Source organism: Budorcas taxicolor, chromosome 3 (assembly GCF_023091745.1).
Source record: "Budorcas taxicolor isolate Tak-1 chromosome 3, Takin1.1, whole genome shotgun sequence".
In the NCBI taxonomy this organism is placed as follows: domain Eukaryota; kingdom Metazoa; phylum Chordata; class Mammalia; order Artiodactyla; family Bovidae; genus Budorcas; species Budorcas taxicolor.
The window spans coordinates 42,595,017-42,667,105 of record NC_068912.1 but is presented as its reverse complement, the minus strand read 5'-3'; the positions used below and the strand labels follow the sequence as shown (position 1 = coordinate 42,667,105).

General features: G+C 37.5%; 1 protein-coding gene across 1 annotated transcript; it reads right to left on the bottom strand.

Moving 5' to 3' along the window:
• Window positions 1-12,565: 12,565 nt before the first annotated feature.
• DPH5 (diphthamide biosynthesis 5) lies at window positions 12,566-58,455 on the bottom strand. Its single transcript, XM_052637757.1, has 8 exons — window positions 58,391-58,455; window positions 58,019-58,176; window positions 54,268-54,392; window positions 49,731-49,839; window positions 35,202-35,322; window positions 16,056-16,095; window positions 14,505-14,608; window positions 12,566-13,008 (listed from the first exon to the last, which is right to left on the bottom strand). Exons 2-8 carry the CDS (start codon window positions 58,151-58,153, stop codon window positions 12,785-12,787), a joined length of 858 nt encoding a protein of 285 aa, XP_052493717.1. The 5' UTR covers window positions 58,154-58,176; window positions 58,391-58,455; the 3' UTR covers window positions 12,566-12,784.
• Window positions 58,456-72,089: the final 13,634 nt, after the last annotated feature.

Here is a 72,089-nt window from a genome sequence, read left to right as displayed (position 1 = left end):
ATTAAGTGATTTAAATATTCCTAAGGTAGTTTATATTTTCTTTTTCCCCTCTAAATACTAAATTTTAGTAGAGCTTCTATTTCTTATTTTCTGTCTCTTTTCATTACTGCTGCCAGCGTAAAACTTCTCTTAAAAATCTTTGTTTTGAATGTTAGTATTTGAATTTTATGTATCATATGTCAATTAGACTCAGTATTCTGTTTTGAACTGACATATCCCGTCAAGAGCTTGCCGTGTAGTCTCATCGCTTCCTCTAACAGCAGCAAATTTAGTGACATATCTGCCCAAGTGATATTTGCCCCAACATTTGTGAGACTGATCAACAAACAGAATGAGTCTTCTGTATCAGAAATACTGTGAATGAAAAGCTGCCAAATCCCTTCTTGGTATATTTTAAATATCCCTACAACACTTTACCTCCCTGTCTTTAATGGTTTAAACATGGCCAAGTTTGATTTGGGTTTGATTCCTTCAGTGAAGAGTACATCATCAAAACATTTCTAAATAAACATCTGAGTACAAGGCTAGGTTGGAATGTCAATGACTATATTGTAATTTGGTTTGAATATACTAGAGTGAGCAATTATGATTTGCCTAAGAACAACATAACAAATTCCAAATGTGTATTTCACTTTTTTCTACTTGAAGACATTCATGTATTTTGTTTAACCTCAGATATATTTAAAAAGAATAATAAATGATTGTTATCAAAATTCTTCCAATAAAATTTCTGTTAAAAAGTCTTTACCTGAATTGTCTATTCGTTTGATGAAGCTCCAATACTTTGGCCACCTGATGTGGAGTTGACTCACTGGAAAAGACCCTGATGCTGGGAAAGATTGAGGGCAGGAGGAGAAGGGGGCAGCAGAGGATGACATGATTGCATGGCATCATCAACTCAATGGACATGAGTTCGAGGAAACTCTGAGAGATGAAGGACAGGGAAGCCTGGTGTGCTGCAGTCCAAGGGGTTGCAAAGAGTTGGGCACAACTGAGTGACTGAACAACAACAACAACCTGAATTGTCTGTTAGTTTGATTAACTGAAAAGACCGCTGTGAATTTAAGTCACTGGAACAGATTCTGGAGGACTTAGGGAATGTAAGGGAAAGAATGATTCTCAGGGCCCAGGAACAGCAAATCTGATCAGGAGAGAGGAGATAGCAGAAGACTTGGAAATGTCTCGACACTGAAGATCCTCACTGTAAATCCTCCTACTCATTGTTTTACCTCATAAACAAATCTCAAAGTATCTCCAGATATTTAACCTCAAATTATTTTCTCACCTTGTTCTCTATCATCTCAGCCTACAGGAAATGAAGACCAAAAACATCTGACCATTATCCTTCCAAAGTTTTCCCTCTAATCAGAAGAAATTCTTTTTTAAAATAACTTCTTTGCAAAACCCCAGATCCCACTCATCCCATCTTCTCAAACATACTCTTATCAAAGCAGTCTCTTCCTTACCATCAACCTGTGCCATACAGGGAGGGCTTTATCCTCAGTGTGTGTTGTCAAGTATCTCATGTGTGTCTACATGCACTTCTGCTTGCTCTGTAACCATTTCTGTAGCGCTTAGTAATACGGCTTCACTCCTCCCTAGTTTGTAGAGTTAATCAAAAGCCATCATTGGCTTACTTCTTGCCACGCCATGGCAGAACTAACAGCATCTCTAATTTTACTTTTCCCACTCAAATCTCTTCAGCTGCCATTTCTGTTCAGAACTCCTTAAAGAATTCTTAGAAATCTAAATATTGCCTTTGCCACCTCCCATTTCCTGAATCCCCTATCAAAAATTCCTCCTCATTTATTGGAAATCTTTTAAACTCACCTTTCCATTCCCACTGCCCTGTCTAGTACTTCATAGTACTTCACTGCTGTGTGCAGAGTCACAATGTGGAATTGTCTGACTTCTCTCCTATTCAGTGTCCGACTCTAGCTACCTCCATTTCAGCACACATGCACAAACACCCTCAACACACCACAAAAGCAATTCTGGCCTTAGCCAGGAAGTACAAGGAATTTCTGCTGAATCAGACTCCTATCTAAGTTCTTTTCAAACACTTCCCCTATCCTGGTTTCCTGACTACCTTCTGCTGGCCATTTTGCATAGTGGACTTTGACCTCCAAGAGCTGAAGCAACCTGCCAGGGATCCCTGTCCTGCCTTTCCTGTGCTCTCTGGAATCAGCCTCTGGCCTAAGGGAGGTCTACAGTGGTCTGCCAACAGCGGTCTGCCAACAGCCCATTAGAGCAGCCCTTTCTGTTTACATACATGTTTAGGCAAATTATTTACTATAACAGTTCATTACCCAATCTTTGAGTTTTTGCTTCCTTCCCCCAGAAGCCAACTTGTGTTATACTAATGAAGTAAGCTACCCAGTTTCCACTTTTAATTCCTTCAACTCGGGAATCTTGAGTGGCTCTCTTAAATGCTCATCAAATACAAATTCCTGTGAATAATTTCAACAACTTGTAATGCTTTTCTTTCCCTCCTTATTCAACCTCATTACTCATGATATGGAATAAGCAAACTTTGTATTACTCTAGACCATAGAAACAGCAAAGAAAGGGAGAAGCAAGCAAGTTTAACAGATTACACAGAACGACAGTAATTTACTATTTTTCATTCTGCATGAAAAAGAGAAAAAGATAACACCATTTTAATAGGATTCTAGCTCATTCAAATACTCTGTCAGCTCATCCTGCTCTACTTCTATACTTCAAAGATGATTTACCATGAAGTTCAGGCTTTAATAAAGTCCTATAACCAACAGGAGTAATAATAGTATGACAATACTCATCTGGCACAGTTTAAACAATCAAAATTTATTGAAAAAATTGATGAATTATGCTTTTAATATGAAGTTTAACACCTCTTTGAAAAATAGTTCTATATGGATTGGCAAAGTGAACTGTATTCTTTGTAGGGCAGTCACTGCTAAAGCCAGAAGAAAAACAAAATAATATGAAAACAAAAGCATTCCCCAAAATATTTCCTGACTTTAGGAAAGTCAGGAAAACATAGGTACAGTTTCAGTGCAATTAGAACCCTGCCATTTGACCCAGACTTTTGAAAACATTGCAACTGCTTCTAAAACTATAATAAGGTCTGTCTGATTAGCTATTAGGGTGTTTTTTTACTCTAAGCATTGTTAGATCAGATTGTTGTTTAAGTTCACAGGGGTTATCTGTCCTGTATGTGCATCATACTACTTCCCCTTGAGCAATAATTTGTCCACAGTTCATATTGATTTCCTCAGAGCTTCAAAACAAGACAAAGTCACTACATTTGTAGTTAACTCAGAGCAAAGAATTCCCTTTGGCTTCCAAAGACAATCTGGTAGGGGTGGCCACCAACTAAGGAAACCCACAAGAACGATAACAGAGAAGAATTTTTCTGTTTGATAGAGTTATGATTTCAGAAGGGTAGTGTATACCCCTGTTGCTTTTTGCCCTGTCCGCCTCTGCACATGGGTCAGAACGTAAGCCCAATCATGAAAGAGTCACAGAGCAACAGAATAAACAGAACTCCAAGTTTCTGAACAGAGCACCACACAAACAAACAAACAAAGAACCTAGGGAACCAGGAAGTAGTCAGATCATGAAGAGGAGCTCAGGAAAGCAACCTGGAAAAGTCGATTATCAACCCCAAGTTTCACACTCAAGTCAGTAAGGCTTGTATCTGATCCTTCCTACCTGGCATACCAAAAGACTAAATTATCCAACTGTCTAGGTCCCAGCCTGGGTCACATAAACTTGAGATAGATCAAAAAAGAACTGCAGTCCTTGAAAACCCAACTGACACTGGAACCTCAGCCCATAGAAGGTGGACTAGTAATTACATCCTGCACCTAACCAGGCTCACTGCCTGCTAAAACACAAACCACAGAATCTAAACAAGAACCAGAATCTCATAATATTCAAAATGTTCAAGCTATAATCCAAATTGGCAAAGTGCCACAAAAACTTCAACTTCCAGATGAAAAACAATCAACAGATATCAAGGCTGAATGATACCAAAGTTGCAATTACTGGACAAAGACTTTAAAGCAACTATTACAAAAATGCTTGAACAAGCAATCACTTATCTTGCAACGAAAGTTAAAACAGAAAACTGAAGATATAAAAAGAACCAAATGGAAATTTTAGAACAGTATCCAAAATTAAAATATACAAAATCAAGTCAACAGCAGAATGGAGAAGACAGAGAAGTCAGTGAATTTTAAAATATATCAATAAAAATGATCCATACTAAATAACCGAGAAAATAGATTGGAAAAAAAATAAATAAACAGAGCTCAGAGACCTGTGGGACAATAAGAAATGTCTTAACACTTTTGTTATCAGATGCCCAGAAGGAGAGGATTCTACATACAATGACGAAGCAGAAGTGCTGAAAAAAATATTTGAAGAAACAATGTCCCAAATTTGGTGACATAAACCTAAGATACAGGAAGCTGAGCAAACGCCCAAAGGATAAATGCTAAAATATCCACATGAAAGGCAACATGATCAGATGATTACAATCAAAATTCACAAGCTTTACATAAATGTTAAGTTCATTCTGACATTCATATAAAAAGGCAAAGGAACTAAACTAGATACAATTTTGAAAAAGAGAAAACTAGAGGAATTACACTAGCTGTTTTTAAGATTTACCATAAAGCTAAAGAAATCAAGACAGTGTGCTATTACAGAAGGGAAAGAGACATAGACCGACAGAATAGCAAAGAGTTCAGAAATAGATCCACACAAATACGGTCAACACAACTATGGCAAACTGATTTTGATAACAGTACATTAACAGTTCAATGATGATAGTCTTTTTAAACAAACGGTGTTGAAGCAATTGAATATCTCCATGCAAAAAAAGAAAAAAAAAAAACAACTTTCATCTAAAACTCACACTTCAGATAAAAATTAACAAAATATACTACAGATAAGTGTAATCTACAAAACTGTAAAAAATTTTAGAAGAAAACATAGGATAAAATCTACATGTCCTTGAGTTTGCTTATTGGTTCTTATACAATGTAACAGAAACATGATCAAGAAAAAGTTAATAAACTGGATTTCATCAAAATGAAAAACATGTGCTTTGCAAAGACACAGTTGGAAATAAAAGGACAAGCTACAGATTAGGAGAAAATATTTACAAATCACAGTCTGACAAAGAACTTATATCCAGTACGTATGTGTGCTAAGTCGCTTCAGTCATGTCTGATTCTTTGCAACCCTATGGACTGCAGCCTGCCAGGCTCCTCTGTCCATGAAATTTCCCAGGCAAGAATGCTAGCATGGATTACCATGCCCTCCTCCAGGGGATCTTCCTGACCCAGGGATCGAATCTGTGTCTCTTACGTTTCCTGCATTGGCAGGCAGGTTCTTTACCACTAGTGCCACCTGGGAAGCCCTATATCCAAAATAGATAAAGAATAATCAAAATTTAACCATAAGAAAAATCAAATAAAAAATGGGCAGAAGGCATGAACAGATGTTTCATTAGCAGGGTATAAAAATGGTAAATAAATACATGAAAAGATGTTCAACATCATTAGCCACCAAGAAAATGCAAATTAAAACTATGATGATATACCACAACACACCTATCAGAAGAGCTAAAATAAAAAACTGTCAATATGAAGTGCTGACAAAGATACACAGCAATGGGAACTCTTACATTGCTTGCAAGAAAGCAAAATGACACAGGCACTTGAAATCATTTTGGCAGTTTTTTATAAACTTAAATGTACATTTATCATATGATGCAGCAGCTGCACTGCTGGGTGTCTACTCTAGAGAAATAAAAATTACATTCATACAAATACCAGTATGTGAATATTTTAACAACTATATGTATAACTGCTAAAAATTGAAAAAAAAAATGAAATCTCTTTCAAATAGTAAATGGATAAACAAAGAATAGCGTGTCTATATGAGACTACTACTTAGTAATTTAAAAAAATGAACTTCTGATACATACAATAACTTGGGTGAATCTTCAGCAGCATTTTATTGAAAGAAGCCAGTCTCATTTACATGATATTCTCAAAAGGACAGAACTACAGAGAAAGATCAGATCAATGGTTGCCAGGCATTATAGGTGCGTAGAAAGGGTGAACATAAAGGGACAGGGTGAAGGCGTTTTTGTGAGAGAACTAGTCTGTGTCTAGATTATGAAAGTAGTTTCACTGTATGATGGTTTAAAATAGCATTAAACTATCTGATGAATAGTGCACATTTTTCATTTTACAATTTAATTTATTGAGGTTAAATTACATAAAGATTAGATTTGGCAAATTAAGCAAAGAAAAACACAGGCGCTCAATGCAATTTCAAATAAATATTTTCTTAAGTGTCCCAAATATTGCATGGAACATAATGTGTTTTTAAAGTTGTTTATCTGAAATTCAGCTTAAATGCATAACCCTATTTTATCTGGAAATCCTAACAGAAAAATGCACAGATCCTGAATCTATACAGCTTAATGAATTTTGGTAAATATTTATACCCATACAGTCAACACCACATCAAGATACAGAGCCTTTCCGTGACCACAGTGCCTTTCTGCCTCCTAGTCACTCATCACTTTTCACTCTCTCTCTTCTTCTAGTCACTCTCACTCTCTCCGTAACCAGTTTTCTTTTCAAGCACTGTTTTGCCTGTTGCTATAATTCATATAAATGGAAGTGTACTCTTTTATGTCTGGTTCCTTTTACCTATTTTTAAAATTCACTCAGGTTTTTTGTGTCAATGGTTCTTTCTGTTTTATGGTAAAGTAATATTCCATTGCAAAACATATAATTTTTAAGTCCATTCTCCTGTAAAGGACACATGGCTTGGTTCCAGTTTGGGGCTATGAATGAATAAAGATACAAAGTTATAAACATTCATGGACTGTTTTTTGTCAGTAGGTTTTCATTTCTTCTCAGTAAATACATAGGACAGGTTTTGAAAGTTCGTGGGGCAGTTGTTATGTTTAATTTATAAGAAACTGCTAATTAGTTTCCAAAGTAGTTGTGCCAATTTATATACCTACCAATAATGGATTTTCAGTATTACATACCCTGGCAACTTTTACTATTAGCCCTTAACGTTTTTGACATTCTATTGGCTTCTCTTTACTGTTTGTCCATTTTCTATTTCACCAGTTTGTTATGTAAAGCATTTGCTTCCTTCTCAGTCAGTTCAGTCACTCAGTTGTGTCTGACTCTTTGTGACCCCATGGACTGTAGCACGACAGGCTTCCCTGTCCATCACCAATTCCTGGAGCATACTCAAACTCATGTCCATCAAGTCAGTGATGCCACCCAACCATCTCATCCTCTGTCATTCCCTTCTCCTCCTGCCTTCAATCTTTCTCAGCATCAGGGTCTTTTCCAGTGAGTCAGTTCTTCACATCAGGTGGCCAAAGTATTGGAGTTTCAGCTACAGCCTCAGCCCTTTGAATGAATATTCAGGATCTCCTTGCAGTCCAAGGGACTCTCAAGAGTTTCTCCAACAGCACAGTTCAAAAGCATCAATTCTTCGGCGCTCAACTTTCTTTATGGTCCACTCTCACATCCATATATGACTACTGGAAAAACCATAGCTTTGACTAGATGGATCTTTGTTGGTAAAGTAATGTCTTTGCTTTTTAATATGCTAAGTTGGTCATAGCTTTTCTTCCAAGGAACAAGTGTCTTTTAATTTCATGGCTGCAGTCACCATCTTCAGTGACTCTGGAGCCCAAAGATATAGTCTCTCACTGTTTCCAGTTTCCCCATCTATTTGCCATGAAGTGATGGGACTGGATGCCATGATCTTAGTTTTCTGAATGTTGAATTTTAAGCCAACTTTTTCACTCTCTTCTTTCATTTTAATCAAGAGGCTCTTTAGTTCTTCTTTGCTTTCTGCCATAAGGGTGGGGTCATCTGAGTATCTGTTATTGATATTTCTCCTGGCAATCTTGATTCCAGCTTGTGCTTCATCCAGCCTGGCATTTCACATGACTTACTCTGCGTATAAGTTAAATAAGCAGGGTGACAATATACAGCCTTGATGTACTCCTTCCTTGATTTGGAACCAATCTGCTGTTCCATGTCCATTTCTAACTGTTGCTTCTTGACCTGAATACAGATTTCTCAGGAGGCAGGTCAGGGGTCTGGTATTCCCATTTCTTTAAGAATATTCCACAGTTTGTTGTGATTCATAGTCAAAGGCTTTGGTGTACGCAATATAGCAGATGTTTTCCTGGAACTCTCATGCTTTTGCGATGATCCAGCGGATATTGGCAATTTGATCTCTGGTTCCTCTGCCTTTTCTAAAACCAGCTTGAACATGTGGAAGTTCACAGTTCACATACTGTTGAAACCTGGCTTGGAGAATTTTGAGCTTTACTTTGCTAGTGTGTGAGATGAGTGCAATTGTGCAGTAGTATGAGCATTCTTTGGCATTGCCTTTCTTTGGGATTGGAATGAAAACTGACTTTTCCAGTCCTGTGGCCACTACTGAGTTTTCCGAATTTGCTGGCATATTGAGTGCAGCACTTTCAGCTCATCTTTTAGGATTTGAAATAGCTCAACAGGAATTCCATCACCTTCACTAGCTTTGTTCGTAGTGATGTTTCCTAAGGCTCACTTGATTTTGCATTCCAGGATGCTTCCTTCTAATTACTTAAAATTTAACACACTCTGCTTTTCCAGCTTTCTAAAATGAAATTGGATCACTGATTTTAAAGCTTTCTTCTTTTCTAAAGCAGTAAATTTCTACTTTATCTGCATCCCACAAATTTTCACATTTTGTTTATGTTTTTACTTAGAAACATACTGTTTTATCTCCAAATTTTGGGACTTTTATAGATATCTTTTTGCCAGCAATTTTAATTCCATTGTGGTCAATGGCCAAGCTTATGGTCTACTTTCATAAATGTTTCATGCATGCTTGAAAATATCTATTCTACCAGTTGACTGTAGTGACCTAACAATTTGACCTAAATGGTTGGTGTTCAAATCAATACTTGTACGGATATTGTTTACTTCTATCAGAGTTCCTGAGAGAAGACTGTTAAAATCCCCAACTGTGATTGTGGATTTGTCTGCATCTTCGTTCAGTTTTGCCAATTTTTGCCTCATGTATTTTCAAGCTGGTATTCAAAGCATCCACATGCAGGATTGTCTTCTTGAACTGCCCGTTTTCTTTATGAAAAGTATATCTCTGGTATACTCCTTCTTTTTAAGTCTATTTTGTCATATGCTAGTACAGCCACTTGTTTTCTTATGCTTACTGTTTGTATTGTTTCTTTTTTCCCTATTCTTCTACTTTCATCCAGAGTGTTTATATATAAAGTTTAACTCTTGTAGACAAAATTTAGTTGAGCCTTTGAAAAAAAAAAACTAGTCCTTTTGGCTGGACTACTTAATTTACAACTATGATAGCAATAAGCAATTATTGGTTTGGCTGGATTTAAGTCTTCCATTCCACTATTTGTTTGTTCTTTGTCCTATGTTTTTTAATGTTTATTTCCTCCTTTTCTGTCCTCTTTTGTTTAACTATATGTCTTTCAGTATTTAATTCCTCTCATTTTTTTTAACTTCTGCCAAGTTGTGTGTGTGTGTGTGTGTGTTTTTTTTTTTTGGTAGTAGTTGCCAAAGGATTACAATACATATCCTTAACACAGTCTACCTACAGTTATTATTCTACTACTTCAAATAAAATGTAATAATCCTGCAACTGTATAATTACCTTTCCCCCTGAACTTGTGTTATTGTTTGCACATATTTTATAGCTAAACACATGCCACAATACTATGTTAAATTGTCAGTTGTCTTTTAACAGTGAAAGTCGCTCAGTCGTGTCCTACTCTTTGTGACCCCATGGACTATACAGTCCATGGAATTCTCCAAGCCAGGATACTGGAGTGGGCAGCCATTTCCTTCTCCAGGGGATCTTCCCAACCCAGGGATTGAACCCAGGACTCCTGCACTGCAGGCGGATTCTTTACCAGCTGAGCCACCAGGGAAGCCCAAAAATACTAGATCCTCCCAAGCCAGGAATCGAACAGGGATCTCCTGCACTGCAGGCAGATTCTTTACCAACTGAGCTATCAGGGAAGCCCAATAGCTTTTAAAAACATAAAGCAAAGAAAACCTGATAGTCATTTATACTTACATATTTATTATTTCCTTCCTTTCAGCTGATGTCATTTACCTTCAACCCAAAACACTTCCTCAGCTTTCCTTGTAGTGTGGGTCTGCTGGTGACTAATTCTGCTTTCATGAAGATTGTTTTATTTGTATTTCTGACCTATTTGTTTTCTGTTCTGCTTCTGGGGACCCAATCACATATATGTTGAACTGCTTGATACTGCCCCACATGGCATTGAAGCTCTGTGCTCTTTCATTCTTCCCTCCAATCTTTTTTCCTCAGAAAATTTCTATTCATCATCCACACTCTGTTGTTAACTTCATCCATTTGGGGTTTTCTGTTTGTTTCCATTACTCTGCTAAGAGTACTCATTTACATTAATTCACTACAACCACTTTTCCTTTTCATCTTCGAACACAGTTCTGAGCTGCTTTGAAATCCTTGTTGGCTAATTTCAATATCTGGGTTGGTAGGATCTCTTTTTACTGTGTGTTTTTCTCTTTTTAACCTTAAGTCATATTTTCCTATTTCATTGCATGCCTCAATATTTTATGGCATTCGAGGCATTGTTGATAGATTGATTCATTTTGTTATCATGCTCTGGAAGTGATAAGCTTTGTTCTAGCAGGCAGGTAATTATTGGCTAGTCACCTTGATTTTATGGAGGCTTGATTTCACATTATGTTAAAGATTCTGTCTTTAGTTTTAGCACAAATCCTTAGCCTTAGGCACAGCCTTTACTGCTATATACAACCATTCTAGGGATTTGATGCAAAGTCTAAAGTAAAGGCTTTCTAACTTGTTGGGATTCAAACTCTTGAGTTCTCTTGCAACAGAGAGCAACAATCTCTGCTCAGCTTTTTCAGCCTCCCAGCTACAGCTTTCCACCAGGTTCACTGGAGTCTTCCCTGCACATGCACAATGCCAGAGTTAGCCAAAGATTCAAGAGGAAATCACATGCAGATTAGAAGTCTCCTCCCTCAGAGCCACCTTCACTTCTAGAATCTCCTCCTTCAATTCACAGCTCCTCCAGCAGCAGCCAATTCCAACAGCTTAAGTCATTAAAGACTGCAACTTTCTCTTCCTTTTTAGCTTCCCACTCACTAGACTGATTTGTAAATGCCCTGAGGGAAAAATCATGTAAGTATAGTTCTCTTACTATTTCTGGTCACTCCTTGGTGCCTTTAGACAGTTATTTATTATATCTTCCCAGAGTTTATCATTGGGAGAGTTTGCACATTACAAGCTATTCCACCACTACCCAAATCAGAAGGCCTTCATTTTATAATTCTTCACTGTTTAATTTAATGCCTTAGAAAAAAAATACAGAACTGTTACTTAAATGTCCTTGGGTCTCTCTTATTTTGCATCTGACAGATTGAAAGTAGAATGGTTCACATATATTAAGATCTTTTATCTCAAATAAAATAACTCAAAATAATCTCCTATTAACTGTTGCTCCCAGAAAGTAGGGAAATAGTTGCTCAACTTTTAGTAAATCTACTGAGCAAAGAGGTCAGATAAACTGATTAGGCCATGGAAATGGAGTGACTGACCTTGAACAATATAGGAGTTAGGGGAACTGACCCTTCCATGCAGTTGAAAACATCTGTGGTTCCATATCCATGGATTCAACCAACTGCAGATTCAACCAACCAGACTGTGCAGTACTTAGTATATATTTCGTGGACCTACACAGTTCAAACCTGTGTTGTTCAAGGGTCAACTGAAATCAGAGGTAGACCAACTAAACTACCATGGAGCAAGGCTATTTCTATTATGAACTGACAAAAAGTATAACACTTCATAGTGATGAAACATAATAAATGAAGTGTGATTTACAACTAGGAAGAAGAATGTGGCTACTTGCATATATAGGAGGCATATTAACTGTTAACTGATATGACAAATCTTGACCAATCTATTGTTGTCTTCGAGCTTAAATTTATAAAGACTTTATTTTGTAGTCAGCAAATATTCCACTTTTCAGCTTGGATGTGAAAGATGCTATTTAAAACCAAACAGCAACTGTACATGGCTGGCTGAACATTTATAATTCAATAATTATATAACCTCCAAAATACAGCAGAATATGAGGCACATAATTAGGACATCAGCTAAAGAAGACAAAGCAACGCAAAAGGATGTCATGCTGTGGCATGTGCTCAGTTGAGCCCTAAGTAAGTGGGACTGTTGGCTGGTAACATATTCTTCTCATCTCTGTTTATATGCATTAATACCATGTGCTGTCTCATCTCTGTTTATATGCATTAATACCACACGCTGTCAGGACAATGTATCTCGCAGTCAGGACATCAGACTTTTTAAGAGAGAAGAAAGTTCTATCTTGTATAAACTGGTTTCATAAACAGACATTGCTTTTAAATGATTCTGTCTATGGCTATCTAGCTGTAAGTTCTCTAGTTTGGTCTGTTCCACTTATGTTCATCCTGAAAAACTGCCAAAATATCAGCAACAACTGATGATATCACAGGGTAAAAACTCATTGACACAGGAAACCAAGCACTGTTGGAATATCTTTCTTCTTGGTCACTCAATTTACACTTATCAGGTAAACCAAAAGACCTGTTTGTTATACAAATACATGTATGTGTATATATGACTGGAATTAACATCTTGCAATAGAAAATGCCTGTATTCAGAGTCCACCAATGCTTTGGGATTCTGAGCTATTTTCTGGTATGGTAAACAGACTTAGCATCTCCATCTCCAGTGGATGCAAGCTGCCTCCAGTGATAATCAAGGAATGCAATGGTCCTCCCAAGTCCACAGTAGACATTTGCTGCAAAGTGCCTGCTGCAATTTTCTGGTCCTCAGCTCCAACCCTGGCTAAGCCAACACAGAGTGTCTCCTCGGTGACTGCTATTCAAAGAAAAACAAAGATGCCACCATTCAATTCAGTAAATGCATTATCCTGAATCCACTCAAACTAACACTAATACCAAAAATACATTTAAAGAAGTCCCAAATAAGTTGCAAATATATTAAATCTCCTTTAGTCACTCATTATAGACATACTATCTGCTGATTTATCTAAGGCTTTTCTAAATTATTTGCACTACCTAACATTTAAAGTAAAGTAGTGCTTCCTAACTACCATTTCAGAATTCCAAAGACTTACTTTAGTTTAAAATTTTAGGACTTGATGAATAATTACCTGTATCCATACTCTATCACATAGCATTTGTCTTTAACTAGGTTCTTAGTGGACAGTCTTTATTACATGCTTATACTATAAATAAAATGTTTGAGATATCTTCACATTGACCAAGATATACTGGAAAAACCAGAAGATTATGAGATAAATACATAGATTTGAGTCTGTGCTTGACCACTCAGCTATATGACAAACTTTCAGTTTCTTCTTTTTTATGGGAAAACTATCCTTCATAAATGGTGGTTTAAGGACTAAAACAATAGATATGAAAGTACTTAGTAAACTACACAGCCCTGAAGAAATAATAGACACTGTGACATTACTTATGCTTTTAAGTTCGAAATAACATACATTAGTGAACTTCATTATTCATTCCAGTGTGTCTGCTCTTTAGCAGACCCTCTTGTGATTTTCTTTAGTTGGAAAAGCTGTCGTGATTGAAAAATGACCAAAATGGGACAAATGATTTCTCCAAGGACAAGCAGGAATGTAAGGAACTCTGTACAAAGGTATGGGTATAGAGCACCCCTGCAGGTTATTTATTTCATGATTTTAACAAGGCCTACTGAGGCCAATGGTTATTAAAGAATCTCTTTGTGTATCTTTTCTATCAAGAATATGTGTTCAAAGCCAGCCAGCACCTTGTAACAGAATATAATGACAGATTTATTTAAGAACCTCTCAATAAAAATCTATCGACAATGAACATTTTATTATAAAGCACATCTACTGTGTCTAGATATTAAGAATGCAAGGGTAAATTCTCTTGTCTTTATCCTGAAAAAACAACTATACCTGGTCTCAGTGTTGAAAATGAGAAAAAGAATAAGCATACTTTCACAGGATAGAGCTCACTATAGACTTGGGCTAAAATGGAGGTTCTGTATTTCACCAAAATATTTATACTAAGCTATTTACATAAAATCTGATTTATAGTTAATTTGTAAAAAAAAAAAAAATCCTTACTTTCTAGAATGATATTAATATTACTAGAAAGAAATCCATTACTTTTCTTTCAGTAGAACTTTCAGCCTATGAGATTGAGGGAAAGATGAAACCAATGATAAGGAAAAAATGAATGCAAACACACCGACTCTCACTTTAGTGGTGTTGGTAATGCATGTGTGTGTTTCAGATGTTACATACTCATCTCAATGCAGCATGAGGGGAATATGAGAGCCCTTTTAAGATTCCTGAGTACCTGGTTCTTCTCCTCGTATTCGCTGATTCTGAACAATCTCCAGAAGTTGCTGGGCTGCTTGGTTGACACTCATATACCGAGGAGGTTCATAGATCTTTCTTCCCCTGTAAGTGTAAAAGTAGATGCCACTATTCTTAGCCATGAAATTACATAATACATTTTTAATGTAATTATTCCCCCAGGTATACTCAATTACCACATTCTATGTTCTGTTTGAAGCTGCCACTTGTTACTCACTTTAAGTATATCATTTACCTTTAGTTTCTTAAGCTTTCTTCATTGTTCTATTTCAAATGCTCTCTCATCTCACTGAAATGTTGGCAGAAATAAGTCCAACAACTTAAAGATAAATGTTTATGTCAAAGTTACTCTTATTCAAAGTGGTACTTTAGGCAAAAATAATTCAAAATAAGTAGGAGTTTGTTCTATAATCAGATTTTATAGGGTTCATATTTATTACCATGTTTAAACCACAAATTCCTCTTTTTATATCTTCCTCTAAGAAAAGTAAACTACAGCAATAAATATCTCAAAGTCTTAGAGGCTAAGATATGTTTACTTCCATGTGCCTCAAAAGCCTATCAAATGTGCTCAATGGTCAAAATATTGCTTTTGCAGTTTACAAAAAAATTCATATAAATTATTTTGTTGACTCTCAAAACAATTCTGTAACTCAGGCCTAAGAGAAATATAATGCAAGCCACCAATATAGTTTAAAATTTTCAATAGTATCCACAATAACAAAAGTAAAAAAAAGAGACAAAATTAATTTTAATAATGTATTTATTTAGCCTAATATATCCAGAATGTTATATTTCAACATTTATTCCTATACAAATTATTATACATCATTTTTGTACTAAGTCTTTGAAATCTGAAATGTATTCTATATTTTAGCACATCTTAATTCAAATGTTAAATTTTCACTGGAAATACTTGATCTGTATTCAGATCATAAAATTTCATAAAATTCATGGTTGTAAAAGTAGATTTACATATTGAATTGTTCTAAATATACTTAAATGCTATCTAGTTACTTAGTTGAGTATTAGTTTTAAATTAATTAAAACTAAATTATAAATTCCATTCCTCAGTTACATTAGTCATATGTATTTAAAGCTCTCATTAGTTATATGTGGGTAGCAGCTACTGTATGGGACACTGCATCTGTAAGTAAAAAGGGGTTATTTCCCCCAATATACAATTGAAGACAATACGGCTCAGAAATGGAAGTACCTTTCCCAAGAGCACATAACCAGAGTCTGACTCATGACTCAAACCCATGTCTTCTGATTCTCAATTAACTCATTCCACATATATTTACTGAGTGCCTATTAGGTGCCAACCACTGTTCTCAATACTGAACCCATGAAATTTACTGCTATTTCCATTCTATCATACTGCTTAACATTTCATAAGATTGCAAGTGTTAAATTTTGCACTGTTACTGAAAACTGATTTTCAACAATCTTTAGAACTTATGTCATTTAAGTAGAACTTATAGTCCATGGAATTAAAATAGAATTACACATTCTCAGAATATGAACTTACTTGATTAGATTTTCCAAAGACTGCTCCTTTACTTTGATGTCTATAGGAAGCAAAAAAATAGTTCTCTTTTAATTAAGTACTTTACCCAAAATCCTACATGTAAACTTCAGCTGAAACACCTAAATTTTTGGTAAATATTATTCTCAAGTCTCTAAACTGCTAATTTGAGAGTTTGTGACAATCTTCCCTCACACTTGTATCTGGCCACATTTTTAAGGAAATATAAAGAAGAATGGAAGCTTGTGGTTGTATAAAGATCATTAGTTAGAAAACAAACATGAGGTTGGCCCTGAGACCATCCTGAACAGACTGAATTTCCTCTTGGAAAAGAAGACAGGAAAGAGTTGGATAAATATTGGCATATACACTATCTGACAGCTAATCAAAATCTTTGTGTTCATTTCTATTAGCTGGTAACTGCACAGACCCAACTGGAAAGTTCTTGTTAACATGTTCCTATTCTTGCCTATTTTTCAGGCACTAGAATATAAGCTTAAATGCATGTAATGTAAATAAAAGAAAATTCTTACAACATATTGAAGAGACTTTCACTTTTGTGTGAATGGTAAGACATGCCAGTAACTTATGAAACATTTTAATAGCAAATATTCATACTTTAATGGGGATTTCCCAAGCATGGACCAGTAGCCACAACAGCCAAAACACATATAGCCCTTGCTCTCATAAAGCTTGATGATGCAAGCATCACAAAGATTTGATTCTTTATGCTTTGTAATCACTGATGCTCAGCTAAACAATCTGGTAGAAGGTAAAAAGGCAGAATCACTCTACATCCTCACAGGAACTCAGTACACAACAGCAAGAGCAACAGCTGCTTCCTGTTCTACATGCTAAAAACAAATGGTTCGGCCAAAGTTTGTTTCTGCAAAAGTAAATACAGTGTTAACTGAGTGGTCTTTTTGATAGACTCTGACAACTTTCTCAAATGATTATAAATTTTCTCAAGTGATTACAAAAGTTTTTCTTACAAAGGATACTAAGTATTTGCTTGGAAAATGCTCTAGAGATAATCCCTTACATATATTTCTAAATGTTCTTAGAACCAGCAATGAATATATTTTTCAGGTTTGAAATTCATTATTTAGGCATTTTCACTGTATGGCACATATAGGAAATATGTATACCTGTTATTGAAATATGGCCTGCAATATAATTAATGTTATAAACATCAACTTAGATCTCCTTTACCTAATAGTTGTAATCATTTTTAAAAAGTAAACATTAATACATTCACCTTGAGCTTCTGAAATGTTATTTGTGACAGTTAAGTTTTTAATATTTTACACTTCTTCACTTTTTAAATGATATGTTCTATAGAATTTTATTTTAAAAATGAAGAGAGCTGGGGACAATTTTTATGGGCAAATGCTTCTTCACTAATGTAAGTCTGTATTAGTGAATAAATTCAAGCCAGACTCATCTTACCTTGTACCTACACAGGCCATATTTATTCCTTTCTACTTTCTAGAATGTAAGCTTCTCCTATTCATTTTAGTACCAGCACCTAGCATAATGTAAAGTACTTGGCAGATACACCATAAATTCTACTGAATAAATTTGTTCATGTGGCTCTACTATGACAGCTCAACTTAAACTATCTACCTCTTAAGTAGAGTAAAAGTCCCAACTCCTTCAGAAAGCCTTCACAGACTTCCTCCCAAAGGCTCTTTGTCCTTTGAGATAGCCATACAATTAATGCTATATTTTGTTACTCTCCACTTACATCATATATATTATTCTTGCCTTTCCAAGTAAATTTTAAATTCTCTATGACATATTATATGGTAAGACATTAATATGTCTTACCATGACATATTCTCACTAATCCTTACAGGGTATGGCCCATAAGAGCAGGCATTCAATAAATACATACTAATTAAAAATAATGAGAACTCCAGGTGATTAAATCATGAGTTCTATGGTTTGCGAAGTCAGAATCATGATATCTTATACTTCACACCTTGTTCCTGTTTTTGTTAATGGAGCAAGGAAGATATATTGTTTAACCTTGTTTGTCTTTTCCCAGGAAAGCCAAGAAAAGAGGCAGCAGCTCTTAGAGAAAGTTCAAGAGCCAAAGTTCTGGCTTGTCCTTCCTGCCTCTACATACAATAGAACTTAACTGTTCTCTCAACTTTCAGGTACACAGCACATTAGTTCCAACTAGATTTCAAAATCCTGAGAGCAGGACCCAGGTCTAATACTTCCTTGGTATTCCAGAAGAACCTAACTCCACAGTGGGCATAAATACTTAATAAATACTGTGAGCTGAATTTCTAACTGCCCTTTCAAAGCTTCCAAAAGATAATTCCAATTTTTCCCCCTTTCCTCCATTTTTTTTCGTGATACATGAAGATGTTATCACAGGTAGCTTACCTATTAAGACTACTTTTATCCCCATTCTGTTTTAAAAACTTCTCAGTTCTGTTGTTTAAACACACACACACACACACACTTCATATCTGAGCTCCAATGAATCCCTATTTTTCATCCCTCAGTTGCATATATTTCTACCTCTGCCAAGCTTTTTTAAATGCCTGTACCTCTTGCATCATTCTCCTTTGACTTTCTACATAGTGCTGGCCTTAATTGGCTCTAAGTATAAGATAACATGATGGATACCTTTAATGGCATATTCCACGTGAATTAAGAAGAACCACAAAATAAGTTCTGCCAATAAGAAGTACTAAAGAGGGAGACTAGTATCTTTCCACATGGAAAATCCAAACACAAAACTATAAAGCTAATTAGCTAATAATGAATTACTAAATTACACTGATAATTAACTAAAATAAGAAAGCATTATCATACCAGTAAATTGTGGGATTCAGGCATAAGCCAAAAAAAATACCAGAGAAGCATGCATGGCCTGAACTAGATCTAGAATTAATTAGGTGTCACTCTTACTGGAGTAAAAAAGGAATGTAATCTAGCTGGAACTGAATGAACTAGCAAGAATTAAAGATTTTCTGTGCCAATGGGTAATAAGATCAAGTCTGAAACTAAAAGAAAAAGTCAACCAATTATCTTCTATTACATATCTGTTGGACAGCTACACTGTCTTACACTTCTAGACATTAGAAAGAGAGGAATCAGTAAGACAAAGTCCCTGCTCTTATGAAGAAGAAAACCAACGAGTTAATAAAACAATTCAGATGAATGATAAGACAAGAAGTTACACAAGGTAATGGGAAAGAAAATCACTGGGGAATACAGGGTGTACATTAAATTAGGCAGAATTTTACTTTAGATCAGGAGTTAGTAAACGTTTCTGTAAAGAACGAGGAAGTAAATATTTTAGGTTCTGAACGCCACAAGGTCTCTGCCAAAACTACTTATTGCTGCCATTGTAGCATGAAATAGACATAGATTATACATAAATGAAGTAGCGTTGCTGTGTTCCAATTAAACTTTATGAAACAGGTGGTAGCCTAGATCTGATCCAGCAGAGGTAGTTTGCTAACCTTTGCTCTACATAATTTCCAAATTCTACCCTATAAGAAATGCTAACCATTAGTAAAACTTTTCTACAGTCTTCTCTTTTAAAAGAGATATATTGATTGGGGTTCTGATAATGTACAAATTATATATTACTGAATAATAGAGAACTTTGTATATGAGACAACCTAAACGACTTTTTATTTTTATTTTTTTTTTACTTTACAATATCATACTGGTTTTGCCATACATTGACATGAATCTGCCACGATTGTACATGTGTTCCCCATCCTGAACCCCCCTCCCACCTCCCTCCTCATCCCATCTCTCTGGGTCATCCCAGTGCACCAGGCCCGAGCACCCTGTATCATGCATCGAACCTGGATTGGCAATTCATTTCACATATGATAATATACATGTTTCAATGCCATTCTCCCAAATCATCCCACCCTCGCCCTCTCCCACAGAGTCCAAAAGACTATTCTACACATCTGTGTCTCTTTTGTTGTTTCGCATACAGGGTTATCATTACCATCTTTCTAAATTCCATATATATGCATTAGTATACTGTATTGGTGTTTTTCATTCTGGCTTACTTCACTCTGTATAATAGTCTCCAGTTTCATCCACCTCATTAGAACTGATTCAAATGTATTCTTTTTTTTTTTTTTTTAAATTTTAAAATCTTTAATTCTTACATGTGTTCCCAAACATGAACCCCCCTCCCACCTCCCTCCCCATAACATCTCTGTGGGTCATCCCCATGCACCAGCCCCAAGCATGCTGTATCCTGCATCAGACATAGACTAGCGATTCAATTCTTACATGATAGTATACATGATAGAATGCCATTCTCCCAAATTATCCCACCCTCACCCTCTCCCTCTGAGTCCAAAAGTCCGTTATACACAGCTGTGTCTTTTTTCCTGTCTTGCATACAGGGTCGTCATTGCCATCTTTCTAAATTCCAGATATATGTGTTAGTATACTGTATTGGTGTTTTTCTTTCTGGCTTACTTCACTCTGTATAATCGGCTCCAGTTTCATCCATCTCATCAGAACTGATTCAAATGAATTCTTTTTAACGGCTGAGTAATACTCCATTGTGTATATGTACCACAGCTTTCTTATCCATTCATCTGCTGATGGACATCTAGGTTGTTTCCATGTCCTGGCTATTATAAACAGTGCTGCGATGAACATTGGGGTACATGTGTCTCTTTCAATTCTGGTTTCCTCGGTGTGTATGCCCAGCAGTGGGATTGCTGGGTCATAAGGGAGTTCCATTTGCAATTTTTTAAGGAATCTCCACACTGTTCTCCATAGTGGCTGTACTAGTTTGCATTCCCACCAACAGTGTAGGAGGGTTCCCTTTTCTCCACACCCTCTCCAGCATTTATTGCTTGCAGATTTTTGGATCGCAGACATTCTGACTGGTGTGAAGTGGTACCTCATTGTGGTTTTGATTTGCATTTCTCTGATAATGAGTGAAGTTGAGCATCTTTTCATGTGTTTGTTAGCCATCCGTATGTCTTCTTTGGAGAAATGTCTATTTAGTTCTTTGGCCCATTTTTTGATTGGGTCGTTTATTTTTCTGGAATTGAGCTGCATAAGTTGCTTGTATATTTTTGAGATTAGTTGTTTGTCAGTTGCTTCATTTGCTATTATTTTCTCCCATTCAGAAGGCTGTCTTTTCACCTTGCTTATATTTTCCTTTGTTGTGCAGAAGCTTTTAATTTTAATTAGATCCCATTTGTTTATTTTTGCTTTTATTTCCAGAATTCTGGGAGGTGGATCATAGAGGATCCTGCTGTGATTTATGTCTGAGAGTGTTTTGCCTATGTTCTCCTCTAGGAGTTTTATAGTTTCTGGTCTTACATTTAGATCTTTAATCCATTTTGCGTTTTTTTTGTGTGCGGTGTTAGAAAGTGATCTAGTTTCATTCTTTTACAAGTGGTTGACCAGTTTTCCCAGCACCACTTGTTAAAGAGATTGTCTTTACTCCATTGTATATTCTTGCCTCCTTTGTCAAAGATAAGGTGTCCATATGTGTGTGGATTTATCTCTGGGCTTTCTATTTTGTTCCATTGATCTATATGTCTGTCTTTGTGCCAGTACCATACTGTTTTGATGACTGTGGCTTTGTAGTAGAGCCTGAAGTCAGGCAAGTTGATTCCTCCAGTTCCATTCTTCTTTCTCAAGATTGCTTTGGCAATTCGAGGTTTTTTGTATTTCCATACAAATCTTGAAATTATTTGTTCTAGTTCTGTGAAAAATATGGCTGGTAGCTTGATAGGGATTGCATTGAATTTGTAAATTGCTTTGGGTAGTATACTCATTTTCACTATATTGATTCTTCCAATCCATGAACATGGTATATTTCTCCATCTATTAGTGTCCTCTTTGATTTCTTTCATCAGTGTTTTATAGTTTTCTATATATAGGTCTTTAGTTTCTTTGGGTAGATATATTCCTAAGTATTTTATTCTTTTCGTTGCAATGGTGAATGGAATTGTTTCCTTAATTTCTTTTTCTACTTTCTCATTATTAGTGTATAGGAATGCAAGGGATTTCTGTGTGTTGATTTTATATCCTGCAAATTTACTATATTCATTGATGAGCTCTAGTAATTTTCTGGTGGAGTCTTTAGGGTTTTCCATGTAGAGGATCATGTCATCTGCAAACAGTGAGAGTTTTACTTCTTTTCCAATTTGGATTCCTTTTATTTCTTTTTCTGCTCTGACTGCTGTGGCCAAAACTTCCAGAACTATGTTGAATAGTAGCAGTGAAAGTGGACACCCTTGTCTTGTTCCTGACTTTAGGGGAAATGCTTTCAATTTTTCACCATTGAGGATAATGTTTGCTGTGGGTTTGTCATATATAGCTTTTATTATGTTGAGGTATGTTCCTTCTATTCCTGCTTTCTGGAGAGTTTTTATCATAAACAGATGTTGAATTTTGTCAAAGGCCTTCTCTGCATCTATTGAGATAATCATATGGTTTTTATTTTTCAACTTGTTAATGTGGTGAATTACATTGATTGATTTGCGGATATTGAAGAATCCTTGCATCCCTGGGATAAAGCCCACTTGGTCATGGTGTATGATCTTTTTAATGTGTTGTTGGATTCTGATTGCTAGAATTTTGTTGAGGATTTTTGCATCTATGTTCATCAGTGATATTGGCCTGTAGTTTTCTTTTTTTGTGACATCTTTGTCAGGTTTTGGTATTAGGGTGATGGTGGCCTCATAGAATGAGTTTGGAAGTTTACCTTCCTCCGCAATTTTCTGGAAGAGTTTGAGTAGGATAGGTGTTAGCTCTTCTCGAAATTTTTGGTAGAATTCAGCTGTGAAGCCGTCTGGACCTGGGCTTTTGTTTGCTGGAAGATTTCTGATTACAGTTTCAATTTCCGTGCTTGTGATGGGTCTGTTAAGATTTTCTATTTCTTCCTGGTTCAGTTTTGGAAAATTGTACTTTTCTAAGAATTTGTCCATTTCTTCCACGTTGTCCATTTTATTGGCATACAACTGCTGATAGTAGTCTCTTATGATCCTTTGTATTTCTGTGTTGTCTGTTGTGATCTCTCCATTTTCGTTTCTAATTTTATTGATTTGATTTTTCTCTCTTTGCTTCTTGATGAGTCTGGCTAGTGGTCTGTCAATTTTATTTATCCTTTCAAAGAACCAGCTTTTGGCCTTGTTGATTTTTGCTATGGTCTCTTTTGTTTCTTTAGCATTTATTTCTGCCCTAATTTTTAAGATTTCTTGCCTTCTACTGACTCTGGGGTTCTCCAATTCTTCCTTTTCTAGTTGCTTTAGTTGTAGAGTTAGGTTATTTATTTGACTTTTTTCTTGTTTCTTGAGGTATGCCTGTATTGCTATGAACTTTCCTCTTAGCACTGCTTTTATAGTGTCCCACAGGTTTTGGGTTGTTGTGTTTTCATTTTCATTAGTTTCGATGCATATTTTGATTTCTTCTATGATTTGTTGGTTATTCAGAAGTGTGTTGTTCAACCTCCATATGTTGGAATTTTTAGTAGTTTTTCTCCTGTAATTGAGATCTAATCTTAATGCATTATGGTCAGAAAAGATGCTTGGAATGATTTCGATTTTTTTGAATTTATCAAGTTTAGATTTATGGCCCAGGATGTGATCTATCCTGGAGAAGGTTCCATGAGCACTTGAAAAAAAGGTGAAATTCATTGTTTTGGGGTGAAATGTCCTATAGATATCAATTAGGTCTAATTGATCTAATGTATCATTTAAAGTTTGCGTTTCTTTGTTAATTTTCTGTTTAGTTGATCTGTCCATAGGTGTGAGTGGGGTATTAAAGTCTCCCACTATTATTGTGTTATTGTTGATTTCCCCTTTCATACTTGTTAGCATTTGTCTTACATATTGCGGTGCTCCTATATTGGGTGCATATATATTTATAATTGTTATATCTTCTTCTTGGATTGATCCTTTGATCATTATGTAGTGGCCTTCTTTGTCTCTTTTCACAGCCTTTGTTTTAAAGTCTATTTTATCAGATATGAGTATTGCCACTCCTGCTTTCTTTTGGTCTCTATTAGCGTGGTATATCTTTTTCCAGCCCTTCACTTTCAGTCTGTATGTGTCCCTTGTTTTGAGGTGGGTCTCTTGTAAGCAGCATATAGAGGGGTCTTGTTTTTGTATCCATTCGGCCAGTCTTTGCCTTTTGGTTGGGGCGTTCAACCCATTTACGTTTAAGGTAATTATTGATAAGTATGATCCAGTTACCATTTACTTTATTGTTTTGGGTTTGGGTTTATACACCCCTTTCGTGTTTCCTGTCTAGAGAATATCCTTTAGAATTTGTTGGAGAGCTGGTTTGGTGGTGCTGAATTCTCTCAGCTTTTGCTTGTCTGTAAAGCTTTTGATTTCTCCTTCGTATTTGAATGAGATCCTTGCTGGGTACAGTAATCTGGGCTGTACGTTATTGCCTTTCATCACTTTAAGTATGTCTTGCCATTCCCTCCTGGCCTGAAGAGTTTCTATTGAAAGATCAGCTGTTATCCTTATGGGAATCCCCTTGTGTGTTATTTGTTGTTTTTCCCTTGCTGCTTTTAATATTTGTTCTTTGTGTTTGATCTTTGTTAATTTAATTAATATGTGTCTTGGGGTGTTTCGCCTTGGGTTTATCCTATTTGGAACTCTCTGTGTTTCTTGGACTTGGGTGATTATTTCCTTCCCCATTTTAGGGAAGTTTTCAACTATTATCTCCTCAAGGATTTTCTCATGATCTTTCTTTCTATCTTCTTCTTCTGGGACTCCTATAATTCGAATGTTGGAGCGTTTCATATTGTCCTGGAGGTCTCTGAGATTGTCCTCGCTTCTTTTAATTCGTTTTTCTTGTTTCCTCTCTGATTCATTTATTTCTACCATTCTATCTTCTATTTCACTAATCCTATCTTCTGCCTCCATTATTCTACTATTTGTTGCCTCCAGAGTGTTTCTGATCTCATTTATTGCGTTATTCATTATATTTTGACTCTTTTTAATTTCTTCTAGGTCCTTGTTAAACCTTTCTTGCATCTTCTCAATCCTTGTCTCTAGGCTATTTATCTGTGATTCCATTTTGATTTCAAGATTTTGGATCATTTTCACTATCAATATTCGGAATTCCTTCTCAGGTAGATTCCCTACTTCTTCCTCTTTTGTTTGGTTTGGTGGGCAACTCTCCTGTTCCTTTACCTGCTGAGTATTCCTCTGTCTCTTCATCTTGGTTATATTGCTGCGTTTGGGGTGGCCTTTTTATATTCTGGTAATTTGTGGAGTTCTCTTTATTATGGAGCTTCCTCACTGTGGGTGGGGTTCTATCAGTGGCTTGTCAAGGTTTCCTGGTTAGGGAGGCTTGTGTTGGAGTTCTGGTGGGTGGATCTGGGTTTCTTCTCTCTGGAGTGCAGTGGAGTGACCAGTAATGGGTTATGAGACATCAAAGGTTTTGGAATAATTTTGAGCTGCCTGTATATTGAAGCTCAGGGGAGTGTTCCTGTGTTGCTGGAGAATTTGAGTGGTATGTCTTGTTTTGGAACTTGTTGGCCCTTGGGTGGAGCTTGGTTTCAGTGTAGGTATGGAGGCATTTGATGAGCTCCTATTGCTTAATGTTCCCTGGATTCTATAGTTCTCTAATGTTTTCAGGCTTTGGATTTAAGCCTCCTGCTTCTGGTCTTCAGTTTTATTTTTACAGTAGCCTCTAGACTTCTCCATCTATACAGCACCGATGATAAAACATCTAGGTTAAAGATGAAAAGTTTCTCCACATTGAGGGACACTCAGAGAGGTTCACTGAGTTACAAGGAGAAGAGAAGATGGAGGGGGTAGTTAGAGGTAACTGGAATGAGATGCAGTGAGATCAAAAGAGGAGAGAGCAAGCTAGCCAGTAGTCACTTCCTTATGTGCGCTCTATAGTCTGGACCGCTCAGAGGTATTTACGGAGTTATACGGGGAAGAGGAGAGGGAGGAAGTAGACAGAGGTGACCAGGAGGATAAGAGAGAGGAATGAGAAGGAGAGAGACAAATCCTGCCAGTAACCAGTTCCTTAGGTGTTCTCCACCGTCTGGAACACACAGAGATTCACAGAGTTGGATAGAGAAGAGATGGGAGAGAAAAGAGACAGAGGCCACCTGGTGGAGAAAAAGGAGAGTCCAAAGGAGAAGGGAGTGGTCAAGCCAGTAATCTCGCTCTCAGGTAAACTTGGGTAGTGAAGATTGGGTTTTTAAATGTACAGAATTGACAACAAAAACCTAAGAGCAAAGATTAAAAATCTGTTTTTGAAGACAACGGTCTGCTTTTCTGGTTGCCTGATGTCCTCTGCCAGCCTACAGAAGTTGTTTTGTGGAGTTTGCTCAGTGTTGAAATGTTCTTTTGAGGAATTTGTGAGGGAGAAAGTGGTCTTCCCGTCCTATTCCTCCGCCATCTTTATGCTCCTCCTCCCCAAATGTATTCTTTTTAATGGCTGAGTAATACTCCATTGTGTATATGTACCACAGCTTTCTTCTCCATTCATCTGCTGATGGACATCTAGGTTGCTTCCATGTCCTGGCTATTAAAAACAGTGCTACAATGGACATTGGGGTACCTGTGTCTCTTTCAATTTTGGTTTCCTCAGTGTGTATGCCCAGCAGTGGGATTGTTGGGTCATATGACAGTTCTATTTCCAGTTTTTAAAGGAATCTCCACACTGTTCTCCATAGTGGCTCTACTAGTTTGCATTCCCACCAACAGTGTAAGAGGTTCCCTTTCCTCCACACCCTCTCCAGAATGTATTGCTTGTAGACTTTTGGATAGCAGCCATTCTGACTGGTGTGAAATGGTACCTCATTGTGGTCTTGATTTGCATTTCTCTGATAATGAATGATGTTGAGCATCTTTTCATGTGTTTGTTAGTCATCTGTATGTCTTCTTTGGAGAAATGTCTGTTTAGTTTTTGGTCCATCTTTTGATTGGGTCATTTATTTTCCTGGAATTGAGCTGCAGGAGTTGCTTGCATATTTTTGAGGTTAATTCTTTGTCAGTTGCTTCATTTGTAATTATTTTCTCCCATTCTGAAGGCTGTCTTTCCACCTTGCTTATAGTTTCCTTTGTTGTGCACAGCTTTTAATTTTAATTAGGTCCTATTTGTTTATTTTTGCTTTTATTTCCAATATTCTGGGAGGTGGGTCATAGAGGATCCTGTTGTGATTTATGTTGGAGAGTGTTTTGCCTATGTTCTCCTCTAGGAGTTTTATAGTTTCTGGTCTTACGTTTAGATCTTTAATCCATTTTGAGTTTATTTTTGTGTATGGTGTTAGAAAGTGTTCTAGTTTCATTCTTTTACAAGTGGTTGTCCGGTTTTCCCAGCACCACTTGTTAGAGGTTGTCTTTTCTCCATTGTATATTCTTATATACAAGATAAGGTGTCCATAGGTGCGTGGATTTATCTCTGGGCTTTCTATTTCGTTCCACTGATCTATATTTCTGTCTTTGTGCCAGTACCATACTGTCTTGATGACTGTGGCTTTGTAGTAGAGCCTGAAGTCAGGCAGGTTGATTCCTCCAGTTCCATTCTTCTTTCTCAAGATTGCTTTGGATATTTGAGGTTTTTTGTATTTCCATACAAATTGTGAAATTATTTGTTTTAGCTCTGTGAAAAATACCATTGGTAGCATGATAGGGATTGCACTGAATCTACAGATTGCTTTGGGTAGTATACTCATTTTCACTACATTGATTCTTTTGATCCACGAACACGGTATATTTCTCCATCTATTAGTGTCCTCTTTGATTTCTTTCATCAGTGTTTTATAGTTTTCTATATATAGATTTTTGTTTCTTTACGTAGATATATTCCTAAGTATTTTATTCTTTTTATTGCAATGGTGAATGGAATTGTTTCTTTAATTTCTCTTTCTATTTTCTCATTATTAGTGAATAGGAATGCAAGGGATTTCTGTGTGTTGATTTTATATCCTGCAACTTTACTATATTCATTGATTAGCTCTAGTAATTTTCTGGTGGAGTCTTTAGGGTTTTCTATGTAGAGGATCATGTCATCTGCAGTGAGAGTTTTACTTCTTCTTTTCCAATCTGGATTCTTTTTATTTCTTTTTCTTCTTTGATTGCTGTGGCTAAAACTTCCAAAACTATGTTGAATAGCAGTGGTGAGAGTGGGCACCCTTGTCCTGTTCCTGACTTTAGGGGAAATGCTTTCAATTTTTCACCATTGAGGATAATGTGTGCTGAGGGTTTGTCATATATAGCTTTTATTATGTTGAGGTATGTTCCTTCTCTTCCTGCTTTCTGGAGGGTTTTCATCATAAATGGATGTTGAATTTTGTCAAAGGCTTTCTCTGCATCTATTGAGATAATCATATGGTTTTTATTTTTCAATTTGTTAATGTGGTATATTACATTGATTGATTTGTGGATACTGAAGAATCCTTGCATCCCTGGGATAAAGCCCACTTGGTATGTATGATCCTTTTAATATGTTGTTGGAGTCTGTTTGCTAGAATTTTGTTAAGGATTTTTGCATCTATGTTCATCAGTAATATTGGCCTGTAGTTTTCTTTTTTGTGGCATCTTTGTCAGGTTTTGGTATTAGGGTGATGGTGGCCTCATAGAATAAGTTTGGAAGTTTACCTTCCTCTGCAATTTTCTCGAAGAATTTGAGTAGGACAGGTGTTAGCTCTTCTCGAAATTTTTGGTAGAATTCAGCTGTGAAGCCGTCTGGACCTGGGCTTTTGTTTGCTGGAAGATTTCTGATTACAGTTTCAATTTCTGTGCTTGTGATGGGTCTGTTAAGATTTTCTATTTCTTTCTGGTTCAGTTTTGCAAAGTTGTACTTTTCTAAGAATTTGTCCATTTCTTCCAAGTTGTCCATTTTATTGGCATATAGTTGCTGAAAGTAGTCTCTTATGATCCTTTGTATTTCTGTGCTGTCTGTTGTGATCTCTCCATTTTTGTTTCTAATTTTATTGATTTGATTTTTCTCCCTTTGTTTTTTGATGATCTAGCTAATGGTTTGTCAATTTTATTTATCTCCTCAAAGAACCAGCTTTTTGCTTTGCTGATTTTTGCTATGGTCTCTTTTGTTTCTTTTGCATTTATTTCTGCCCTAATTTTTAAAGATTTCTTTCCTTCTACTAACCCTGGGGTTCTTCATTTCTTCCTTTTCTAATTGCTTTAGGTGTAGAGTTAGGTTATTTGATTTTTTTCTTGTTTCTTGAGTTATGCCTGTATTGCTATGAACCTTTGCCTTAGCACTGCTTTTACAGTGTCCCACAGGTTTTGGTTGTTGTGTTTTCATTTTCATTCATTTCTATGCATATTTTGATTTCTTTTTTGATTTCTTCTGTGATTCATTGGTTATTCAGCAGTGTGTTGTTCAGCCTCCATATGTTGGAATTTTTAAGTTTTTCTCCTGTAATTGAGATCTAATCTTACTGCATTGTGGTCAGAAAAGATGCTTGGAATGAGTTCAGTATTTTTGAATTTACTAAGGCTAGATTTATGGGCAAAGATGTGATCTATCCTGGAGAAGGTTCTGTGTGCACTTGAGGAAAAGATGAAATTCTTTGTTTTGGGATGAAATGTCCTATAGATATCAACTAGGTCTAACTAGTCTATTGTATCATTTAAAGTTTGTGTTCCCTTGTTAATTTTCTGTTTAGTTGATCTATCCATAGGTGTGAGTGGTGTATTAAAGTCTCCCACTATTACTGTGTTACTGTTAATTTCCCCTTTCATACTTGTTAGCATTTGTCTTACATATTGCAGTGTTCCTATGTTGGGTGGATATATATTTATAATTGTTATATCTTCTTCTTGGATTGATCCTTTGATCACCATGTAGTGTCCTTCTTTGTTTCTTTTCACAGCCTTTGTTTTAAAGTCTATTTAATCCGATATGAGTATTGCTACTCCTGCTTTCTTTTGGTCTCTATTTGCGTGGAATATCTTTTTCCAGCCCTTCACTTTCAGTCTGTATTGAGGTGTCCATTGTTTTGAGGTGAGTCTCTTGTAGACAACATATATAGGGGGCTTGTTTTTGTATCCATTCAGCCAGTCTTTGTCTTTTGGTTGGGGCATTCAACCATTTACATTTAAGGTAATTACTGATAAGTATGATCCCATTGCCCTTTATTGTTTGGGGTTTGAGTTTATACATCCTTTCTGTGTTTCCTGTCTAGAGAAGATCCTTTAGCATTTGTTGGAGAGCTGGTTTGGTGGTGCTGAATTCTCTCAGCTTTTGCTTGTCTGTAAAGCTTTTGATTTCTCCTTCGTATTTGAATGAGATCCTTGCTGGGTACAGCAATCTGGGCTGTAGGTTATTTTCTTTCATCACTTTAAGTATGTCCTGCCATTCCCTCCTGGCCTGAAGAGTTTCTATTGAAAGATCGGCTGTTATCCTTATGGGAATTCCTTTGTGTGTTATTTGTTGTTTTTCCCTTGCTGCTTTTAATATTTGTTCTTTGTGTTTGATCTTTGTTAATTTGATTAATATGTGTCTTGCGGTGTTTCACCTTGGGTTTATTCTGTTTGGGACTCTCTGGGTTTCTTGGACTTGGGTGCTTATTTCCTTCCCCATTTTAGGGAAGTTTTCAACTATTATCTCCTCAAGGATTTTCTCATGGTCTTTTTGTCTTCTTCTGGGACTCCTATGATTCAAATGTTGGGGCATTTAACATTGTCCCAGAGGTCTCTGAGATCCTCATTTGTTTTAATTCGTTTTTCTTTTTTCCTGTTTCATTTATTTCTACCATTCTATCTTCTACCTCACTTATCCTATCTTCTGCCTCCATTATTCTACTGTTGGTTCCCTCCAGAGTGTTTTTGATCTCATTTATTGCATTATTCATTATTGATTGACTGTTTTTTATTTCTTCTAGGTCCTTGTTAAACCTTTCTTGCATGTTCTCAATCCTTGTCTCCAGGCTATTTATCTGAACTCCATTTTATTTTCAAGATTTTAGATCATTTTTACTATCATTATTCAGAATTCTTTATCAGGTAGATTCTCTATCTCAGAATTCTTTATCAGGTAGATTCCCTATCTCTTCCTCTTTTGTTTGGCATTTATCCTGTTCCTTTACCTGCTGAGTATTCTCTGCCTTTTCATCTTGTTTATATTGCTATGTTTGGGTGGCCTTTCTGTATTCTGGTATTTTGTGGAGTTCTCTTTATTGTGGAGTTTCCTCACTGTGGGTGGGGTTGGATGGGTGGCTTGTCAAGGTTTCCTGGTTAGGGAAGCTTGTGTTGGTGTTCTGGTGGGTGGAGCTGGATTTTTTTTCTCTGGAGTGCAATGAAGTATCCAGTAATGAGTTATGAGATGTCAGTGGGTTTGGTGTGATTTTGGGCAGCCTGTATATTGAACCTCAGCGCTATGTTACTGTGTTGCTGGAGAATTTGCGTGGTATGTCTTGCTCTGGAACTTGTTGGCCCTTGGGTGGTGCTTGGTTTCAGTGTAGGTATGGAGGCGTTTGATGAGCTCCTATCGATTAATGTTCCCTGGAGTCAGGAGTTCTCTGGTGTCCTCAGGATTTGGACTTAAGCCTCCTGCCTCTGGTTTTCAGTCTTATTCTTACAGTAGCCTCAAGACTTCTCCATCTATACAGCACCAATGATAAAACATCTAGGTTAAAGATGAAAAGTTTCTCCACAGTGAGGGACACCCAGAGAAGTTCATAGAGTTACATGAAGAAGAGAAGAGGGAGGAGGGAGATAGAGGTGACCAGGAGGAGAAGAGGGGGAATCAAAAGGGGCGAGAGCAAGCCAGCCAGTAATCACTTCCTTATGTGCTCTCCACATTCCGGACCACTCAGAGATGTTCACGGAGTTATACAGAGAAGAGAAGAGGGAGGAAGGAGACAGAGGTGACCAGGAGGAAAAGAGGGGGAATCAAAAGGAGGGAGACAGATCCAGCCAGTAATCAGTTCCCTAAGTGTTCTCCACCGTCTGGAACACACAAAGAGATTCACAGAGTTGGGTAGAGAAGAGAAGGGGGAGGAAGGAGATAAAGGCGACCTGGTGGAGAAAAAGGAGAGTCCAAAGGGGGAGAGAGCAGTCAAGCCAGTAATCTTGCTCCCAAGTAAACATGGATACTGAAGGTTGGGTTCTTAAAGGTACAAAATTGTTAACAAATACCAAAAAGCAAAGATTAAAAATCTAAAGTAGAGGTTGGATTCTCAAAAATACAATATTAAAGAAAAAAATAAAGTCACATAAATTATTAAATATATGAAGTTTGCTTTAAAAAATAGTCTTTTTTGCATAGTAATAGTAGGTTATAAAAATGAAAATTAAAGGAGTAATAGAGGACTTAAAATTTTTAATTAAAAAAATGATAATAGTAAAAATATATCTAGGACTTTCTCTGGTGTTGTGGACAGTGTGGGGTCAGTTCATTTTCAGATAGTTCCTTGATCTGGCTTATACTTCTGAAGATCTATAGGCCCTTTCCTATGTAGTTGGTGCTAACTACAGGGTTTTAATCTATTGCACCTGTCACTTCCAAGGTGGTTCCCTCTGTTTGTTTTAGCTTCTTCTGTTTGTTGGTCTCTTCAGTGTCTAATTTCCACCCTGATGCAAGGGGGTGGTGGTGCTTTTTTAGGCTCACTTGTTCAGTCGTGATGTGGGGAGGGAGGAACACTGCAAACAAATAACACTGGTATGTGCTTGCAGTGTCTTAGCCACACTGGGTTTGCCCCCACTCACGGCGTGTGTGCTTTCCCAGTCTACAGTGCTTAGACTCTGGGTTGCTCTGCTGGAAACTGTCTGAGGCCAGCCCTGGATTGTATGCACTTTCCAGGTCTAAGCCACTCAGGTTCAGGTATTTGGGTACTCCACAACAGTGCAGACTCGGTTGGGCCTGTGTTTTGTGCCCTTCCCAGGTCCTAGCAACTCAGGTGACCAGGTGCTTGGTGAGCGTGGTTGCCCCCAATTGAAGGCTGCAACTTATTGCCTCCTCCATCCCTGCTGCTTGGTTTTCTGGGTGTACAACCAGCGCACCTTCTCAGGCATGCGCATTCTCTTCTGGGGAGCTGATCTCTGGCTGCGACCCTCCTGGCGGACGTCGACTATCCAGAATCCCAGGAAGCCTTAGTTAGCAGCGAAGCCGGCTTGCAGTTTGGTAGATGGTGCCTCTTTGGGGCTGCGATTGCCCCCTTCTGGCTCTGGCTGCTGTCGCCTGCCTGTCTCTGGCAGAGGATGGGCCAGTCCACAGCTGGCTAGCTCTGCTCAGTCCTTTGTTCTGTGAGCGGGCCTGGTGATGTCTTAGGTTAGGGCTTTTGGTAGGATAGCTATACCACAGTCTGGTTTGCTATTCTCAAGTTAGTTCCCTCAGACTGCCCTCAGGGCATTCAGGCCTGGTCCTTACCCTAAGCAATGCAGCCCACGCCTCCCTGCCTATCCCCTACTTGCTAGTGGTGGATGTGAACATCTGCGCTGTTTCTCCACTGGGAGTTACCGTTGGGCACGTAATCTGTGGGTTTTAATTATTTATTTATTTTTCCTCCCAGTTATGTTGACCTCTGAGGTTCCAAGGCTTGCCACAGACTCGCCAGTGAGAGTGTTTCTTGGTGTTTGGAAACTTCTCTCTTTTTAAAGACTCCCTTCCTGAGACGGCTCTCCATCCCTACCTCTTTTGTCTCTCTTTTGTATCTTTTATATTTTTTCCTACCTCCTTTTGAAGACAATGGACTGCTTTTCTGGGTGCCTGACGTTCTCTGCCAGCATTCAGAAGTTGTTTTGTGGAATTTACTCGGTGTTCAAATGTTCTTTTGATGAATTTTTGAGGGAGAAAGTGGTCTCCCCTTCCTATTCCTCCACCATCTTAGGACTGCCCCTTGAGACAGCCTAAATTTCTTTGGCAAATAGGAATCTCTTCTAATGTTCTGAATATCTATACTTACTACAGAGGTCAAAATTATGGGTTCTTTGTGTGCCCTGATTCTGTGCTACATGGCAGACATTCTTCTACTGGATAACTTCACACACAGTAGAATCAAAACAGTGCAATTCAGTGTATGATCCAGGGACTGATGCCAATATGTGAGCATTTTGTTCCCAACAAATGATAAAAAAAAAAAAAAAAAACAACCTACAAGAGTGTGAATCAGTGTTTACAAACATAGTAATCTGACTTCGACACAAAAGACTAGAGACTTCAAAGTAAATAAATATAATGTATTTATTTTTATGTATATTTTATATATGTGTATGTGCATACACACACACACACACACATATATACTGATCTAAACACTTCCAAAAGACAAGAAAAAGGCTATTACTATTTGGTAAAAAAAGAAGGCAAAGGTATGGACTGTTCAAAATACTCTCTAGCTAGTATAGAGTAGCATTCAGATTTTGTCTTCTGATGTCAAGTACAAGTGTCACTTCAAAGTTATCAAAGATGACAGTTATTTCTCTTCTGTTGATCAGCCACAGATTAAAGCTCTGATTACAGTATTTTTACAAGACATACTGTAGAAAAGGAACTGACAGTGAATGTGAATCATTATAATTCCAGTATCTCTGCTGGCAAATGCAGTAGCTAAAACTCCTGAAGCTCTATCAGTACCATCATCTTTGTACACAAAGACAGTAACCCCAACTCTTTCCACACTAGGTAGGAAATACAATTTAGCAGCATAATACAGTGAAAAGAGCTGTGAATTACAGGCTCTATAGATTCTACTAATTCTGCAACCAATAAGCTGGGTGATAGTGGGGAAATGATGCAATATCTCTGGGCCTCCACTGCCAGAGTCTCTCTCAGATCTATAATTCTGTAATTCTGATAGCATCAAGACTGCAGTATTCAAAGGACACCTCAAGAAAGATAGCATGGAATTTGGTAAGAGTAAATGTTCAGTATAAGTCTTCTGAGTTGCTGTAAATTGATGAGGACGGGCTCTTAATGAACAAATGGGTACAAGATGGAATGCTGGAGAGGATCTAATAGGGCAGAAGTAGGCAGCAGCAAAAACTGTGTTACATACACAGAAACAGACAAGGTGTATTTGGAATGAAAATTCACTTCTCCACAAGAATATGGGGGAGGGCACACCATGCACAGAGTAGCTAGACTATATCACACAGAACGGTTTTACCTTCATACAAAATCAAAACAAGAACAATATGACAACTCCATACTGTGACTCTAGAGAAACTGCAGAGCACTTACCTAGTAGGCATAATGTGTGCATGCCATTTTGTCTGTTCTTCTTCACTTTATCAAAGAAGCTTTCTGGTCTCCAAGTGTCCGTCCAGAAAACGATAGACACTGTCTCTCCAAACTTGTACAACTGAAAAAATAAAAACATTAATTAATGATGTAACAATTTACTAACTACTGTCTCATCGATAACAACTGAAATAAAAAGTGACACGCAAACTTGAGATGGACTGGGGATCAACTCTGTCATCAAATAAAAGTAATAAAAATTCCCTTTGCTCCACAGCAGCTGGTATCATTCTGATGACCTTTTGGTAGGAGGCTTCTAGTATTTCTATATTCAGTACATGAACATATATAACTAGTTCATGATTTAGCTAGGTAGCTGCTAAAAATACTGAAATACAGAGAACCCAGAAGGAAGCAAAAAAAAAAAAAAAAGAAAGACTTGTGAGCAGTCAGAGCAATGTTCATAAGGTTCCTATTACCCTCATTTTATGGAGGAGTCCACCAAGGCTCAGAAAGATGAACTGGCTTGCCTAAGGTCACACAGCTAGTTAGTAAAAAGAAACTCAAACCTGGGTCTGAGGGAGAGTTCCTTTCTACAATGCCAGCTCAGTAAAATTCATACACTGCATACTCACTGTGGTTACATCTCAAAACCTACGCCCTTACTTTCCCCACTATTTATTCCCCAACTCTAGAGTTCAACGATAAGGGCCTTTTCCCAAATCTCCTCCTTTCCCCCAACGGTGGCCCATCTACTCCACACGACCATCTGCCAGGAGCCAGCACGGGAGATCCCACCCATGACAAGGTCATGCGGAGACGCCTGATGGGCAAGGTGAGTCAGGCCTCAGGGGTTCCCCCTGGGCTTTCCTGAACATCTACCCCCCAAAAACCAGAGTCTGCCTGCCTTATTGTGCTGTGCTTTTCCACTCTTCTGACACTCTCTGGAAAAAGTTAATTTAGGGCTTCAGTCTTCTGCATTTGAAAGGAATGTTTCAGCTCAAACCCCCTCTGATGGCTCTCTAACTTGCCTAACAGGTTCCCCCGGACTTTTTACAACTTGTGAATTGCTTACAGTCCCCCAACCACGAGAAGCACAAAGCTTAAAGCATCTTAAAGATACAGAGCCTTTTATAAAGAGCTAAAAATTATATTGGTGACAGGTTTCCACTGTTGACTCAATGACTGCTGCCAGGCCTCCATATTCTTTATCTTTTAGGCACCTGAAAGATATTAATCAATATAATTGGGATATAGGAATAGGAATATAGTAGTTTTGATCTTAGCAACACTAGACTTTTGGGTTAATTACTTTCTCTTTGTTATATATCACTGCACTCCTCTTGTGTCTTTGCTATGTAAGAATGTAACTTTATTTAGTGCTTTCTGAGAGTGGCACCAGACTTTGGGAAGAACAACACTGTTAACACAAATAAGTCTTCTGGTTGACAAACCCTTATCAGAAAAAGGGCTGTAAAATGTTAATGGCCCTCTGGCCAGAAGATGATGTAAATCACCTAAGACTTATGTATACAACTAGGTATGCACAGAGAAAGCCTGATCTCGATAAAAGTCAGGGCTGCTGATGCTGCATAACTTTGTATTACCCATTGATCTCTATGTACAATCAAAAGTATAAAAAGCCTTCTGAACAATAAAGGATGGACCAGTTTCTCGGACTAGTCGCTCGAACTAGTTTCTTGGAAATCTGGCTCCAACCGGATCTCTTTCTCCCTCTCCTTCCCTCTCCTTTTCTGGCTGAATTCCCATCTGGAGCGAGGAGGCTCGCCAAGTCTACTTACTTGCCCCAGCTTTTAAGTTCCGTGAGAGAGAGAGTCCAAAGTGGGGCGCTCTCCAATATTCAAATGGGCACTGGTGGCCCAACGTAGATGGTGCAAATATCTTGTCCTGAGATTTTATTGGCTTTCCCCATAAACCAAGTTATTCAGTCTCTTTTCTCCACCAAATTTTCCTACTACACTATTTCTTCCTAATCTAATCTTATATTTCTAAATAAATAATCTTTCCTCGCCTACGCCGTTCACCCTTTGAATTTCCCTGGATCTACGGGGGCTGGACCCCGGCAACCATCACACAACCAAGAAGCGTCTTTATTCCAACTTGCTTCCTGACTAGCCGCACATCTGACTTAAGTGAATCCAACTCCAAATCTTATGTTGAGAAAATCTAGTTTTGAGCTTTGGTTCTGCAATTTGTTAGCTGGGTGACATTACTCTTTCCTTCCAAGTCTTAATCTCTATAATAGGAACAGTGATAACACATACCTTTCCTACCCACAGAGTGGTATGAACCAAATAACATGTAAAAAGTTATTTAAACTGTGAATGATATTCTTATATTAATTCCTATCTAGGTATTGCACAATGGACTTTTCAAAGACTTAATATATTGTAAAACCTAATACTAAAGCCGTTACATACAGATCTTAACTATTCAATTTAAAGAGTGCCTAAAATAATGTTTAATACAGCTCAGTTCAGTTCAATCGCTCAGTCATGTCCGACTCTTTGCGACCCCATGAATCGCAGCACACCAGGTCTCCCTCTCCATCACCAAATCCCGGAGTTCACTCAGACTCACGTCCATCGAGTCAGTGATGCCATCCAGCCATCTCATCCTCGGTCGTCCCCTTCTCCTCCTGCCCCCAATCCCTCCCAGCATCAGAGTCTTTTCCCATGAGTCAACTCCAGTAGTTTCAGCTTTAGCATCATTCCTTCCTAAGAAATCCCAGGGCTCATCTCCTTCAGAATGGACTGGTTGGATCTCCTTGCAGTCCAAGGGACTCTTAAGAGTCTTCTCCAACACCACAGTTCAAAAGCATCAATTCTTCGGCACTCAGCTTTCTTCACAGTCCAACTCTCACATCCATACATGGCCATTGGAAAAACCATAGCCTTGACTAGACAGACCTTTGTTGGCAAAGTAATGTCTCTGCTTTTGAATATACTATCTAGGTTGGTCATAACTTTCCTTCCAAGGAGTAAGAGTCTTTTAATTTCATGGCTGCAGTCACCATCTGCAGTGATTTTGGAGCTCCCCAAAATAAAGTCTGACACTGTTTCTACTGTTTCCCTATCTATTTCCCATGAAGTGATGGGACCAGATGCCATGATCTTCGTTTTCTGAATGTTGAGCTTTAAGCCAACTTTTTCACTCTCCACTTTCACTTTCATCAAGAGGCTTTTTACTTCCTCTTCACTTTCTGCCATAAGGGTGGTGTCATCTGCATATCTGAGGTTATTGATATTTCTCCCAGCAATCTTGATTCCAGCTTGTGCTTCTTCCAGCCCAGCGTTTCTCATGATGTACTCTGCACAGAAATTAAGTAAGCAGAGTGACAATATACAGCCTTGACGTACTCCTTTTCCTATCTGGAACCAGTCTGTTGTTCCATGTCCAGTTCTAACTGTTGCTTCCTGACCTGCATAATACAGCTGGAAAGCACTAAATGCTGAAAATCACACCTAGTCCTCTGCCACAAATTAGCTGTTCGGTTGAAACACCTGTATGACTTCACAAGATCACCTAACTTTTCTAAGCCTGAAGTTCTTCATTTGAACAATGCTGCTGCAAGAGGCATGTTCAGGGTCCCCCACCTCTACATGCCTAAAGAAGCTCAACCTTTCTTGATGTTTATACATGGAGAGCTTAAAAACTATCACTCATACTCATAATGGTGACTCTGAGCTACCAAGAGAAGGTTCATTTCATCATATTCCTCACATGGTCACAACCTCCAACCTACTTACCAATAGGCTTTATTCCCAAAGTCTATTTGAAAATTGTCTAAAGAGGATTTCCCCATTGAAGCCATGCTATTCAAGGGCAGTCACACTCACAGATTAGTTTACAAAGACCTATATAACTCTCAGAATGAAAGCATAAACCTTCCAGCCACACCTAATATGATTTCTCTGTAAAAAAAAACTGTAGAGTTCCAATGTGAGATCTTTGGAATACATTCAGGTAAGCTACAAGGAATAAGCCTTGCTCTGTTGGGGGTTTCTGTCATTGGTATTGTTCTATGAGAGGCAAATGTATCTAACAAATATTTACTATGAATCATCCGCAACGTGCCAGGCATTACATTATCCACGGGTATAAAATGAGAGAGAAACAGAGCTCCAGCCCTCAGGAAATATGCAGTCTTACTTATACCTCACATAGCAAGCAAATGCTGTGGAGTCACGGCTCTGGTTCCTTCTACCAGGATGATCATGTGACTAGCTGAGTGACTTTCAGGAGGAACTCCCCTGCCAATTCGATATAATTATAAACCTAACAATCTGTTTTGTTAAGGATTAATTGATATACTGTATGTAGTGCCCAGTGCCTAGTAAAGACTTAATAAATGTTAGGGATGTGATAATCTAACAATGATAATGTTTATAATGAAGATGCTCTAAAACACTGTGTTACACTATAATCCAACTGCTTTCCTTACTGGAGTGAGCTCAAAAATATTACCAAATATTTGAAACAAGTTCAATCTTTTACATATTGAAAAGGATTTTTGGCATCTCTGATCAAATTTTGAAATATTAACATTAGTCTATTTAAAAAAACCTTACAGTAAAACCATTAAAGAAAACTATATATGTCACCATAAATAAATAAACAAGTTTTCAATATTTTAAGAGTCACAGAAATATAGTCATGGACATAAATTCTTCATTCAAAAAGCAAGGAACAGTTCATTTAAAAGAGCATTGAGATGCTAGTCACATGTAAACACTAGCTGAAACACTTTGTGTAAAAGCTTCTCTGAACAGTCTAATTTGGGCGATTAAAGAAAACCTCACATAAGCACTGCTTTCTAGGACCCTGATTTATAGACTGTAACCATTTCCATGGCTGTGGTACAAACTTCTTCAATGAATTCTGGAACATTATGCAAACAGTTTCACCATTTAGATGTCAGAACCTCAAAGAACAGAAGGACCAGTCCCTTTGTGTTTCACAATTCAAGGACTTACAAGTACAAAAGGAAACTGGAACAAAATCATACAGTTGACGAGAATTGTGTTGCCAAGGCCCGTGTACCTACCATCCTACATTTAAAGATTATAAAAAGAGCAGTTTTCAAAAACAGTAGGTAAATACAGGCTTTTTAAATTTTAACCTAGAGTAAGTTATAGGGAAAGCAGTTTATCTAACTTGATACTGAATCATGATTTTTTTTAATCTATTGAAGATAAAAGCTCAATTCAAAATGAAATATTTAATCACATATAAGGCACTAGTTAAGAGTGAAAAAATGCACAAGAAAGGACAAATATGAGTTAATAAACAATAATAAAAAATTAGACATAGATTGTAAGAGTTTAGCGTTTCCCCCATCTAGAGAGCACCTGAAGGTAACTTTTGAATAGACAGAATATAAGCTGGACCTTAGGTAAGATTTAGTCTAGGGAAGCTGAACATGCAGAATGAGATAATGTGAACAAAGGAACAGAGGCAGGAAATCTTGGGCAATACTGAGAGTGACATTAAGCAACTGTCTAGAAGTAAGTACTGCCTGCCTTGCCTCTAACAAGTATGTCTAATTCCTGACATCTTACTATGTACCAATTCCTGTCAATTCTTGCTCTATAGGTTACCCAGACACTATTCATTTCTTTTTTCTCTACCTTAGTTTGAGTTCTCAATACAACTTGCCTGAATGACCTGAATAGTCTTATTGTTCATCTCGCTGCTGATATTTCCTTTCTTTCAGAAGCACAGATGCTTTGTAAACTCCATTTTATAATTATATTTTAATGCTTTGGTATTTTATATTCAAGGGCTCAGATGGTAAAGAATCTGCTTGCATTGCAGGAGACCTGGGGGTTCAATCCGTGGGTTGGGAAGATCCCCTGGAGAAGGAAATGGCAGCACACCCCAGTGTTCTTGCCTGGAAAAATCCCATGGACAGAGGAGCCTGGAGGGCTACCGTCCATGGTGTCACAGAGTCAGACATAACTGAGAATGCACATACATTTTAAATTCAAATGAAAATATTTTGTGATTTTTAAGTTAAAAAGTATCTTTTTTGGATATGGAAAAGTTAGAAAATTTAACTTGCTAAGAACTTTAGCAAGCCCTACATATATCATTTTATATATGTATATCCTAACCAGATCACTTAAATTTGTGATGTAAAAGAAAGCTGAGCCAGCAGGGCTGTCCAAAAATGTACCACAAAACCATTTAATCAAGAGTTACTAGTTTTGTTTTTTATATATAATACTTGTTTTTGTTTTTAATCTTCACATGCATTTTGCTTATCCAGTGAAGTCGCTCAGTAGTGTCCGACTCTTTGCAACCCTGTGGACTGTAGCCTACCAGGCTTCTCCGTCTATGGGATTCTCCAGGCAAGAATACTGGAGCGGGTTACCATTTCCTTCTCCAGGGATCTTCCCTACCCAGGGATCGAACTCGGGTCTCCCGCATTGGAGGCAGACGCTTTAACCTCTGAGCCACCAGGGAAGCCCTGGTGCATTTTGCTTTACACTGATATAACACTGATTTTTGCCAACAGTAAGAAAGATTATACACAGAAGTAGGTACACAGATAAAGTTGAATGACTATGTAGACAGAAGAGCTGTAAGATTTATATTTTCACATATAAATAAGAGAGCCCACATATAAATTAAGTGAAAGAATCACAATTTAAAGCATACAATTCCAAAGACAAGATCCAACTTGGGGTGGGGGGCAAGCAGGGTGGGATAAATAAATAAGCAATCCAACTCAGCAAATATTTGTTGCACATTGATTATATGCATACACAGCAATAAAGTAGCAAGGAAGATGTGAAGATGAGTAAATTAAGGAGTTTATAATACAGTGAGCACATAAACATACACAAGTAACTGAACTCTCTTATAGGATGGAGATTTACCAGGACTGTTTGAATAGAAGAATGGCATAATCAGATCTACAATTTAAGCAGAAAACTATAAACTGTAGGAGAATAATGGTAAGATGGCTATTAAAACAGTGACTAACAAAAAGGAAATGAAAAGGAAGGGGAAAAAATTTAATATACTCATGATTTAACAGGTGGTCAAAAATAATTCCGAAGTGACTAAAAGAATGGAGAACTTACTGGATGAGTTTTTCTAAGATTTTCTAAGGTTACAATAGTAATGCAGAGCTCTGATACCCTTATTACCTAATCTGGTGTTCTTTGTACTCATTAAGTTTTATCATTTCTAAAATAGTGCCTGGACAACAATGAAACCAATTTAATGCTTCTGAAAACTAACAGTAAGAACTACAACAAGGTCAAAATGCTATCACAATGAGTGTTATTTTTAAAAAGGAAGGAAATGAGTTCTTACTTTTTGACAGTAATATATATTTTTTCCAAAGTAGAAAGGTATTATATAAACAGGGGAACATATGGCAATAATCAAGGTCACTCATGCAACAGTCAGAGAAAGTGGAAGCATTTCATAATGATGAGAAAATTATACAGCCTTTTCCCTGAAGTCAGCCACAATTGATAAGGAAGTTTTTATGCAGAAATCACTGCTACCTGGTTTCATCAAACCGTTTTATTTACATTTCCTTTAAATATCTCAAAATTATTTCAGTCACCAAACTTTTACAAGAATTAATACATTCTATCACACAAATTGCTAATAATAAATTATAAATAAATACTAGGCCAAAAAAAACATTTTATTATTATATAATTCTTTTACTTAGTTTGTCAGATTCAGGAGAATGTACACATAGTAAGTGCAAAGTAAAAAGACTGAAAGAAAATATACCAAAATGATAACTGTGGTTACCTTTAGGAGGTGAGACAATAGATGCTTTCATTTTCTTCTTTATACTTACTGTATTTTTCCAATTTTTATGAGTACATATGTCATTTATTATCAAGAAAAAAATTACAAAATGACTCTTCAAAAGCAGAGCATGATTACACTGCTAAATGTTTAACTTGAAGATTTCAAGAAAAGGACTTGTTCCTCTTGTCTTTTGTATACTTAGAAAAATCCTTGACTTTTCATTACCAGGAATGTTTAAATATAACCACAATGTCTGGCTCTTGATAAATAAATAATTTTTCTTTGACTAGAAAAATCCTCAGAATACAAATAATGTGTTATAAGTATCTGTTGCCTAGGTATTTCAAACAACATGATTTTAAAGTACAAGTTTGTAACTAACATTTTAATTGTGAAAAATCTCAAAGTTAACTCAGTGAAAATCTAGGTAACCTTTGCCTAAAGTTGGCAAACAGACTTCACTGGTGGTCCAGGGATTAAGAACCTGCCATACAATGCATGAGACTCAAGTTCAATTCCTGGTAGGGGAACTAAGGTCCCACATACTAAGGAGCAACTAAGCCTGCACACTGCAATTAGAGAGAAGCCCACATGGTGCAAAGAAAGATCCCGCATGATACCACTAAGACCTGGCAGAGCCAAATAAATGAATAAATATTTTATAAATAAATACAAAAATAAGTTGGAAAACAGGCCAACTTTTTAGCTTCCAAATATATAGGATACTAGAACTTATCATCTATTATACCCCACCCTCTCCATGCGATCTAAGCCCCCATCATCTCTCCTCTAAAGGAATACAATAAACTTACTGATTTCCTCACTTCTGGTCTTGCCTGGTAGCAATTCTATCTCCACAGACCAGCTAGAGCTATCTTTTTTTTTCAGATATAAATTTTATTTTATTTTTTATTTATTTTTTTACTTTACAATACTGTATTGGTTTTGCCATACATTGACATGAATCCACCACGGGTGTACATGCGATCCCAAACATGAACCCCCCTCCCACCTCCCTCCCCACAACATCCCTCTGGGTCATCCCCGTGCACCAGCCCCAAGCATGCTGTATCCTGCATCGGACATAGACTGGTGATTCGATTCTTACATGATAGTATACATACTTATCAGATCAAGTATTTGCTCTGCTTAAATCCCTCTAAAGGCAGTTAGTCTGTATCACTTAGAATAAAATCCAAACTCCTGACAGTGTATTAGACAGCCTAGTGATCCAAGTCCACCCACATATCCAGCCTCAGATCACTCTTCCCTGTGCCTGCTAACTCTCCAGCAAGCCTTCCTTTGTTTCCTTTAAGAAGCCAAGCTCATTTCCACTTTAGGGTCTTTGTCCAAACTTTGGGATATGGTTGTCCCTTCCTGATTCCTATCTAATCTTAAATGTTACCACCCTGAGAGACCTCTCCTGACCACTCAACGACAGTAGTGATCTAGTCACTCTCTAACGTAGCAGTCTTCTTGAATTTCTTATACTTACCACTACCTGACGTTTATTTTGTTATCACTTCTCTGTCCTACTAGAATGTAAGCTCTTTGAGAGCAGAGACCTTCTTGGTCAGGTTTATTACCATATCCAAAGAAACTCAGCAGGCAAACATTAAGAGAGTAAAAGTCATCCAGTCAAGTCTGACTGTTTGTGACCCCATGGACTGTAGCCCACCAGGCTCCTCTGTCCTTGGAATTCTCTAGGCAAGACTACTGGAGTAGGTATCCCTCCATGGGATCTTCCCAACACAGGGATGGAACCCAGGTCTCCTACATTGCAGGCCAATTCTTCACCATCTGAAAACCCAGTAAGAAGGCAAATGGTATTTGCTGAATAAACAGATAACTATTCCTCTTAATGATGTCTAACTTGGCAACCTCTAATATACTTTCCATTTAACAACAACAAAAATTTCATTAGGTATATGTGGTTTGTGGTAAAGAACTCTTTTTATGGCATACTGTAATAAAACACATAGCAACTGTCTGTCTGTGTGAGAAGTGTTAATCTATGCAACTACTTACCTTCACTGATACTAATAATTAAGAGTCTCCTGTTGGTTAATACTACTCTTCCTTAACCTAAGGTAAAGATGTTGGAAAGTACATATGGTCCAGGTCTGTCACCTTACCCAAAGCAGCACTTCTCTTCAATAACCTGATGGTGTTTTTGAATTCATAGGAAAGTTCTTTCACAGAGATGACAAGAATGCCTTTCGAAAGTGGTGCCCACTTCCCTTTTAGGAAATTGAGCAAGAGAGCACAGCAAGGTAACATTCTACATTTATCAAGCATATTTCTGGAACTAAGATCGACTTTTCCAACAGAGAATGACAGTACAGTTTTCAACTTTCTAAGAAATGTTTTATCTATGTTGGTGATTCTCAAGGTGTGGTGCCTATAACCAGCAGCTTCAGTATCACCTGAGAATTTCTTAGAAATTCAAATTCTCAGAACCTTACCTCAGATATATACTGTGTCAGAAAATCTGAAGGGAAGGCAGCAAACTCTTTAATAGTCCCTCTAGGTAATTCTGATGAACACTAAAGACAGAGGACCACTGGTACAGATTACTGTCTTTTCCATAAATGCTAGTCAAAATAGTAAAGAGAAAAAAGACCAGCTATTATAAGGAAGGAGACTTTGCCAGAATTTTTATATTATGCAGGATCAGTTCAGTTCAGTCACTCAGTCGTGTCCGACTCTTTGCGAACCCATGAATCGCAGCATGCCAGGCCTCCCTGTCCATCACCAACTCCCGGAGTTCACTCACACTCATGTCCATCAAGTCAGTGATGCCATCCAGCCATCTCATCCTGTCATCCCCTTCTCCTCCTGCCCACAATCCCTCCCAGCATCAGAGTCTTTTCCAATGAGTCAACTCTTCGCATGAGGTGGCCAAAGTATTGGAGTTTCAGCTTTAGCATCATTCCTTCCAAAGAAATCCCAGGGCTGATCTCCTTCAGAATGGACCGGTTGGATCTCCTTGCAGTCCAAGGGACTCTTAAGAGTCTTCTCCAACACCACAGTTCAAAAGCATCAATTCTTCGGTGCTCAGCCTTCTTTACAGTCCAACTTTCACATCCATACATGACCACAGGAAAAACCATAGCCTTGACTAGACGGACTTTAGTTGGCAAAGTAATGTCTCTGCTTTTGAATACGCTATCTAGGTTGGTCATAACTTTTCTTCCAAGGACTAAGTGTCTTTTAATTTCATGGCTGCAATCACCATCTGCAGTGATTTTGGAGCCCCCCAAAATAAAGTCTGACACTATTTCCACTGTTTCCCCATCTATTTCCCATGAAGTGATGGGACCGAATGCCATGATCTTCATTTTCTGAATGTTGAGCTTTAAGCCAACTTTTTTGCTCTCCTCCCTCACTTTCATCAAGAGGCTTTTTACTTCCTCTTCACTTTCTGCCATGAGGGTGGTGTCATCTGCATATCTGAGGTTACTGATATTTTTCCCGGCAATCTTGATTCCAGCTTGTGTTTCTTCCAATCCAGCGTTTCTCATGATGTACTCTGCATAGAAGTTAAATGAGCAGGGTGACAATATACAGCCTTGACATACTCCTTTTCCTATTTGAAACCAGTCTGTTCCATGTCCAGTTCTAACTGTTGCTTCCTGACCTGCATATAGGTTTCTCAAGAGGCAGGTCAGGTGGTCTAGTATTCCCATCTCTTTCAGAATTTTCCAGTTTATTGTGATCCACATAGTCAAAGGCTTTGGCGTTGTCAATAAAGCAAAAATAGATGTTTTTCTGGAACTCTCTTGCTTTTTCCATGATCCAGCGGATGTTGGCAATTTGATCTCTGGTTTCCCTGCCTTTTCTAAAACCACTTGAACATCAGGGAGTTCACGGTTCACGTATTGCTGAAGCCTGGCTTGGAGAATTTTGAGCATTACTTTACTAGCATGTGAGATGAGTGCAAGTGGGCGGTAGTTTGAGCATTCTTTGGCATTGCCTTTCTTTGGGTTTGGAATGAAATCTTTTCCAGTCCTGTGGCCACTGCTGAGTTTTCCAAATGTGCTGGCATATTGAGTGCAGCACTTTCACAGCATCATCTTTCAGGATATGAAATAGCTCTACTGGAATTCCATCACCTCCACTAGCTTTGTTCGTAATGATGCTTTCTAAGGCCCACTTGACTTCACATTGCAGGATACTGATAGACATTTATTTAAAAATTTAAGCATGCCATGCATACGATTATTTTTCCATGTTTTTTATCTTAGAAAACTATACAAAGGCATCAATACTTAAGGCATCAATCCCTCCTTCTCCTGGGATATGAATATCTTGCATGGTACAAGAATTATACTTTATAGAGATTTCATAAATACATAAGCCAGAAAACAGAAAGCTATCTTCTGTTTTTCACACAAGTAGTAAGTCATTTCATATCCAGATTAGAAAACAGAACTAAGATGAGGAAACAATATTTTGTGGCTGCTTAGAGAAATCTCATGTAAAACTGAAAGTTACATTTAAAAACAATAATAATATATGTAAATATGGATATGATCTTGAGGGCTTATACGTATAGAAACTTCAATTTGCTTAGTAAATGTCTTCTCAAATACCTTCATTCATTTTAAACATAAGAAAAACAACTCTGCACTTCTTTATCAATGTAGAGGATCAGAGGGACAAGTCTAACTTTAGCCAGTCTGGATAACAGATTTACATAAGAAAGACAAGGATCTTTTAAAAATTTAGGCTTAAAAACTCTAAATGATAGATTATCATAAGATAATTTAGAGCAAAATATGATGGAAAGGGACTAACCTTCAGATATAAAAACAAAACCAATATGAAAAAATATATATAGTCAATTAGTGTAAGATTCACATATTTTTATCTAACACATGATAACTTTTGTCCTTTTTCCTTTCTCCTGGCAATCATTCTTAAATGACTGAAAGACAGCATTGTCCAGAGGAAAGCATATTAGATTGAGAATCACTTAAGAATCTGAGCATCAAGAATTCAATTTATTCCAACACAGAAATGTTCAGAAAGAATTTTAAGTGTAAAAAAGAAGACTTGAATTGGCAAGGCTTTTTTAAGTATGCATTTTATTAGAAGACAAAACAGACAGCAAAGCTCTTTGCCAATTTGGACATAGTTATAACAAAAAGCAAGTAATGAATATTGAAAGGTAAATGATTTACACTTTTTCTCTGGTTCTTCAGAACCAAAGGCAATATTTCTGGGATGACTGGCCAGGACTAGTCAATTAAAGTGAGCTACTCTTCCTAGGTAATACAAAAAATACAGTTCCCTCTAAAGTCCCAGAGACAGCACTGAGTTCCAAGGGTAATGTAGCTTCTTGCTGTAAACAGCTGTTTTTTTTTTTTTTTAACGGATGAATTATTAGATAGAATTTTATTGACCCTCAAAATAAAAGAAAAAGTGTTTTCTGAGATTTCCCATATATACAGCTAGCATCGAATTCAGAGGCTAGGTGATCCACTGGCTCTGAGTCATCTCTTTGTGCCTAATAATTAGGAGCTCTTATTCTATGTGGTAATGCATCTGGGACATCTAACTAGTGTGTAGAAAATTTTAAACTGCATTTATCAGAATAATCATGCCACTACTTCATAACCGACAGCAGCTTTTACCCATGGGCTTCACTAAAGCATACAAGTGTTAATTAAGTTTTATACAATTATATTTCTTTTAAAATAAATGTGCAGAAAGGATCAAGCTATCTTTATACTTCCCAAGATACTGGAAATACATAAATGATTCCCCAAAGAATAACTACTATTTTTTCTTTTACTTGATTTTGAGAATATTCCACATATATGAATGAAATATTTAAGATTTCATGAAAATAAAATGTCTGTTTCATATTCACAGAGAGGAAACCAACTAATACAGGCCAACAGTTCTCAGCTCATGTCGTCCCTTACTTTGCAAGGTTATTTAAAATTATGTATTCCAGGAAGATGTATTTCACAGGTTGTAAGGTGCAAATTCTTTCCTATTATATCTGAAATAGGACTGTGTCTTAACAATCAATGGAGTCTTAAAACCACTATTGGCCATAAGCAGTCACAACTGTCAGGGATTACATACATGTGAACATCAGAACACAAATTTCAAACTTGGAACATGAATGTTCCTGGCGTTCGTGTTCCAACTTTGAAATAGAAAATCTTAAATGCAGCTAGAGTACTCCTTTAACTCCTCAGAACCAAGATTTCTGGGTTAAAAACAACTAACTTTACATATCAGTAACTGCAAAGTTGGCTTAAAAGCCTAATATCACTGGCATTTAGCTCTTTTATGTATTATTTTAAGAAGTGCTCCATCATAGTGCTCTTGACCACACAGAAAACAATACCCATGTGGAAAAACATGGCCCTCAGCAATGCAGAGCAAGTCATTTGGAATAATGTAAAAAGGTTTTAGGAATACTTAACCAATTGAGTTATAGTCCCTTTTTTGTATGTACCAATTGGATATAGAATTAAAATCTTTCTTTAGATAAATTTCAATGATCTAAGGGGGAGGGGGAAAAGTCTAAGGTATAGGAAAATTAGTATAAAATATCTAGTATTAAAAAACTTAATACACAGTCTTATATAAAATAATATTGTCTTATAACTCATGAAATATAATAAAATCTATGGGAATTTGCAGAAAACAAAAACATTTTTGCCAAATACCACTAAGAAAACCATTCTTTTGTAGTATTACCTGCAAACCGCAGCAGCCTACAGCATTCATTATGGACGCATTGTGAATAACTCTGTAAGGGATCCCCAGTTTCGTTGCTCTCAGAATAAGATCACTGTGTGTTGTAGCCCTATAGTGAGAAAAGATCAGGTTGGGTTAAATTAACAAAAACTGACTTTTTAAGACAGTAAATCTATAACATTTCATGAGCCCAAACAGTCAAGAAGAATCAGTCAAGGACACTGTTCTCCCTCAAATATTTCAAAGCACCTGCTTAATCTGTCATCTGGGAATTCTGGCAAGTGTATAAGTTTACACAGGCCCTGTACAATGTTAAATTATGCCTTTAACACTCTTAAAGCAGCCTTGGCAGCTACAGAAAAAAGGGAACTTTTAACTTGATCTTTTTATTCTGTTAATACCTGCAAAAGACATCTGTGGAATATTACTCAGCAACTGAACTTGAGAAGCAATTCTCAAATATTTTGACCTCTCTTATAATTTCTGTGACAAAGTTTCAAATTATAGCACAACTAGACTACTTGTTAATTTCTGCTCTATTTTGAAGACTTTGATTCTCGGGGTAAAGAGAGAATATGTGTAAACATAAATATGGATACTATGAAACTTAACCCCAAATCAATTTAGAACTGCATTATTAACAGCTTGTATCCCCCTTGATGAAAACTCCAGGCCCAACTGGGGAAAGCAACATTAGCATGTTTGAGAAACTACATACAAACAAGCAGAACCTGTCAACTGGTCAACGCATACCAAGTAGCAAGATCAAGGGCTTTTACCCCATGAGGCAGCCAGAAACAGATTAACAAATGCCCACCAGGGAAGTCTGTTTTTAATCACACACATAAAATGAAACAATAGCTACTATAAAAATAATCATTAATTTGACTTAGAATAAGCTTTTTTAAAAAATATAAATGTCCATTATAAAGAATGTTTTTAATATCCCTTTCAAACAGAATTTTACTAGTTAACACTAAGATAAGGGGAAATTAAATTAGTTACTTGGTGAGTTATTTAAATAGATGAGCAGAAAGAAAAACTGGTTTAGAATTATTCTTTTTCACAAGTTCATTTAAAATGACCAGATGTGGTTGGTATACTATGAAGATTTAATGACCTGGCAAAGTGATTTGATTTTGTGAAACTGCTACAAATGTGATTAAATGAGCTTCTCAGATTTCTGCTATGAAAAACTGTGATAAAACTGTTATTTTATTACCACAATTACCTAGATTATATTGCATCATTTAAAAAAAAGAAAAAAAACTGGAATGAACTACACGTTTAACACCCTCACACCAGGCATTCCTCAGTCTGTGGCTCATGAAAATATTTCATTATAGTAGACTGAGAAAGGCTGTGTGTGTGTGTGTGTGTGTATGTCTGTGTGGGTGTGTGCGTGCGGGTGCGTACATGCATATGTGTACTGCTGGGTGTAAGGACAAATCTATTACTATTTCTGGGCATGTGTGGCTCTATCCAAAACCAGTTTGAATATATAAGGCTGAGTATGTTTATTTTACATTTTACTTTATAATAACATTAATTTGCAGAATGGGAACAATCAAATGACTCATATTAAGGTACATAGGAGACAGGCAAAGAAAGGTAGATTTGTGTGTGTGTGTGTGTGTGTGTGTGTCCGTGCGTGCACATGCATGCCATGAAGGAAATGGCACACACCATAAAGATAAAAAATTATGTGCTCATTTATTATAAAATACATATAGTTACAGAGCACATTAAAATAGAGAATGGAATAAAAACAGAACTATCTTTAGAAAGAATCTGTTCAATGACAACCTTGTTCAACTGCTCTTTACGGGGATAGAAAGCTTAGCACTGTCATCTCTCACATGACTGAGTCAGATCTACTGATGCAGTATATTTTAAAGTCATTTACATTCTTTATGTGATTAACTTCCACATTGCTTTAAACTACCTAGATAAAAGGGCAAAGATGAGAACTACACCAACTGACTTAACTGACTTTCAAGTACCTTCTTCATGAATTTAAGATTACTGGAGATGGATGGTGCTGATAGATGCACAATGATGTGAATGTTCTTAACGCTACTGAACTGTCAAAAAATGCTTAAAATGATAAATTTTATAAATTTTTAAATATTTGAAAATTTTTAAAAAATTACAAAAAATAATTTAAGATTGAGTAAACAATTTCCTCTTCTTTTTGAATTTTTTATTCAAATAAGTAGAAAGGGGCTTAAACTTAAACACAGTACATTTTTTGGTCATATATAAGCAAGCATTTCAGTGCCTTGTTACATTTTGTATTCCATTCCTGGTTTATCCATTTAATTAATTTAAATTCAAATTTTTCAAGGCCCAATTAAAATTTATACCTTCCTTATCATCTTATCTCCAATGACTAATATATCTGAATAGTAATACAGTGGGTAAATGAAAAACAACTACAGTACAGTAAATACCACATAAATATGAATACAATGTTATATATGACTAGTCACTGACATGAGGGAAATTAATTCGCCAGAAGTTTAAAAAAAAAAAAAAAAAAGCATTTACTCCTGAATAGAACATGGGAAGATTCTTAGAAGAGGTGGCATCTAAGTTGGGTCTCAAAGAATCTATTATTTTACTAAATAGAAACTGGCAAGAACAGTCTGTTTTAAGGAAAAAGCATGAGCAAAGAAACAGAAAATGAATATTGTGAAACATTTACAAAATAGCTTGGTTCTACCACAGTCAAAAAGAGGAGCAGCCAATGGAAAAAGTAGATAAACTGTTAAAAGATTTAAGCCCATGAAGTCACTGAAGGATTCTGAGTAGCACAGCAGTACTTTCTCTGGGCCTCAGGTTTTTTCATTTAGACTGAAATTTCCCTTTCTCCCCAACTCCCCCCCATTCTACCTCACAATCTTCAACTGTTAAACCTGACCTTTGCCCAGCACCAACTCCTCCATACAGTCTTTAAATTACACAGACTTTTCTATCCTTGCCTTCTACTCAACATTTCAGCAGTACATCCAAGTTGACCACTCTTTTTTTTCTAAAACATTCTCTTTCCTTGGCTTCTGTTTTAGCCCAACTCTAACGGTTTTTATCTTCCTCTGCTCTTGAGAGATGATGAAATGCCAGAATCCTAGGGACTGACCCATTCTAGGTCTTCTTTTCTTGCTCTTATTCTTTCTTAGAGTAATTCCACCCATTCCTCTGTTTTTAAATATCTAGATATGGGTGGCTTTAAAAGTCATATAACCAGGATAGATTCTCCCCTGAGCTCCATTAGCAGGTATCATGAAAGCTAAAACGTTTCCAGGACCAATTCCTATCTCCCCCAGCCCTCTTCCTTGCTGGTTTTCATCATTTCAGAAAACGGCAGCATCAACTACTCAGTTACTAAAGCCAGAATACTTGAAGACTTACTTCTTTCCTTTCCTCATCTATTACATACATCTGAGCATTTTTTCCTTCTAAATTTTCCCCAATTTGTCTTTTTCTCTCTTGCACCAGGGCTACTTTGCCTCCCTAAACTCCATTCACCCACACATTTAGTGATCTTTTAAGAATGTCAATGAGATTGTGATTATTAGTTTCAGCAGAGATAAAATTATTTTGTGAAATTGTTATAAAAGTGTCTAAATGCTGACTTTCAATTTCTGTACTTATCTCATCATGGACTGGTAAGTTTATAGGCTGGTAACAGTCTGCAAATCTTACTTCAAATAGCATTGGTTTCCTGGACTTTGTCAATGACTGGATACCATTTGCAACCAATATAATAATGATACATAATCTCTAAAACCTCATATTGATATAAATTATTTTCCTTTTGACAGACACATGTACATGTAACTCCATTGTTTTGAAAAATATCCTTGATGGTGGGCTCAAAGTGACTTAATTGTCCTTATGTTCCTTAAATCTGTGACATAAATTTTGGGTCACCAGCTGGAGAAAAAGAATTGTTCTATTTGGCTTGACATTAGGGATTGATGATGCTTGACTAGACAAGTACAAGCCCATCTTTGCAGTAATGTGGGCAAGAACAGAGCTCCCAGTGGATATAAGAAATTGAAATCTGAGGCTTCATAAATGATAAATTCAAGGCAAGTAAAGTGACAGCAGTATCACTAAATAGCAGATGATTAAAAGGGGGCGGGAAGAGGGGGAGTCTAAGACAAAGCAAGCAGAAGACACTTGCACTTACCTGCAAAATAAATGGCATGAATGATTCTTGATAATGCAATATACTTATTTAATAACAATATACTACTTCATTATTTGATGTCCTAAGTGACTTTCTAAACAAAAGCAGAAGCAACGACATAAACTTGACACCTGATAACCAATGTAAGTGATACATGATGACATCTTTCCCAAGTAAATTTTCTTCATGAATCTCAAAGATAACCAATGTTTATAAGATTTGAGACAGAGCCTATGTAAACAGAGTCTCCTATCAGCACCTGGAAGACAAAGTTCTAAATATAATAATTCTTAATGATGAAAAAAGTAAATAAATTAAGTCAAAGTATCTGCTTTGACTTACCCAAATGGATCACCAACTACAAGGAATGCAACATCACTGATATCAGCATCCTTTAAAATATTATCTGCCTCCTGTTCCACTTCTTCTCTATCAGCAAGGATCAATTTTCTCTCATAAAACTCTTCCTATAAATTTAAATTCAATATAAAAATGAGATAGCAGGTGACCATTTCAACACACACACAAACACACATACACACTCTCTCACACACACAAAACAATCTTTGTCTGTGGCTGGTGCAAATCCTGGCAACCATCCAAACACTAATCCCTGAATACAACTCATCAATGAACTAGCACTCTGTATCATGCTGCAATTAAACTCTGTCTCTGGGGCTATCTTAATATCCCAAGAGGAGGTAGACCTCCTAACATCTGAGGCTTTTTGCATTTTAAATTAACCTCTAAATTTGGATCTAATAGACCAGGCCAAACATTGTAGTTTAAATAGAAAATATGTATGCATGAGCCTTACTTGCTTCAGAAACACAATACTACAGAATAAATATATTAAACAATAATATATGTTTATTTAACATATGTTTACCATACATATATGGTAGTTGGGTTTTATTAAATTTTCCTTGGGAAAATCTATGGGACCCTGATGAAAATAAAAGATAATTTCAATGAGAAATAGTAGAAAATTATGATTTAGTTGTTTACAAAACCAGCAATCATTCCTACATAATTGTAGGAAAGACTAATTTAAAACTGTACTTCCTAGTTTCTAGTAAAAAAAAAAAAGGCAGAGTTGCAGGAGAAAAAAAAGAATACTAAATATATAGGAAATCTCCATACAAACTACTTGTGAACAAATCCCCAGAAGTTCAACCCCAAAGCATAAACCCAAGAGGCTGACCTTAACTGGAATGGCAGCATGTAAGAGTGAGCTAGTGGTCATGGGGTAGTGGTTACAACCTATTATGCAAGATCACGAATCTTATAACTGATTTCCTGTGGAGTAATATATAACTCAAATACAGTAAAAGTGGATGCATAGATAAATAATAATATTTCTTACATGCTAATAAATTTATTTTAGTCATAAGGATTATATCATATGTCAAAAGTTATAAGATTGCTATAATGGAAAAGTATCAATTACTCATAATATTTGTCAAGCAAATGAATAAATCATTAAGCATTTGAAAATAAAGGCTAAATAGTTCCAAGTGATAATTATTTCCTAATACTTAACTACAATCAGTTTCTCAATTGTGAAAAAAGATCCTTTCCTTTTTATTGCACATCTTCTTAGAGGTAATGTTCCAGAAGTTCCCAATGACAATGTTTTCATGGATGAAAAATGTTTCATTTTCCCTCTAACCACATATCTTTTCTTAATCACTCATTTTATATACCTTATTTAATTCTGTCAGTCCAGTAAACTTAATAGTTGCAGAACATTTATAGTCACATATGTAAGAGAACACACATATGATTACTTAAAGCTGAAAGAAATGATGTTCTTTTCTGAACTTCTAAAATTTCTTAAAGATCAAGGAATCACATGTTACTAGCTTAATGCTGGCAGTAATCCAATCCAATCTTTTATAAATGACTTAACAACAGAAAATCCATTCTCTCCTCAAGACTTCTATCATGTTTACTCCATATTTATCACTTATCCTAACTCAAGAAATATTTCATTATCTAACTGAGACAACAGAATATTTTAAAAAATCCTCAAAGAGAAATACACATTAATACCTCAATATAATCAAATGGTTGATCCTCTTTAAAAAGAATGCTTAAAAAAGGGAAGAAACTACGAATTGCCAGTCCAGGTTCAATGCAGGATACAGGATGCTTGGGGCTGGTGCACTGGGATGACCCAGAGGGATGGTATTGGGAGGGAGGTGGGAGGGGGGTTCAGGATGGGGAACACATGTACACCCGTGGCAGATTCATGTTGATGTATGCCAAAACCAATACAATATTGTAAAGTAATTAACCTCCAATTAAAATAAATAAATTTAAATTTTAGAAAAGGGAAGAAACTGCTAAAGCAGAAATAGACAGGTACTACATTATTTTTAACATAACCATTTATTTATATATTTGTTCATTCACTCTTTTGAAAAATATTTATTGTGTACAACCTCCATGCCAAGCTCTATGCATGATGCTGGAAACAGTGTAGACATACACAACCCCTGCCCTAAGGAGCATAATATCTAGTGTCATATTCTTTTCCACCATGGTTTATCAAAGGATATTGACTATAGTTCACTTACTGCTGTACACTAAGACCTTACTGTTTATCCATTCTCTATCCCAAACTCTTAATCCATGCTTCCCTCACTTTCCATCCACCTTCCAGGCCCAGATTTTGACCCTATAAGTAATAACTGTTCAAACGTTTTTTGGGGAAAAATACTTTAAAAATCATAGCAACCAAAATTAACATTTAGCTAGCACTTAAATTCGCAAAGCAGTTTCAAATACACTAATAAATGATATAATCTTAACAGCCTTCCAACTGATTATTATGTCCATTTGACAAATGAAGGAATTGAGATATGGAGATGTTTGGAAATGTCTGTTAACTCCTATTTCTGAACACTTTTGTGCAGCCACTATGCTAAAATCCTGTAAGGCAGGCATTTCTGTCCTCTTTTTACAATGTAAGAAACAAAAGTTAAAGGGCTTGTCTAAGGTCACATGTTAACATGTGACAGAACAAAGACATAAAACCAGGCCTAGTTCTTTAAAACTGCTAACTTGTTATTTGTTTATATTCTCTAAGAAGATTTTAAGTTCATTCTAAAAGCCCCTGATCACTAATTAGAAAGGAATATTTCTATCATCTTGAGCTTGGAGACTGTGGCTTCATCCTATTAAATTGAAGCCAACAAATTAAAGCTGGTCATTAGACACACCTTTCCTTTCAAAGTATGGCTAATTCAAGTAGCAGTCCTTCTTCAGGTTTTAAAGTAACTGTGAGACCTTCAGAGTTCCATGGGCTGTTAATCTGAGAGGCCAGAAGACTGAAAATTCTCTAGGTTACCTTTTTCTTTGGAAGACTTGATAGACCAGACAATCCTAAAATCTTCTCCCTCCTCCTGTAATATATCCATCAGTTTTTGCATCTTAATCTACATTCTATTTGAAATTTGACAATGAACCTGAATCTGACCCCTCTTTCAAAATTTCCTGAGCCTTTAACCAAATCCAGCTAAATGTATGATACGCTAGCAAATTCTATGGTTACCAAGTTCCTGGCTCACTCAGCACATTCAAGCGTATGGGTATAAGCTTGACTGGGAACCGTCTATTTAAAGGTTAGATCTCTCTGGATAAGACACAGACAGAAAGGTGATTACCATTCCCAATGGAAATACTTCAAAGGGGAAAGCCTTCAGTTTGGCCCCTGAATACATAACCAACTCATTAAGGCTGTATTAGCACCTCATTTGCACTCAACTCAGAAAGGATTTTTTGGCTATCTCACGAAATAAGGGATTCTGATGACTATCCCCAGGAGTGTAAAATAACTTTCCTTTCCTATTTAATGGAGAAAGCTACACAATTAGACTTGTAAGAAAAAGCACCCTTTCATTTTCCAAGTCATATGGTTAGTGTATGATTGTCATTCTTGTACTCCTCAGATTCTTCATGAGAAGGGGATGTATTTTAAAGGGTTTGAACCAGGAGACCTGAAAAATTCGATTCAGCTTAGTGTAAAAAGAAAATCAGCTGTTAAATATCCGTCTTCCCAGGAGGCTAGAAAGCCTTAAGCACTTACCAGAATTTCTTTCCCTACAGTCAGGACTGACGTATAGGTTTCCAGATACACTCGACTGCAGCGTCTGACAACTTCCAGGCCCTTGACTGTGATGTCCTTAGCATCTCCCAGGCCCAAACCAATCATGTAAAGCATCTCAAATAACAGGGGGAGGGTGACTGCAGGAAGAAATGAATATGAAAATCAAGTGTCAGCTACACCAAGGATACCTAAAATCTAGTAATGAAAACGAAAACCAAAACAACACGGGGAGGGATGGCATGTCAGCGGGAGATTGAAGAACTTCCCACCTTTTAAATAAGGACTGGAGTGTTTTTAAATAGCCTTACCCGCTTTCTCTCTTATTACACAACGCTAGGAGCAGACAGTTACCCGCTGAGAAAACGACAGTTCAATTCCTGTCCTCCCCAAATTTCTGTCTGCCTCCGTTCCCCAGAAGTAGTTGCCAAAGCAGAGGATTTACCCAAAGAAAGGATCCACGCCGCCGGCCTCACCTACGATGCCGCAAAGCGCCTCCGCTTTACGGCATTTCACGACTAGCTGTAAGGGGTGGTTTCTGCAGGCTCCGGGCTGGGACACCCCGCATCCCACCGCCACTAAGGTTGACCCGCAGGGTGCTGGGGCTGGGAGGCGAAAGTTCACCCAGTCAGGGGAGTCCGACCGGTTCCCCGGCATGGACTTTGGGAAGGGACGAGGCCTGCCCACGATCCCCTAATTTTATAAACATCCCATCCTGGAACCAGGTAAGTGCAAGAGCTTTTCGCCAGCGAGGAAAACCAGCCGCGAGGTTGGACCAAGGAGCTCCACGCCTTCCTTCTCTCCTCCAGAAACACCAGAGGGTGGCGGGTGGAAGGGGATTCCCTAGTCTGCCCCGAGATAGCCCTAATGCACACATTCCCATCTTCGCCTTTTCTTTCGGCTGTAATTTAACCGGCTGCTTTCCTGTCGAGCTGTCATTTTGGCAAAATTGGTGATGAATGTTGGTTCTAATTTCCCAGCGGGGCCGTGATTCCTCGGGTTTGTCCTCGAAACCTTATTCTGGAGTGCCCCAAGGGGTGTGTGACTGGAATCTGCCTCAGTCATCGTCAGTTCGGGAAGCCCAGAACCCTCCTGTGCCTCGAGAAGTGACCTTTAAGAATGCTCACGGATTTCAGATCTCGCCACAACGCTTCCACAGGGGGAATTCTTAAAGTGGTTGGTTAAATGTAGTTCCAATGCCGAGATGACTGAATATGGCCTTCCTAAGGTCACTAATGACCTCATCCAAGTTAAAAAGACAGTTTCCATTGCATCTCAGCAGGCAATGTTGATTATTCAGAATTATCATTGTGTTTCTCTGACAATGCTTTTTTGCTCTATTCTGCTTCCTTTCGCCTTGGCTATATTTTCTCTCTGAATTTCATCCAGGCTTTGGCCTTCTCATTCTGTACACTCTTAATGTTTGGTTCTATCCACTGTCACTGTTAGATTCATTCCTCATACAATAAACAAAAGTAAATTCACTCATAGATGTAAGTGGAAAACTTCAAATTTCCGAGGGAAAACTGGAGAAAAAGATTTGTGACTTACTTAGGCAAAGATTTCTTAGGTGAAAAAACAGAAGTATGATAGAGAAAAGAAAAAAATAAATTGTACTTCAGCAAAATAAAAACGATGGTCTTCAGAAAATATTAAAGTCACACATTGGGAGGAAATATTTGCAAAGCATATATCCAATAAAGGACTTATGTTGAGAATATACAAAGAACTCTCAAAACATAATAGTAAGAAAACAGTTTTTAAAATGAGAAAAAATTAAATATGGTCACATCCCCGAAGAAGTTACATGAGTAACAAATACACATTTGAAAAGATGCCAAACATCATTAGACATTAGGGAAATTATTAAAAACCATTCCTACTATTGCACACCTATTAGAATGGCTACATTAAGAAACAAACAAAATCCGTAATATTCATTACCATGATTTCAGGTTATCTTTTATGTTTTGCAGACTCAAATTTTCACCTCTCATTCAGACCTCTTCCTTAGCATCCTGTATTTAACTTTTTTCTGGAAATCATCTGAGTAACCCAGAGGCATGTCAAATCTAACACATCCAAAGCTGAATCCATCAGCTTTCAACTTGGCTTTTCCTTCTGTACTGTCTGCTTTGATTGGAAGACATTACCATCTATAGACTCTTATCGAAGTCAGACACCTGGAAGTCACCTCACATTTTAATCTGACAATCTGCTGGTCTTTCTCAATAGAAACCATGGCTACCATCACAATCTTGATTTAGGTCCTCATTACTGCCATTCCTGCAGCTGGTCACCATGTCTCCTCCACATTCATCCTTCTCTCAAGAGCCAAGGAGATCTAGCTAAGGTACAATCTGAAAATGCCACTCCCCTTCTAAATCCTTTTGAGGCCAAGAGAAAGTCCAGTCTCCTTAACATGTCCCACAAGATCAACCATGATGTGACAATTGTCTACCTATACTATAGCCTCATCTGTCTCTGCTACTTACCATGAGCTTTTTCTCTAGCTGTCTAGTTCTGTGCCCACAACACGCTGCTCTGTGCCTCTCTGCCTTTAGTCAGGCGGCCACCTCAGCATGGAATACCCTTGGCCATTTTCTCCTGCCTAAATCCCTGCTGCTAAGTCACTTCAGTCGTGTCCAACTCTGTGCAACCTTATAGATGGCCGCCCACCAGGCTCCCCCGTCCCTGGGATTCTCCAGTCAAGAACACTGGAGTGGGTTGCCATTTCCTTCTCCAATGCACGAAAGTGAAAAGTGAAAGTGAAGTCTCTCAGTCGTGTCCGACTTAGCGACCCCATGGACTGCAGCCTACCAGGCTCCTCCGTCCATGGGATTTTCCAGGCAAGAGTACTGGAGTGGGGTGCCATTGCCTTCTCATTCTTCAAGACTAAATCAAAGAAGTAGTCCCAGAGATCCTGAAACTAGGTTAGGTATCTCCTTTTTGTTACAATAACACTCCTTACACATACTTACTCATCAATTTAGGTGTTTTGTAGTTGTGTATCTTCTTTATCAAACCATAAATTTCATTAAATCAAGGGCCATATTTTATTTATAGTCTCATCCCTAAGGCATATCACAGTGTGTGGTACATGGTAGGTATTCAATAAACGTTTGTTAAATAGGTCATTATTCACTACGAGCTGAGCAATTTCTTTGTTATGATGATTTCTTTTTCAGTCTTTATGAAATGCAGAGAGTGATATTTTGATGACGATTTCTTTTTCAGTCTTTATGAAATGCAGAAAGTGATATTTTGATGACGGTCAAAAATCATTGGTGAAATTATCAAACATAAACATGCCTTGCTTATGATGCTTTAGGAAGTCATTTATGTTGAAAGGCTCCTGACATGTCACATGTACTTTATATGCTCACTATTGAGTAGGTAAATTTTCCAATGTACTGATCATTTCTAGCATGTTTCAGTTTTCAGATTTTCCTTGAGTGATTTCAGGTAGCTTCACAGGGAAAGAACATTGCCATAAGGAATAATTAGTAATCCAAAGGAAGGTATACTTTATCTCTTTTCAGGAAATCTGTATTGAAAGTGAAGTTATTCTGAGTTGGTAAAGAAATACTGTATTTTTAAATACAGAAGTAATTTCATATTTTAATTTTCAAAATTCAGTCAAAGGAACTTACTTTCACTATAGAATTCTTAAACACACCTTTCTGCCTGCCTTCATTTCTCAAAAGGAGTGTGGATTTGGAGGACTTTTCTGGAGGTAGATAAAGTAAACAAGTTATGGCAGTCTTTTTTCCTCCCCACCTCAGCAGATATAAGCAGAAAAAACCCTGGTGTCATCTTTTTTTTGCAGAATGTTTCTAAAAGTTTCAAACATATAGAAAAGTTAAAACAGTTTTACAGTGAATATCCACATAGCCACCTCCTAGGTTTTACAGTTTTAACATTTTGCTGTATGTGTTCAATCACATATTTATCCATCCACTCAGCTGTCAACTTAGGTTATTATTTTGCTGCGTTTTACAGGAGTTACATAAGTACACATGTGATTGCATTTTACCGCTCTTCTGTTTCTCTGGCCTCACTTCCTGGTGTTTTCCACACCACCACCCCACAGGTATCTGTTTGTTCCTGGCTCCACTTCCTTGAAGTCTTTGCCCAAAATTTACCTCCTCAATGAGGCCTAACCTGTATAAAACCGACAGTTTCAGTCACTGCATCTGCTGTTTCCCCCCAGAGCACATATTTACCTTCTAACATAACAGTGTAATTTACTAATTTATTATGTTTATTGTCCGTGCCATCCTAGAATATAAGCACCAGAAAGTCAAGAATTTGTTGTTCCACTTGGTTTACTAATGTGAAAGAAACACCTAGAACAGTGTTTGGCATGTATGCTCAGTAGATATATGTTGAATGAATGAGTACACATCTACATATAGTAAGATATTATAAATGCATTATGTGTAAGGGAAGAATTATGCAGAGAGAAGTTTGCATGATGATTAAGAACTCAGATTTTGGTATCATTCAGACCTTGGTTTAAATTTAGGTGTTTCTGCTCAGAAGTGTTAATGAACCAAACTTGGGTCTGCTTGCCTGTGCACGGTAAAGCCAATCTACTGACACTGAGTTGTGGTGAAGGAAAGTGCAGCATTTATTGCAGGGCGCCAAGCAAGGGAGTGGGTAGCTCGTGTTCAAAAGACCCAAACTCCCCAGTGGCTTTCAGGTAAGTGTTTGTTGTTTTTTAAAATTAATTTTTATTGGCGTTTATATAGGTGCTTAGGAAAGGGGGTTTTAAAGGCATTGTAAGGGAGGAGACGTGATCAGCTTATGCATAGTTCGCAGATTGGTTGACATCAAGGTGAAGTTTCAAGCGTCATCAACCTTTGGGTCTCAACAGGTCTAGGGTCTGTGTGCTTGTGGGCATTGTTTTCATCTGGTGGGGGTCTACATCCTCGAAAGACAACTTGGGAATGTGTGTCAGGCCTTTATATCTTTTAGGAAACTGAAATCAGTGATTCTGCCATGTGAAAGAATCTATAGTAACTGATTACTGATAACAACCTATACTCTAAATTGTTACCAGTTTCCCAACCCAATGTCTATTCTTTGTTTCTGTACCTTCACATTTCCTAATCATTAACTATTGAGCCAGTCTTTGGAGACTCAAGGGAAACTGGGTGTGTGTTAGTCACTCGGTTGTTTCCTACTCTTTGCAACCCCATAGACTAGCCCACCAGGCTCCTCTGTCCATGGAATTCTCCAGGCACGAATGCTGGAGTGTTTGCCATTCCCTTCTCTAGGGATCTTCCCGACCCAGGGATCCAACCCAGGTCTCCCGCATTTCAGGCAGGTTCTTTACCGTCTGAGCCACCAGGGAAGCATTTTACTGCAAAGGACAGGGACACAGGGGCTTGTATATGGTTTCAGTAGCGCATTCCCTTTCTAAACCTCAGTTGTCTCATCTGTGAAATAGAGATAATAATACCATCCTTCATAGGTTTATTATGAGGTTAAATGAAAGAATGCATATTAAGGGCTTAGTACAGTATTAGGCATTTAGTAAAGAGTCAATAATGGCAGATATGGAGTTTGAAATTAATTTTATGGTAATCTACAGTGTCTATCAGATTATGAGAATCAGACTCATCTTTCACCAAGATTGGTTCTCATTCTTTTCTTCATTCGCTATAGTTCTTTGAAATCCTGACATCGTTCAATTAGACCTCTAGGTGGACTATGTTATTGATTCGCAAGAGTCCTCTTAAGCAAACATTATTATTATTATACTCGGAGGTACTTTTTCTGAGAAAAACTTTATTTCTATCATTCTGTCATTGACTTTCACACTGTAGACTTGATTGGCACCAAATAACTGTTGCCTACCAATATGTTAATATTCAAAGTAGAAGACAGCTAGCATGCAGGTGAACTTTGTATTCTAGTAAACAAAATCTGATGAGTAGAGAAAATGTTCACTCGGATTATAAACAATTAATTTTTTAAAATTTTAGATGCTCAGCAACAATTAAAAAGATAATTGTAGTCCATTCTACAATACAATGCTGCTGCTGCTACTGCTAAGCCACTTCAGTCGTGTCCGACTCTGTGCGACCCCATAGACGGCAGCCCACTGGGCTCCCTCATCCCTGGGATTCTCTAGGCAAGAATACTGGAATGGGTTGCCATTTCTTTCTCCAGTGCATGAAAGTGAAGTCAAAGTGAAGTCGCTCAGTCGTGTCCGACTCTTAGCAACCCCATTGACTGCAGCCTACCAGGCTCCTCCATCCATGGGATTTTCCAGGCAAGAGTACTGGAGTGGGGTGCCATTGCCTTCTCCAACAATACTATATACAATTAAAAAGGTGAACTACTGCTACATAAAACAGCCTGGATGACTCTCAGAATCTCAATATGGATGAGTAAAAGAGTACTTTTTTTTAGCATAACCAGAATATAAATTTTTTTTAAAACCACGTAAGTTCTTGTCATTATTAAATATGTACACTAATAAACTCTGTGGACATTGAGTTATTCAGATAATATGGTCACCTATGTTACTTAGAGGCCCGTTTTTTTCCTGTGGTAAATCTAGAAACCCTTTTAACCAAAATTAAACCCCTGTGTATATCAAGTTGCAGAATTTCCACAAACTTTAATTTTCCTGGAGTGGATTTGGTTTTCATTTTCTAAATCCCAGGCAGGCATAGGGCATGATTCATCTTAACCTCATTTCCTTGCATTTTAGTTTATTTTATTTGATTTTTTTGCTTGATTTACAGTAAAGTTTTGTGCTGTAACTGAGTAGCATTATTTCTTTCAAGCAGTTTTCAGCACCTCACTTTCCAGTTTCATTACATTTTCTGAAAATAATGGGTTATTGGTATCCAGACTCAAATACAATCTATTTTAATCTTATCTTCACTTCTGATTATTGTTCCTCTTTGAACATTCATTAAATAATAGGCACTTGATAAAATGCAACAGTAGTATCAAAGATACTGTTTATGCCATGAATACCAATTGCAGAAGCAGTAGAAAGCTGTGATTAAGAACCTGGGCTTTGAAGTCAGACTGCTAGACTTGAATTCTGGCCCTCTGTGCTAAAAGTGTGACCTTAGGAACATTCCTGAATCCTTAGATATATTATCTGTAAAATGCAGATAATAAAGGTAGTTATCTCAGAGGACTGTCTTGTGGATTACAGGCAGTAATACTGCGTATGAATTGCTCTGAACAGTGTCTTGTACTTAGTAATCATTCAGTTCTTAGCTGCCATTATTACTACCTTTAGATGTTTTCTGAGAATTAAATGTAGTAATGTATGTAAAGTGTATATCAAAAGGCCTTCAGTGTGCTACACAATTACCAAACAAAGATTTTTTTTGATCAGTTGGTTTTTACAGAATTTCTCTGTGTCTAACTAAAGCTTGGGACCATTCTCTCCTCTCCCCTCACCCAAAAAGTGAAATTGCCATTAGTATATTTATACTCAGAAAATGTATGGATTTCTAAGCTAAACCACAAAGCTTTTAAAAATTATAATGTAGCTGAAATGTTATTTATAATGAAAGGAAGCAAATGTGGTATTAATCACTATTAAAAAAAGACAAATGTTTTTCCTTCAATAATGATACGATGACATTTCCTTCCAGTTATTTCCTGTCCTAATAATTTTGGTCTATAACCAGTTAATCTTCATCAGTAAGTTGGGGATATTTGAGGGGATTATGGCATTGTGTTGTCTGGGGCCAGTCCTTTTCTTGAAGAAGCTGTAATAATGTTACATAGAAATTACACTCAGAAGTCATACTAATCTTGATTCCTTGCTTATACCTAGTTCCTAAGGACCAGCATCTCTGTCCTGTTGTTTCAAGAGAATGAACCATACAACTGATTTCAGTCTTGTGACGTAATTTCTTGCCTTCAGAGGCATCTCCCCATGAGTGAGCTCCCTTTTGCAAAGTGAGACCCCGACAAAGTTAAATACTCACCTGTCTGAAACCGTCAGGGTTACTGAGTACCTTTGAACAGTGCACCAAAAGTGCCATTCACATAGACTGCATACAGCCTGCCCAGCTGTACCTGTTGACCCAATGACCAGTTTTCTATTTCTTAAACTATTGTTCACCTGCTATGCTCTTTCTTGAGTATATACCCTGGATCTTGTGTTACTTGATTTTTGTTTGTTTTTATTTTAAGGTAATATTATATGCTGTATCATTGTGTACTAGAGTAGCACTTTTTAAAGAGTAGTCTTCATTAGACCGCATGTAATGAGACTGCTGCTCAGGTTTGTGAAAATGAAAGTAGCTCAGTCATGTCTGACTCTGTGACCCTGTGGACTACACAGCCCATGGAATTCTCCAGGCCAGAATACTGGAGTGGGTAGCTGTTCCCTTCTCCAGGTTATCTTCCCAACTCAGGGATCGAACCCAGGTCTCCCACATTGTAGATGGGTTCTTTACTAGCTGAGCCCAAATTATTTTATCTCATCTTCTTTGTATTTTGTGATTCACTGGTGGCTCAGATGGTAAAGAATCCACCTGCAATGTGGGAGACCTGGGTTTGATCCCTGGGTTGGACAGATCCCCTGGAGGAAGGCCTAGAAACCCATTCCAGTATTCTTGCCTGGAGAATCCCCATGGACAGAGGAGCCTGGCGGGCTATAGTCCATGGGGTCGCAAAGAATTGGACATGACTGAGCAACTAAGCTTTGTATATTACTTCCAGTTATTTTGTTTTAACTTTCACAGCCACTCATTGCTTAATATTGTTACATCCACCTGGAATACTCCTCCTCTATTCCATAGGCATCTTAACTTTTAAACTCTAGTTTAAAATATAGTATATTTTAAATGTATACTATAGTATCTCACCTGAGCTGCAATCTCTTCCCTTTCTTCCACTTCTCATGTCCTTTAATGTTTTATTACTATTGCTTGTTATTTCTTTAGTTATACTGTGGATGTGAAGGACAAGGGCAGTGTTTTACCTGTTTTTATCTTCTCTGTGACATCTGTATCAGTGCTTTGCTCATAATAGATGCTTAGTATTTGTAGAGTGACTTGGTGAGACTGCTGCTTAACAAGAGCCATCAAGTAGATATGCTTAATGGAACTGAGAAGGGAGAGACTAAACAGAAGTAAGTGATTTGATAAACTATTATAGTGATATGTATATGAAATAATAATCTTGAATCTACTCAGTGGCAAAATAAGTTGAGATGCATTAATTATATAAATCAATGTGGATGATCATGAACATAATTAAATGGAGGAAGGGAAGACAAGGATTGATTAAAATCTGATGTCAATCCAAACTGGAACCCTGTTTCAATCCAAACTTCTAAACTTACTTTTAGAAGTTTATTTCAAATGTCAGGAGAATAAAAGTAAATTCAGACCTAAGTTAATGATATTCTACATTCACTTTAGTAATATTTAAAACCACAAAGAAATGTAGCATTAAAAAACTGTCTTTCTAGTGTGTCATGACATTTGATTAGTTTAAACATGAAATCCAGTTTTTTTGTGAATTTCAACAAAACTAGAATGAGCTATGGGATTTCCACCCCCTCTTGTAAACAGCTGAAAGTGAAAGTGAAAGTGAAGTTGCTCAGTTGTGTCCAACTCTTTGTGACCCTGTGGACTGTAGCCCACCAGGCTCCTCCACCCATGGGATTCTCCAGGCAAGAATACTAGAGTGGGTTGCCATTTCCTTCTCCAGGGGATCTTCCCGACCCAGGGATTGAACCCAGGTCTCCCACATTGCAGGCAGATGCTTTAACCTCTGAGCCACCAGGGAAGCCTACTGTAAACAGCTGAATAACAGGAATAAATAGACAGAGTAAGAGTTTGAGACTTACTCATTTATGCAAATTACTTGGAATACTTTTATGCCTTTCTCCTCAAAAGCCCTGAGAGCTAGACATACGAATTTCTGGAGCACCACGTTTTTGACATATTCTTGCATATCCGTGAGTGTCCATCACATGGAGAGATTTAACTTAATTCCTTTCACAACTAATTTGAAGCCCTATAATACCTATTTGACCTTAATTGTCCCTCGTTCAACACAATGAATATTTATTGACTGTCTTGTATGTAAGGCTATATGCCCTGTATTCTTAGGGAAAAAGAAAATTTCTGTGTCCTCTAGAAATTATATTCAGGTGGGAATAACAGCATCAGTAGCTGTGTTACATAGTGATCATGTGATAATAGGCAGCAATACATGCTGTAATAAAGGTACAGGCAGTGTACAGTGGGAGAAGAGAGCGAAAAGGGGATCAATTAAACTGGATAATGCTCTAATAGCTTGATCTAATTCTGTTCTTTTTATAATATCTAGGTGACACAAGGAAACTCCGGATGTTCGACTGATCACCAGATAACCAGTTTATTTATGTCACAGTGTGGAGGGGGGAACTATATTGCAGATGAACTATTTAGTTGCAGATGAACTTCAGCCTTAAAACCTGTTAACTGGATTTTCCAGGTTACCCAGAATACCAGTGTCATAGCAGTGGACTAATACTAACTCTATTTACCTGTTTCTGACATACAAAAATCTGGGCATCATTTTGTCAACTTTATTAGTGTTTGGGGAGAGGTAGGGTACTCTTGCCTGGAATATCCCATGGACGGAGGAGCCTGGTAGGCTGCAGTCCATGGGGTCGTAAAGAGTCGGGCACGACTGAGCGATTTCACTTTCACTTTTCACTTTCATGCATTGGAGAAGGAAATGGCAACCCACTCCAGTGTTCTTGCCTGGAGAATCCCAGGGACGGGGGAGCCTGGCGGGCTGCTGTCTATGGGGTCACACAGAGTCGGACACGACTGAAGCTACTTAGCAGCAGCAGCAGGGGGTGTGTATGCCTAATTTAGACATTCCTTCTTTCAGATACCAACTTGTAGGTTACTTGATGACCATACAATCTGTACAGGAAAGTGAATATTATTACCTAGATTCTGGGAAAACATAAGGAAATATCAATCTTCCACACAGCATACAGGTTAATGGGATTCTTGTGAGCCCCATTTTTATAAGTTCCCCTTTAGAAGTTTGTTTCCTGGACATACATTTGAATTGGTTGCCCTGTGGGGTTGGTATTCATAAATGAGTGACTCATCTTTTAAGGATTCCAGACAGCTAAGTACACCATCATTTCAGAGTGTTTTGTTTTTTCCATGAAAACTGCCAAAGTACTATTGAAAAATTTCAGTTATAGGATGAATTAAGTTTTTGTGGTCTATTTTTATGAGACTGTTTTCATAGAAAAATGAGTACTAGTGATTGCTAGTTTAAAATGTTATAAATACATTGTCACAATATAGTCATGCCTTCTGCCTACTGAGCAGAAACAGAATGTCCACTTATGTATCTATTTCAGTAGTTAATTCCTGGCTTCCTCAGGAAAAGGAAACCATGGTGTGGAAGGGATATTTGGGCCTAATATTATGTATGGCATTCCTCTGTAGATGTATATAAGTCGTTGCCTATTTTGTGTCATTTTCAAAGAATAGCAAGCTCAATAGGATTTCCATTGTTACAGAATGCCCTGTCCTTGTAAGTAGTTTGAGTTGTAATTTAAGTTTTCTCTTTGTAGTGGCATCCCTACCATTGTTTTTTCTTTCCTGCTGGCAGCAAGGTATTCCTCATGTTGTTTGTTGAACATGTATCCCTCTACCCATTCTCTTAATCTCTTCTCCCACATTCACAGAGCCTTAGCTTCATCCATTATGGTGATGATTTAGTCACTAAGTTGTGTCTGAGTCTTGCAACCCCATGGACCCCCTTGTAGCCTGCCAGGCTCCTCTGTCCATGGGATTCTCCAGGCAAGAATACTGGAGTGGGTTGCCATTTCCTTTTCCAGGGGATCTTCCTGACCCAGGGATTGAACCCAGGCCTCCTGCACTACAGGCAGTTTCTTTACTGACTGAGCTACCAGGGAAGCCCATTATCCTCTTCCCTAATTGCACCTACTCCCTCGCTGCTGGCTTTTTACCTTCAGCATATTAGAGTGTACCCATCTTAGAAATAATCAGAACAACCTTCCTCTAATTGTTACCCCATCTAGCTATTACCCAATACTTCCCCTCACATATCATGTTTTGAAAAATATCCAGAGGTCATCTCAAATTCCTCCTTCCTGCTATTTTGTTAATCCTGCTGTTCTTTAATCTGATTTTCATCCCTTCTACAGTGAAACCATGGTCTCTATTCATCTGTGTTAAATTCTGCTGCTGGATCTTTGGAGCTTTGCTGATTCTTCCTTGGTTTGTGACACCATTTCTCTTCAATTTCTGTGTTCTCATTCCCTCTACTTTTCAAACGTTGGTGTTTGGGGGGGATTCTTTTCTTGGTCTTATTCATTCTTTCCTTGCTCTACAAACTCCAGTTTGATGCCTTATTCATTCCTATAATTCCAGAATCATTGTTAAAGTTATGACCCTCGTGTCTGTATTTTCACTTGCAATAACTTACCCGAACTGCCATCTCACATGTTCAGCCATATGTCTGCTATACTTCCCACCATGGATGCTTTTCTTCCTGGATTCCATTTAGTGACAAGAAGCACCATCCAGACAAAACCCTGATGCATCCCTAAGTGCCGACCCCTTCAAAATCAGAAAAGTACATTCCCATTTTACCTGCTTATATCACTTGTTTCTGACTCCATCTTTCCAATTCCAAAGCTTACTGTTTTTGTCTGGAATTACCTCATCACTTCTTAAGACCGATTCCAATCTCATCTGATATTTAATCTATTTATAACTGTTCCAATTTTTTTTTTTTTTTTTCTGAAACACATCTTTTACTTTATTCTCCTGCTTGAAATCCTTCTGTGCTTCCCAACAACATTCAAGGTACACTCCCACTTCTTGGCATAGTGTCTGTAAGATATTTTATGTTCTGGGCCCAGTGTTTCTCTCTGGCTGCACCTCTTACCTCTCCTATGTGCAAGTCAGCTTTTTATCAGGTCCCAGAGGGAACTCCATTCTTCACCTTCCACACTGTCCTCTTTCTCCTTCTTACCCTGCCCAGCTCTCCTACTTCTAATAGCGTTTCTTCCAGGCCTCTGCTTTTCTTTCTGACCTACTCATTTGGCATTGCCATGTCTCCTATGTCATGTTTCTTTGATCATACTAATTCTGCTGTAATGGTTTATCTGAGTCTTTCCTAGACCAAAACTTCCTGGCAACAGGAATTGTGTATTATCTGCATATCATGACATCTAGAATGTACCCATGGAATATCCTTAATAAAAGTTTGTTGGGAAAAAAGTCTCTGATGTCTGATTTACATCAGAAATAATCACTACTGTTACAATTGCAGTTATATAATGTATAGCAGGCTTATTCTTTAAGAATGGTCAAAATTCCTTTCTGAACCAAAGAACTTAGAGGTTAGAGAAAGTAGCTCAGGAATACAGGTGGCAGTAAATATGTAGAGCCTTTGCAATGCGATTCTGACTCTACCCATGGGCCAAATTTCATAGGTTAAGGGCACAGTCTTCCACAAGACTGCTCTCATTTCATTCACCAGCTACAAGCTTATGATTTCCCAGAGCTACCCTCACTTCTGACCAGCTACTTATAAATTTCAGAGGTTCCCTTGACCTGCTCAGGTTTGATTATTCACTAGAAGAATTCACAGAACTCAGGAAAGCACTAAATATAAATTATAGTTTTATTAAGGCACGGAAGATTAAAAGCAGAACCAGTCAAAAGAAGAGACTTATAGGGTGATGTCTGGAAGGGCCCGATGTGTGAAATTTCCGTGTCCTTTCCCCATGGAGTCAGCTACCCGCCTCACATTGGTGTGTGACAATAATTAGTGTATCACTAACCTAGATAGCATATTGAAAAGCAGAGACATTACTTTGCCAACAAAGGTCCGTCTAGTCAAGGCTATGGTTTTTCCAGTGGTCATGGATGTGAGAGTTGGACTGTGAAGAAAGCTGAGCGCTGAAGAATTGATGCTTTTGAACTGTGGTGTTGGAGAAGACTTCTTGAGAGTCCCTTGGACTGCAAGGAGATCCAACCAGTCCATCCTAAAGGAGATCAGT

Coding starts and splice junctions, on each gene's coding strand:
- DPH5 (XM_052637757.1), bottom strand. CDS start 58,153: ATGCTTTACATGATTGGTTTGGGCCTGGGAGATGCTAAGGACATCACA. Junction 54,393..58,018: donor CTGTAGGGAAAGAAATTCTG/GTAAGTGCTTAA, acceptor TTAAATTTATAG/GAAGAGTTTTATGAGAGAAA. Junction 49,840..54,267: donor GTAGTTGGTGATCCATTTGG/GTAAGTCAAAGC, acceptor TTCTCACTATAG/GGCTACAACACACAGTGATC.